Here is a 70,623-nt window from a genome sequence, read left to right as displayed (position 1 = left end):
TGAACTTTGAATGAACTTTACTACAGAAACTTAAGGAATTCTAGGCCCTGCATGGCTGAATTCCAGGCTTCATAACTCATCATACAACCTGATACATTTCATAACATGACATAACAGTCATAACAGGCCTCTGCTTCACCGCTATAAAGATAAGAGGGACCGGTTAAAGAAAAAGCCATGTGTCTGAAAAAGATTCTTTGATATCTGTAAAATGTGATTATATACACTGTGAGAGTAATGTAAAATATTATGTATATAAGTGAAAATATATACAATATATAAGATGTGACTTATGTAAAATGTTATTTTTATAAAGTGTGATTCATAGTTAAATATGATTGCATATGCTGTGATTGTAATTAATGTATTATTTATTATTTATTTATTGTTTTATATGCATAAATTATTAAAAATGGATTTATTAAAATTTTTATGAAATAAATTTGTTACACTGTGCTCTTTTTTTGTGCTGTAATTTATGTAAAATATAAATGACAAAACTGTGAATTATGTGAAATAATTTATATCTGTAAAATGTGATAGTATTCGATGTGGGATTAGATATGTATTTATACAAAATGTGATTTATGTAAAATGTGAGTTTAAAAATGTATTTATATAAAATAAGAAATGTGACGTATAACAACATAAAAATATATACACATAATTTTTGTTAAATGTAATTTTCATAAAACTCATATAATTTACATACATGATTTATGTTGAATGTGATTTTTATAAAGTGTGATTTATGCATAGCATGATAATATAGGTTGTGATTTATGTCAAATTTGATTTATATATCATTTGACATCTATGTTTATATGTAATTTGTATCAACTGTGATTCTACATAGAACATGCAGACTTGGGTTAGTCCACTGCAGGCTGTACTGTATCATGATTCCTGATCCATGATTCAGTTCATCACAGGCATTACCTCACTGTACAGTAGTTACTGAAATCAGACAGTCAGTCCCAGTCTAGAACTGATCTATCAGCTACTGTGAGATGCCTGGTAGCGCTTTACAGTAAGCATATTTACAGTAAGCTTATTTACATTGGGCGTGCGGGATGGTGAGGTTCTATAGGGGCGTAAACTGAGATGTTTTGGGACTGGACAGACGCGGTGTCTCAGAGGGGCTGAAACGACCCCCGCCGTCGGCCTGCCAGGCGCTTAGTAAAAGCTACGGACAGGTTGCTGCTACATTGTGAGCTACGCTCTCACCTCACTGAACCCTGGCTTTTTCCAGAGCCTTCATTTTAAGAGCTATTATTCAGTAACTGCTATAAAACTAATGTGTAACTCATTTCACTCAAGGGTGAGGAACCATGTAAGCTCTCCTTGGGGAAGACCAGTACTCCCAGTTCCCCTCCAGCCCCCAGTTTATCTAATTAGCCCTTCATTAAAGTAAATGAGGTGAGCTGCTGGTGGAGCTGAACACATCTATACAAGGTCTGGAGTTCACAGAGAAGATCAGCACCCAGACCTGTGATCTTCTAACCAACATCTCCAAACCTGCCTGACCAACAGCACATTCTGACCACTGACTTTATGTTGATTTGGGTTTATTCTAATGTTATATAGAGTTAATTACAGGTAGACACTCTTGCTGACCACTGACTATTTGATTATTTGGGTTTATTCTAATGTTATATAGAGTTAATTACAGGTAGACACTCTCACTGACCACTGACTTTATGTTTATTTGGGTTTATTCTAATGTTATATAGAGCTAATTACAGGTAGACACTCACTGACTGCTAACTTTATGTTTATTTGGGTTTATTCTAATGTTATATTGAGTTAATTACAGGTAGACACTCTCACTGACTGCTGACTTTATGTTTATTTGGGTTTATTCTAATGTTATATTGAGTTAATTACAGGTAGACACTCTCACTGACTCCTGACTTTATGTTTATTTGGGTTTATTCTAATGTTATATAGAGTTAATTACAGGTAGACACTTTCACTGACCACTGACTTTATGTTTATTAGGGTTTATTCTAATGTTATATAGAGTTTATTACAGGTAGACACTCTCACTGACTGCTAACTTTATGTTTATTTGGGTTTATTCTAACGTTATATAGAGTTAATTACAGGTAGACACTCTCACTGACTGCTAACTTTATGTTTATTTGGGTTTATTCTAATGTTATATAGAGTTAATTACAGGTAGACACTCACTGACTACTGACTTTGTTTATTTGGGTTTATTCTAATGTTATATAGAGTTAATTAAAGGCAGACACTCTCACTGACCACTGACTTTATGTTTATTTGGGTTTATTCTAATGTTATATAGAGTTAATTACAGGTAGACACTCTCACTGACCACTGACTTTATGTTATCTAGGCATCAAAATGGTTCTTTGAGTTCTTATCAATAAAGTCTCTATCTATCTATATCTCTGGTTGAATATATACAACTACTGCCTTTAATGAAGAATAATGCAGAACCCTTTCTAACAGTATAATCATTGGATTATTGTTTATTTTATTGTTTATTTTAAAATATTACATACATACATAATACATTGCAGATCTTGTGCTAATTACAGTTGCATTGCCATCAGAGAAAAAAAACTAAATCTAAATCAGCAGCTTTACAGGAGGCAAAAAAGACCTTCTGAACTTTCAATGGAAGTAAATGTAGAACAATTTTAATTCCAGGTCATTTTAGAGCATTTCTATTGGTCCGTTTATCATCATTTCAGTTCTGATACAGCATAAAGAACAACTGCTAGAATCACATTGTGGAGAAAAGTGTAAAACCAATCAAAATGACAAAAAAACGACATGGTTCTTCAGCGAGAACATCGATATGTAGCCATCCAGCCCAATCCACACTGTCTAATTGGTGCACTGAGTCAGTTCAAACCACTAAACCCAGTAAGCATTTTGTTAAACCACCCTTTCTGAGAGTCCTAGCCGAATATCCCGGACTGCCCCCCCTTATAATGGTCAGATATTCTCGACTGATGATGATGTAAAGAAGAAGATCGGCACTAATCAAACAGAGGATGAAATGAGCATCACCTACCTGAGCAGTAATCCCAAACATCTGACCGCTCCAATAAAGAGTTTGCACATTACCTCTGGCCTCCTTGGGACGATACTGTGCCTATAGGCTGTTGACACTAACACGCCCCTACCGCACAGTATCACATGTCGCCGGTCGTAATGAGAACAAAACTGGCTCAGGGTGAGCGGACGGAGTGCATTTGCTGATGCTTGGTGCTGCTTATGTCACATGGACCCGCCCTTCCTGTCTTTTCCTGGAGCGTGTAGGTGAGTGCACAAGAAATGCAGTAAAAGCAAAGTCAAGTCTGAAGAAGAAGTCAAGTCTGATTCCGGCCTTCCCAGAATCTCCCGTTACATTTAATTCCCACGTTTCGCGGCAGTAACTCAACCCCAGGCTACAGTGTTTAATTCCAGCAGCGTTGATACAGATACGACACATCGGCTAAACTCAACACTACAACACTCAACACCAAACAACAGGCTGTTGAACTGAGCTGAACTGTGTAGTTATATGTAAATATGCAGCGGCATGCAAATGTTTAGACACCTCTGTTACTGCGAATAGATAAGTGAATAGAAGATGAACTGATCTGACAGGCCTGAAGTTGAAGATGAAACATTCTGATGCAACATTTGAAGCAAGATTAGTGAAAAAAAAGTCTCAAAGCTTAATTAGCTTGTTCAGGGGATGGTATTTGTAAATATTTTAACAATCGGCTTTAAAGAGGCAAGGTGATGCAAATTTAAAAGCTTTATAAAAACTCTGATTCCTTGAATCTCGTCCCAACAATGAGCAGCCATTGGTTCCTCTAAGCAGCAACAATCACCAGCTTGAGCTCCTCTATGCAGCAACAATCAGCAGCCATGGGCTCCTCTATGCAGCAACAATCAGCAGCCATGAGCTCCTCTAAGCAGCAACAATCAGCAGCCATGAGCTCCTCTAAGCAGCTACAATCAGCAGCCTGAGCTCCTCTATGCAGCAACAATCAGCAGCCTGAGCTCCTCTATGCAGCAACAATCAGCAGCCATGGGCTCCACTAAACAGCATCAATCAGCAGCCATTGGCATCTCTAAGCAGCAACAATCAGCAGCCTGAGCTCCTCTATGCAGCAACAATCAGCAGCCATGGGCTCCACTAAACAGCATCAATCAGCAGCCATTGGCATCTCTAAGCAGCAACAATTAGCTGCTCTTGGGATAAACTTACTAGGACGTTGTTCAAGTGGAATGGCTGATTTCTAATTATTCTGAGATCGTTTGAAACCTTTTCTCAGACTCTGAATCGGCATTTACATCGCAGAAATTGTTTCCAAAACAGCAACATGATTAGACAACAGATAAGATTAGAAAAGACTTTATTTATCCTCACAGGAAAATTGTAATTCACATTGAATTGTAAGACTAACATGAAATACAGAGGAAGAGGAAGGTAAAATAAAATAAATAGTTAATAGAGTCAGAGTATATGTATATACACACAAACTATAGCTGTTCCTAAGGTGCTGAATGTACAACATGGGTGTTAATACAATCTGAAAGCCGTCGAATACAATATTTACAAAGTTATTTACAAAGAAAATCATAAAAAATAACAAGTTAAAAGGATTGTAATATACAAAATTATGAGTAATAAACTGTACATCTATGCTTACAGACGTAGCAATTAATACCATATAGAGATGGATACAGAGCAAATGTATCAAGTGGACTTAAGAAATCTGAAGTACATAAACGACAATGTAAAAATTCCATCAATTGAAGGTCGCTTTGAAACCAAAGCACAGAAGCGTGGTTTTATGTCTATTTAAATTGAGCTATAATTAATTATATGCTATGTCTAGACCAACAACAAAAACAATGTGAATTGTATCTGTTGTCTTTTATCTAGATCTAAACTGTGAAGTACAAGTTGAAACGTCAGACAAGTTAGCGTAGAAAAATAGCTCATAAAAGTCCATGTGCAGATCTGTGCGTAAAACAGCGCCACCTAGGCATTAGGGAGAGCAGAGTGACTGCTAGTGAGACACTTGTGCGTTCACCAGAGCGTAGTACGGCCCTTGTTTGGCCATTAGCTCGCTGTGCGTGCCCTGCTCGGCCACCTGGCCGTTCTGAATGACCGCGATGATGTCAGCGTTCTGGATGGTGGTCAAGCGGTGGGCGATGACGATGCAGGTTCGCCCCTGTCGAGCATCGTCCAGAGCTTTCTGCACAATCTGGACCAGAGCAAAGAGAGAGAGGAGACGCTGATTGGCACTCTTCTCAGCAAAACAGTACCTGCTCTTTTTAGGCTCCGCCCACAAATGTACACTAATTTAATTTTACAGCTGCTGTTGTTAGATTTAGAATGCGTCCATTGAGATTCGCTCAATCTGTGTCAGCAATGGATGCAACTTAAAGTAGCCGAATGCATTCTTTAGAAGGGGTTTCCACAAATATTTGGACACATAGTGTATGTTAGAGCCTTTTAATGGCATCTAATATAAGCAATGTAGCAATTGTTGATGTGTGCATCCTTAATGAGACTCAATAAGCTATAAAAGACTACAGGTCCCTCACTGACCTTCTCACTCTCCGTGTCCAGGGCTGACGTGGCTTCATCCAGCAGCAGCACTTTGGGTTTGCGGACCAGGGCTCGTGCGATGGCTATCCTTTGTTTCTGCCCTCCGGACAACTGAGTGCCTTTATCCCCCACACGTGTGTTGTATTTCTGAAAGAACATGCAGACGCCACCATGGATGTCAGCCGTAGATAATATTTAAGTCATGTTTCATGAAAAAAAATAAACATTATATCATGAGAAACATCTCATCATTTTACCTCTGGCAGGTTAAGAATAAATTCATGGATGTTGGCATTTTTAGCAGCCTCCACCACCTCTTCCTGGCTGACCACACGGCTGTTGTCTCCGTACTGGATGTTCTCAGCGATGGTGCAGTCAAACAGGATGGGCTCCTGAGAGACCAGGCCCAGCTGAGAGCGCAGCCAAGCTAGGTTCAGTTTCTGAGTGTCCTTCCTGTCAGCTAACTGTGAAAGAACAGCCGTGAGCAACAAAGCTAGCACAATAACACCAGCCAATACCTCTCTCTACAGAATGCATAGTAGTTCAGAGAAGGGAAGGTTGGCCTTCGGGGCCCCTAACTCACCACTTGCCCACCAGCAGGGTTGTAGAAGCGTTCCAGCAGCTGGATGGAGGTGCTCTTCCCACAGCCACTGCCTCCAACCAGGGCCAGTGTCTGACCTTGTGCCACTGACACATTTAGGCCCTGCAGAATCTTAATGTTCGGTCGTGTCGGATATGAGAAGTGCACATCATGGAATTCTATATCTCCCTTGAAGTTCATCTGAAAGAGAATACATGCATTGCTCTGGTACATCGACGATTTCTTGATGCTCCCAAAACTAAGGCCAAGCTAAAAAGGGCTGCCACTCACAGGTTTATCTCCTGCTTCACTGTAGATGTCAATCTCAGGCGTTTTTTCCAGCAAGGCTATGATCCTTCCAGCTGCCACTTTGGCTTTGGCAAAGTCTGGGGCGAAAGAAGAGGACTGGCCGATGCTCATGGCAGCGAAGATGATCACGGAAAACACTCTGATGGGTACATTAGGCATCAGTGTCCCGTTCAAAAGCCCACACAACTCAACACAACTTCCTAGAGACTACAGGTTGTACTTACAGGAAAACATTCTCGTAATTAGTGTGGCAGTGTGCAATCAGCCAGGCTCCGAAGCGGAAGACTGCGGAGTTCACAAAGTAGGGGATTGCCTGAGCAAGGGCGAAGGTGATCCCATAGATAGGTGCTTTACACAAGGCCGACCTGGAAATGCATGACTGAATTACTTAGGATTCATGCTCATAAACATCAACACGTATTTTACATGCATTGTAAGAATGGGTCCTAAGGCTTAGAGTTACCGGTACGGTAATTCCAGGCTGTCGTTGAACTTGCGGAAGAAGACGTCTTCCCTTGTCAGTGCGACCACAGTCTTGAAGTTCTCCACAGTTTCCGTGGATATCTGCAGAAAATATGCCAGTCAGTGGTGTTCAGAGTCAGGATATGCCTCAGGATTCACTTCATCAGGAGCCGCTCATGAACCTGCCTACCTTGCCTGAAGTTTCCAGGGCACTCTGGTCTTTGGAGGCATGGCCTTGCATAGCTCTCATTTGGATGAAGTTGGCTCCAGTGAGGAAGGGCACACAGGCAAGGATGAGAAGCGTGAGCTGCCAGCTAAAGCAGAAGGCTACGATCACAGAGATGCCCAGGGCACAAACAGAGCTGGTGGCCAAACCTATCCTAGACCCGGCTGCCTGTGAGGGAAGACAGTGACACAATGGATGTGTTTACTCAACTTCCGAATTTGAGAAGTGGATAAAGTGAGAGCGGGACCGCCAAGCAATGGGAGCTCACCCCTTTAACGAGTGATGCATCTGTGGCTAACTTAGTGGTCAGGACTCCTACTGCATTGTTGTGATCGTCAAACCAGCTGATGTCCTACAGAGACACAGAAGTCCATGTTTACACTGACTGGCTGGACAGGACGGTGTTTTACAACCATTGGTCATTAGCACTGGATGGGAGGTTGGGTGTTGTCGTACCTGTCTCAGAATGGCCTTGAAGGCCTGGCTCCTCAGCCTCATGGTCAGTATCTCCCCAGACTTCCCAAACATAAAGCCCTGGTGGAAAAGGGTGGACATGGACATGTATTACCACCAGAACCAATGAATTACAGAATGCATCTAAAAGTCTGAGGTCTGAAGTCTTAGATAGGACGTCACATAAGAGACATCTGGTGTACCTGAAAGAAATAGGTGATAAACGCCACAGCTCCAATGAGGAGGAACAGAAGCGAGAACATCATCGTTTTCTGACGCTTCACTTCAGGGTCGACTTCCGAAAACACCTGAACATAAGGCACAAGGTCTGTTAGCAAAGCCACCTGAGATCCGGTCTGGCATCAAGCACAAGCAGTGAGGGATTTGTACGTCGACTGGTGGACACGAAGGAGGACAGCTACTCACACCGATGATTTTGGCAAAGAGGATGCCCACACAGGGGTAGACAGCTCCTCCCACAAGGCTGGACAGCGTGCCCACCAGCACATAAGGCCACTCAGGCTTGTTCAGAGCCAGGATCCTGCTGAAAGGGAGCTCTGGAACTTTCTCCTTTTTCTAAAAAACAGGTGGTCAGGAACACAAGCTTAGACTGACGATGCCTGAAGAACCATCAAAACACTCTGAACCCGTTTACACCTGGACGCTTAATGTGACTAGTATCCGGATTGAATCCTGAAAGGACTGCATTTACACCTGGTGGTCAATTGTGGTAGTCGGACTGAAATCCGATCGCTAAGTGGGATGGAAGATGCAAATTCCCTTGTTGCACGGCAGTTATTACTGGTGTTCCAGTTGCACTAGGAGGGGATTTGGTTGTACTGGGAGGAGTTTCTGCTGTACTGGGAGGACTGTCTGCTGTACTGGGAGGGGGTTCCATTGCGCTAGGAGGAGGTTTGGTTGTACTGGGAGGAGTGTCTGCTGTACTGGGAGGAGTTTCTGCTGTACTGGGAGGGGGTTCGGTTGTATTGGGAAGAGTGTCTGCTGTACTGGGAGGAGTTTCTGCTGTAGTGGGAGGGGATTCCATTGCACTAGGAGGAGGTTTGGTTGTACTGGGAGGAGTTTCTGAGCTTCTGCTGTACTGGGAGGGGGTTTCATTGCACTGGGGGGGGGGTGGCTTTACTGGGAGGAGTTTCTGCTGTACTGGGAGGAGTTCTATCTTTCTTAAATGTGTCTTGGGTACGTTTCCACTTGCATACAATCCAGATACTCAGGACACATGAAGTGACCAGGTGTGAACAGGCTCTATGATTGGTTGCTTTTAAAACCTCTGCATACCTCCTTGTCTTTCTTAGATTTGGACTTCTTTGACTTCTTCTTCCCTGACTTCCTTTTAGACGATCTCCTTTGAAGAGTCACGCTGCGTCTTATTGAGTTTCTCTCGAAACCCCCATTTTCTATCTTCACTTCCACCAAATCATCGGGATTGTCACTGTCAAAAGAGTCCTGACTGGTTTCTCCTTCTGACACATTCTCATCATCGTCCTCGTCGTTGTCATTCCCAGATCTGCCACTAGTCTGTGTAGGACAGGTTAATGATGCATTACACTGTAGATACAACATGGTAAGCTCGTGTGTTAAGCTCTTGACTCCCTCGTCTAATCAGATCACTGCAGGACAGATGCTAGAGTACCTGCTGCATGACGAGAGAGTAGTAGACCCCTTTCTTGCTCATGAGTTCCCTGTGAGTTCCCTGCTCCACCACTTGGCCATCCTTGAAGCCAGCAATCACGTCAGCAGTGCGGATGGTGGATAGCCGGTGAGCAATCACGATGGTGGTGCGACCGGCTCTTGCCTGGAGAATGACACTCTGGATTAGTCATGGTCACGGTTCAGAGTTTGCCCAATCAAATGGTCAGAGCTACACTTCCACCAGAGAAAAACTGAAGAGGCGTGGCTAATATCTGGAGAGTTCTCTTGAGTCTAGGTTAAAGAGGGTTCTCTAGAGTGTAGGGTTCTGGTACCTTATCTAAGGCAGCCTGCACAATGGATTCACTTTGTGTGTCCAGAGCTGACGTGGCTTCATCCAGCAAGAGAATTTTGGGGTTCTTGACCAGAGCACGAGCGATGGCGATCCTCTGCTTCTGCCCACCGCTCAGCTGAGCCCCCCGTTCTCCCACCATGGTGTTCAGCCTCTGCCGCAGAGAAACAAGTCAAACATTCATTTGATATCCCTGCAGAACTTCCAGAACATTGGGTCTTATTCACCAACCGTTCTTTCTGACTTTTACTGATGTTATTTTTGGGGGGATTTGCTCAGTTGATGAGGACAATGGGGCTGTTTCCCAATATTTAGCTTGATATTAGAGTATAGAGCAGTGGTCTCCAACCCTGCTCCTGGAGAACTACCTTTCTGCAGGTTTCAACTCCAACCCAAATCTAACACACCCCATTCAACCTTCTTTTGAAAGCAGTAATCAGTTGAACCAGTGGGGTGGATTAGAGTTGGATCCAAAGCCTATGAGGTGGTCCCTCCCAGGAAACAGTTGGAGTTGGAGACCACTGGTACTGTTTAGAGCCTCTTCTTACATCGGGTAGCTTGGAGATGAACTCGTAGGCGTTGGCCTCTCTCACGGCCCTTTCTATGTCCTCATCAGTGGCGTCCTCACGACCATACCGGATGTTCTCAGCAATTGTGGTACCGAAGAGCACAGGCTCCTGGCTCACAATGCCCATGTTCTCCCTCAGCCATCGCACATTCAGAGTGCGGATGTCTCGACCATCCAGGGTCACCTGCAAGCACAGCGGTCCTCATCAGGAAAAGCACTGCATACAGGTCCAGCAATGATGTGTGCTCCTGACATCCTCATAGTTACCTCTCCTGCATCTGGGTCATAAAACCTTTGCAGCAGCTGAATGGTGGTGCTCTTCCCACAGCCGCTGGCCCCTACCAGAGCGATCGTCTTCCCACGGGGCACTTTCAGGCTCATCCCCTGAAGGATCTACAACAGAACCGTGTATTATAATCACTGCTGGCTTTTGGGAATCAACAAACCCAGCTATTTTTTGGTAGACAGATCACCTAAGAGTGATGAGGGGAGAGAGCATGGCTAATTGTGCTCTCTCAGACTCCAGCCGCTGATGGCAAAGTGGCATGGCTCGGGATTTGGACCCAGCTAGTTACATAGATTACCTTCACGTCCTTTCTGGAAGGGTAGCTGAAATGGATGTTCTTGAATTCGATGTCGCCTCTCACACTGTCTGGTTTGAAGCCCTTCTTTGAACTGCTGTCAATGGGACGAGGCTGGGAGACAACAAACACAGCTGTTCAACCATCATGCTACTGACATGCCTTCACGAAGTATAGCTATCAAGCTGTGTATTACCATGTCAATGGTGTTATAGATGGAATATGCAGCACCACGGGCCTTGGCGATACTTTCCAGATTGGGAGCTCCCTGACCCAACGAGAAGGCTCCGATCATCACTGAGAAGAAGACCTGCAGATGGAAACAACGTTTGGAGCAAAGATCTCACAGATATGTGTGAGACGAATGGTTTAGTGCAGAAATGGCACGCTCCAGACTTACAGTGATGACTTTACCGATGCTGTAGTTTTCCGGTTCGTCCACAGACAGTTTTGTGCCGTACCAAAACGCCAGGGCGTAGGTAGCAAATATGAAGAACTGCGTTATGCCCATAGACACATTTGTTGTGATGGCCTTCTTCACCCCAAAGTTCTTTGCTTCCACCAAATTGCTTTCATACCTGAAATACAGACAGTTATCTTTTCCTAAAATCTCAACCCTCAGAACACAACGAACCAGTCTGGGCAGTGTTATGTAAACGTCTTACGTAAAGAGCAGCAAGAGTATTGAGACACCTGCTCATTCATTGCTTCTTCTGAAATCAAGTGTTTTAAAAAGTTGTTTTTGTTGGACTAACTGTCTCTACTTTCCAGGGAAGAACACTTTCTACTAGATTGCTGTGAAGATTGGCATTCATTGCATTCAGCCACAAGAGAGACAATAAGGTCTGGATGTTGGATGATGATCCCCACCCCACCTCATCACCCCCAACTCCCCAACCCATCCCAAAATTCACACCTGGCTCAATACTGAGAGAGCTTTATACATTAGGCAGCATGGTGCCAATAGGTTCATCAGGTTTATCTGCTCCAGAGAGTCCTATTCAACTGGCAGTACTTGAACGTGTGTCTTTGCACATCTGTGTCAGCAATGCATGCAACTTAGCAACAAAGAAGCTGAATGCATTCATTAGAAAGGGTGTCCACAAACATTTGGATATGTAGTGTATACTGTATTTAGACCAGGCAAGGATTTCTAGCACATGCTCACTTTTCAAGAGCTTTCTTCTGGCCATTGAAGGCCACAACGGTCCTGATGGCCACAAGTACCTCCTCAGCCACTGCTCCAGCTTTGGCATAGGCTGACAGCTCCTTACTGGTGAGAGTGGCAAGAATCTGTGGGATGATAATTAAAGCCATTAGGAGCCATGTTTCTCATGCAAGTCATGCAAGACTCATGTTCAGACTGGCAAACTGTACGTACCTTAGACCACACAGCAGCTGAACCCGCCAGCAGTGGACTGACTGACATGATGACCAGCGTTAGCTTCCAGCCGTAGATAAATCCGATGATTATACCAGCAAGAAACCTGCAGAAGAACTGGACGAATATACAGATCTTGTCTCCCAGACCATCGTTGATTGTGTTTATGTCACTGTCGGGTTGAAAAAGAGAAACATCAACTTCAGATCCTGTTTGTAAGTCCACACATATCATAATTCACATCATTGTCATAGGCCCCAAGATAGAACCTTGAGGGACTCCACAAGATATGCTAAACCAAGGAATGAATACACTCAGTCGAAAGGGAACAAAGGCTGCATCTGAGAGGCAGATCTGATCAACGTACTCTGTGAGCCGGGTGTTGAGTTCTCCGATGGGGTGTGTATCGAACCACGCCATCTGTTGGTGGAGGACGGCATGGAAGTACTTCTCTCTGATCCGTTTGGTCTGCCTGGTGGCTGTCAGTAGGAACAGCATGACCTGGAACATTCCGAGGACCAGAACCCCAGCTCCTATCCCAACGAAGTAATAAGCGTTCCTTTGGGGTTTAAGAGGAAGAAAAGACCGTTTTAGGATATTTTTCTTTGGGATATTGTCACTAAATAAATGTTCAAAATAATGTCTTAAAGCGTCTTTATGTTAAATTTCATGATAAACAGATCAATTAAATTTGTAAAATCTTTTTACATTGACTTCAGTTAAAAGTTAAGAGAGTTTTTGGCTTCTCCAGTGAAGTTACTCAGTTATGGAGATGCGAGGTTTTGTTCCGACTGCAACGGTCAATTCCGTAGAAGGCGACAGAGGGCAACTCACAATGTCATAGATGCTTCGATGTCAACTCCAGGAAAGGTCACGCAGTCCGAAGAGTACTGTGTGAAGTTACTGGTGTAGTTTCCTGTAAGAAGGTGAAGAGGTACAAACACCTGCATGAAGAACGGCTTCAATTCAATTAGCCGGTTTCAGATGGTCTAACCTGGTCTTTGCTGTTGACCAGCATAGTGGATGTTGCATTCATGCTTGGTCATGCTGGCTGTCTAGCCTGGCCAGGTTGGTCATTCTTGTAGAGCAGCTTAACCATCAAACTCAAACAGAAACGTACCCTACACTGGTCATCTTAGCCATCTCAACCAGCCTGAGCTGATACTGTTTTTTTTTCCTGCAAACATCTGCTGGCTGATTGGACCTTCTAACGATGCCCTTGTCAAAATTAAAGAAGGACGTGTGAAGCGAGTAAGTCGCTGTAGTTTTTTTGCATGGACCTCTTCAGAATGGGACTGTGTGGTCAAGCTTATGAAGGTATGAACGTATACCTGTGAAGTTGAACTGCTGTCCACTTTGCACAAAGCTGTCAGTCATCGACCCGAAGACGATGCACATGATGGGCAGGGCGGCTCCGTGAATAGCAGAACACAGGAGACCGATCAGCATCATGAACACCTCTGGACAGGTGGCGTAGCGAAACTGCAACGATAAGAGAAGCCAGACTTCAACAATCACTGTGATCTCGGCCTTCTGAAACAGATAACTTAACTAGATAGTTAGCTACACTAAATGGACAAAAGTATTGGGACACCTGCTGGTTCATTGCTTTTTTCTGAAATCAAGGGTATTATAAGATTTGATCCTGTGTTTGTTGGAGTAACTGTAAATCTCTTCTGTCCAGAGAAGAAGACTTTCTACTAGATTCTGGAGGAGGAGCATTGCTGTGAGGATTTGATTGCACCCAGCGATTTAAGAGTATTAGTGAGGTCAGGATGTTGGATGGAGCTCCACCACCATCATTCCAGAGAACATAGTTCCTTTGAACACCTCTAGCCCACGCCTGGCATTAGGCAGCATGGTGCCAATAGCTTCATCAGGAGCCCTATTCTATTGGCAGTACTTCAGATTACACAACTTAGTAGTGTGATGATGATACTGCGTCATGTGTTACGTGTTTTTCCATGTAAAGCCAGCCTTACAAACCAGTTGTGAACCCAAAATATACCGAGGCAAAACATTGCCTTACCAGCTGGAAAAGCCCGACTGCCTTCACCGGCTCCTTGTCCTTGTTGGACTTCTTTTTCTTGTTCCTAAAATGACACCAGCGAAGCAGCAGTCATGAAACCGAACAGTGATAATGTGCAGTGGTAGCTTTAGCATTTCTCAATTCATGGTCTAAGTCAGTGCTCAACGAGTGGCTGGAATGCTACCAAAACCTGCAGAGCACGGGGTGCTCCCAGACCAGGGTCGGGAACCAATGACCAGTCATGCAACAAGCTGAACAGAAAGCAGAACATCTGCATGTATTTACTTCTTGCCCTTTGATTTGGAGTCCTTCGACTGCTTCTCTGGTTTGTCGTCCTCTGGTGTCTTCTCCTGAGGTTTCTCGTCCTGGGTGAAGGCCAGGTTGAGGTGGCCCACAGGATTCACCTCTGGGGACAAAAGAGGTGTGAGCCTTAAACCTGCCGGTGCACTTAGTGGAAGCTAGAGGAACTTAGTGCACTTAGTGGAACCGTGGTTAAAAAACCAGACCAACTCGTGGAGCGCCAGCTGGGAAGAGGCATGATTCATATGCAGATTGCATTAAAACTGGAGGCAGAGCAAGCTTACCCTGGGGGTCAGGTGGGTGTTCGTTGCTTGCTGGCTCTTCCCTCATTGTGACTCAGTTTGAAGTTTCCTCAACACTGATCCAAGTAAGTATTCCTAGATTGTAGAAGTTGAGACACATTTGCAGAACGGTTGGGTTCTTCAATGGCAAAAAATCTAACTAGAACCAAGACAAGTCATCACTTTCATTGCTTTGACTTTCACTGAAGTGTAAAAACTGCCATTTTTGAGATTTTTGCAGAACAGCGTTTTAAAAATATTGGTGCTGTATAGAACCCAAAAGGGTTCCTTTTAGGTAATTTAGGAACTCTAGATGCTAAAACTGTCAAAAAAGTATTGGATAAACATGTTAAACATGTAAGAATACATGACTACAGACACTAGGGCCCAGTTTCCCAGACCAGTTTAAGGTTAAGTTTAGACTAAAATGAGTTTCCAGTGGTGAGTCACCAATCGCAGTGCGGTTTAACACAAGACTAGGCTTAATCCATGTTTGAATGGTGTTATATAGCATCCAAAAGGGCTCCACTGTTAATATGACTTAAGGAACTCTCAACATTTTTGCTAAATATGTTCAAACATTATCAAATAAAAACTTTAAACATGTTGTAAGAATTCAGAACTACAAGCACTACAAGTCCCAGTTTCCCAAACCGGATAAGCATTGATCTATCTGGACTACAACAGGGTAGCACATGAGCACTGACTGCACAGCAATAGTAATCCAGTAGTTGTTTTTTATGGTCAGTGCATCAAAAAAATTTACTTTTCATTTCGAATAATTCATTTAAATCTGTTTCAAGTTGCTTTTTAAATTTAAGATTTTAAATTTAATGTTAAATTATTATTATTTTTAAATAATATAAATAAAGACATGTGCAACAGAATATAAAAAGGTCATTTTTAAGTGTTTAAATTTTTTTTTTTTTTTTAAATATGAACCATGAAACCAAATGAAACAAAACTTACCTCATGCAGTTTTCTCAAAAAGCTGGCAAAGGCCCAAATTCACTTTCAGCAAAGTTCTCAAATATTTCTACGCTTCCTGATGGGATGCTTTATAGCCTATGTTACGTAGGCTTCCGAGGGACACACCTCCAGCAGTGTGTCAAGAGTCACAGGTTAAAAAAAATGGTGTGAGAATGAATTATAAAAGAAAGGCTGATGACTTTTGTCCCTGTAATGCAGATAAACATCAGTATTAATCTGCATGCCTGATCTTCCTGTCTGGTGGCATTACCTCGCATGCACATTAGAGGCCTGCTAATTAAAGTCTGCACCTAAAACGTCCCGACCAAAACATAACGCTGCAGGATTACGGGCCATCTCCAACTCTGGGTCCCAGAGAGAGTGTGTTCTTCACTAAAGCAGGGCAAAGATGTAAGGTCAGGTGAGTTTCTGAGAGAAGAAAGGTGGACCAACATGTGAGGAACGTTTTGAGGTTTTGACAGATGTGCAGCAGTTTGATGTATGTGCAGAAATGCCACCAAGTATGAAAATGCATAGCTCGCATTGTGTTTGGCCGAGTTTGTGAAAGATATACGTGCAGTCAAACACAGGTCGATCCATCTCCCCAGCTTCTGGAAACTGTAAAGCAGAATTAGGCTACACAGAGGAAACTGTACACCCCACATTTCCTGTGTTGTTGAAGTTCTTAAACTCTAAGGGCCTGTATAGGGGGTCCAAACTAAACTTTAATATCCTGAGAACTATAGAACTTTTAACAGAACCAGTAGTTTCATACTACATACATGAGTAATTAACTAATACTTTTAGTATTAGCTAAAAAAACCCAAATTCTTCATAGTAGTTAATAAATAATATGTACAAAATACTTTCAAGTAGGTACTAAATCATTTCCCAATGTTTAAAGTATTTACTAAATAATTTACAATAAACTGCTTAATATTTTTTGAATGTTCAAAGTTTTATGTTTCAAAGAAATCAGACAAACTGAGGAGCTTGAGCATCACAACTTAAGGAATGCAACACTTTGAGAACAATCCCAGCTGTCATGTATGAGTGATGAGTTGGGTTGTGTTCTGAGGAACAGCAACTGGTCAGAAATTCAGTCACAGGCCCCTCAGACCGCATTCTCCACCACTAAGCTAACACACTACACAAAACTGGTGTTTCTTCTTTTTCAGCGGTATCAACTCAACACACTACAACAGAGTGAGAGAGTTTTCCCCAAACCTGTGATGAGCTTAAAAGGCCAGGTTTGATCCTCATGTGACTCTAACATCACTAATGTGGTTTATTGGTAGCTACAACACTTCAGCATCCAGCTATCTGGACCAGCCAGCCCCTCCGTACTTGATGACGATGGTCAAAAGCCGATCTGCACCAAGAGTCCTTCCAGCTTCAAGTACGGCTTGGCTCAACCCGCGATCCTTTAAGATCCACGGAAGACGAGCGTCCAGACTTTTTACTGTCCTGCACCGAAGTGGTGGAACGAACTTCCCCTGGGTGTCTGAACAGCAGAGTCCAACGCTCGCTGTCCTCAAACCCAGACTGAAGACCCTCCTCTTCTGAAAGTACTCAGGCGAAGAGAAGAGTACTATGGTCTCCATATTGACTTGTGTTTAGTAGAGTCTAAACTAGCTGAGGTTATTCTTGAGTATATACATATATATAAATATAAATATACATCCATGTCTTTCCCTCTATAGGCAAATGATATAATATGGGGATTCCAGTCCTCTAGTGATGCTAATAGTCAAGTAGGCCACCAACTGTGCCAAAGGCAGCTAGCATAAACTGTGTAACCTGTTTCTAAACCCAGGAGAACTTTGTTCATACACTCTGAAAGATGAGCAGCATACTTGCCTTTACCCTACACACAAGACTGTTATGGCCGTGATCAACACGTGAGATATCAATCTGACCTTTATTATTGCTTCTTTTTTCAGAGAAGAGGAAATCCACAAACAAAGTCAACATCTCGATTGTTTGGAATTGTTTATTAGATGGAGATGAATATTTTAGGATGCACGCTCATCCTGTGCAGCTCCATGCTTTTCCAGTAATTAGCAGTTAATAATAAGTAGGAGCTGAGAATGGGGCACCAAGCTGTAGAGCACTGTAGAGAACATCAACACCTTTGGTTGCTAATTTTACAAATCTATGTTCAAGCCCCTCATGAGCAAGGAATAACTTGCAAGATGAAGAACCACGTTCTGAGAGGAACCAAAGCACCAAAGAGCATAAAGAAGAACTACTGAGAAGACTACCTCCTAAGAGCCTGGGTAAGAACCATGAAGAGGAACCAACATTTAAAAGGAAAATCATTGAGAGGAACCAAGAACCAAAAGAAGAAACCGTCAAAGAACACAAGGAAGAACCACTGAGAGGAACCAACATTCAAAAGGAGAACCTCCAGAAAGACCATGGGGAAGAACCACTGAGAGGAACCAGTGTTCAAAAAGAAAACCTCCAGAAAGACCACGAAGAAGAACCACTGAGAGGAACCAACATTTAAAAGGATAACCTCCGAAAGTAGCATGAGTAAGAACAATTGAGAGGAACCAACTTTCAAGAAAGAGCTTGAGGAAGATACATTGAGAGTAACCAAGACCCAAAAGATGAAACCTTTAAAGAACACAAGGAAGAACCAATGAGAGGAACCAACATTTAAAAGGAGAACCTCCTGAAAGAGCATGAGGAAGAACCACTGAGAGGAACCAACATTTAAAAGGATAACCTCCAGAAAGAGCATGAGGAAGAACAATTGAGAGGAACCAACATTCAAAAGGAGAACCTCCTGAAAGAGCATGAGGAAGAACCACTGAGAGGAACCAAGACTTAAAATGGAGAAACTGGGCCTGAGAAAACCAACACCAGCTCAACAGTCCACAGAATGGGCGATGATGATGATGATGATGATGATGATGATTATGGTCCACTGAAGTCTTAATGATATCCAGGAAGGGGTCTGCAGGGGAAGCTTTCAGAAGGAGAGGGTCTGGAGGCCCTGCAAAGAGGCGGCTCAGAGGTGCCCAAACTGGTCTGGACAGCAGGTGAATAGGTATCCAGGAAGGGTTGAAACTGGCAACAGCTTTAAGGAGGGGTAGGTGGGGATAGTGCAATTCTGGAATCTGGACACCGGCTCTGGAAAGGTTCTGCAAGAGCCAGATAATGAGAGCTAGGGTGTAGGTAATGGCGGTGTCGCGTGGAACGCTATGGCCCCTGGTGACATCAGCAGACCAGCCCAATATACTGTTAATCAGTTGTTGCCAAAACATTAGGAAACATGAGGACTGGTGTTTGTAAAACTCAGCTCCACACCAGGTCCTTTCACAACACGAGCGAGTCCAAACTCATGGCCGTGAGTGTACACGTGACATAACCTGCTCAGGGGCAGGTTTCAGGTGAGCTGAGTTCAGGTGAACTTAGGCAGAGAGAATGAAAGTATATTTAGCTGCCGAAAGTTTGCAATGCGAGGAATGCATCCTGGCCGCCGTTGTTCTTTAACTACGCTAGTTAGGTAGGTATGTATGTTTGCCAGAGCTGAGGAGAGCTCGGAGCCTCAACATCTCATAATCAGGCATTCCTGAATGTCAGCTTTGATCAAGATAAAATACGCCAGCTCGGCCTTCGCCGGGGACCTCTCTACGCCGACCCCGGCCTCCATCTTTTGAGCACCGGAGAGTTAACAGGAGCTTGAATTGGCTGCAGGTGACTCGCAGTGTCGGACCAGAGCGCTCACCGGTGAAAACACGTGCATAGAGGCCTCCAGGAAGCAGGTGCTGAGTGGCCTTCGGCCTAGTCGGGTATCTTCTCCATCTGCACCCTCTGCACCCTCATGCTTCGCTGCCATGCTAACATACTGTACTGACAGGTCACAGAATGCACAAGACACTTTGTAGTGCTAAATATGCGCCTCTGCAGCGGCGCGCCATCCGGGCTTTGAATGCTCCTCAGAGTGACCTCTGTACGTCCACTGCTCTCACATGCTGGTGGCGTGACCTTTGCCAGCACCTGGAGAAGATTCGCTGCCGCTCAGAAGCTTGGGATCATGGTTGTCAACAGTTCAGGAGCTCCTTCAGCTAAACTGTCCGTAATGCATGAATATTTATTATGCAGAGATTTATATTTGAAGTTATATTAGCTAGGTTTGCTATTTACGAGAGAGATCTGACCTTTAGGGACAAGGAGAATACGATCTGTGTGGTCAGTGATCATTTTAGGACAACACTCTTGAAAGTAATGTTTTTTTTTTTCTTTTTTTTGGTAAAAAGTTATTGCATTTATTACATAATTAGTCTTTATTAGACTCTTTTACAGGCTGTGGAAGCAAACGTAGATCTACTGTGCAGATGTTTTAATGGACAAAAGGGGGGACGCTTCAGAGCTCTGCAAAAAATATATATAAATGAATAAATTAATAAATAAATAAAAATAAATATTTATCTTGACAAGTGAAATCATCTTAAATTGAGGCTAAATCTGTAATATTATTTTTGGGTTGCTATGAGAATTAATGAAGCATTAATGAGGTTTTATTCTAATGGCAAATCACAATTCCCTTCTGTCAAAAAAGTCATAATTTAGCTTTTTTTTTTTTTAGATTAATCTTTTTTTTATTTGGTTGATTTGTTTTATTAACTCATTCATAACTCCGGCCGGCACAGTCGGAGGAATGTGGCAGGTCCCCAGCTCCACCACAGCAGCTACCGGACGCTAACTGTGCCGGCCAACATCGCTTAAGAGTTATTAAGGGAGAGAGCTTCGTCTAGCCGTTGTGCTCTCTCAGACTCCGGCTGCTGATGGCAAAGCGGCATGGCTCAGGAATCACAACTCACGACCCCCCGGCCATAGTGGCACAGAGCCCTCAGAGCCCTGAGTTGCACCCATTCCTGACACAGATGTGCAAATGCACACACACAGCTGAAGCTATGAAGCTATCGGCTCCATGCTGCCTAATAATGTCAGGCGTGGGGTAGAGGGGTATAAAGCCCCCCAGCACTGAGGAGCTGTGGAGCAGTGGAGGAACTGTGTTCTCTGGAATGATGGTGGAGGAGCTCCATCCAGCACTTTTGAATGGGATGAGTTGGGTATGATGAGGTGGGGTGATGATTATCAATCATGCTGTTGGTGCTGAATGCAATGCTCCTCCAAAATCTTGATTTTAGAAGACACAATGAATAAGCAGGTGTCCCAATACTTTTGTCTACATAGTGTATATAGAAATACGTCCAGGTAAGTCAAAATCCTTTAGAACAATATCAAAAATGAAAACTAAAAAAAATATATTTTTTATTTGATCTCACTCACCAAGATGACAAAAGTATTGGGATACCTGCTCATTCATCTCATTATTCTGCTAAAATCAAGGGTATTAAAAGAGTTAATCCTGCCTTTGTTGGAGTAACTGTCTCTACTGTCCAGAGAAGAAGACTTTCTACTAGATTTTGGAGGAGGAGCATTGCTGTGAGGATTTGACTGCATTCAGCAATACGAGTGCAAGTGAGGCCATGATGCTGGATAAGCACCACCCCACCTCATCCCAACTCCTCCTTCAAAACAGCTGATCAGCCGGGTGACCTCTTACATAGCCGGAACAGGAAAATTCCTGGCATATGAGGTTCTCAATGACGTCTATAGAACCACTTTCAGAGCTTCTGAAATCTGATGGCGGAATTAATTCGGAAGAATCTGACAGGCTGAGGCAGGGAGAACAAAATGAGAACAATGAGGATGACTCTTCAGAATCTGGTTATCCGTCCATCGGTTTTGGGTTGGTTTGGTTTTGTGTGCTGAAATTCCCAGAATCTGAGCACTGGGACAAGTACAAAGGGGATAAGGGGGCAATATGGAACCAATGAGGGCTCCCTAGAAGTTCCACTGTTGGTCCCTCAAAGAGTCTTTCAAGGAATGGCTCTTTAAAGATTCATTTAAGGGTTTATGAATCTCCACTGAGTGTGAATCATATCCAAGTCCAATGTTATCTAGGATCGATTGATTTTAGGAGTGTGGTTCTCCAAACTCACAGAACCAAACAAACCCAGATCTGACTCATGAGTGATTCATATGAATATGACTCTGATCAAAGTTCTGTCTGATTCTTTGAACTTTCCTGAAAGTAGGGTTTCTCAGTTAGCCAGATAACTTAAGCCAGGTTTAGAGGGTTCCACCGTCCAATAGACACGTTCCTCGGTTCTCCCCCTAATGGACAGGCTGGACTCTCTTGTGAAACACCCCTCCTGTCTCTTATCTGGTCTTGTTTACGTTTCTTGATTATGTTCCTAAAATGCTTTGGAAAGAGTTATAGCTGCAGTTGGCCACCAGAGGTCAGTCCTTGCCAGGTTATTGTAGATAAGGAGGTTCTTCAAGGGTTCTTATATGAATGCATTGGCCCTATATCCGGAGTTCTTCAAGGGTTTTTATTTCTTGAATGCCCTACATCCACTACACCCCACATCCACTACACCCCACATCCACTACACCCTACATTCCCTACACCCCACATCCACTACACCCTACATTCCCTACACTCCACATCCACTACACCCCACATCCACTACACCCTACATCCACTACACCCCACATCCACTACACCCTACATTCCCTACACCCCACATCCACTACACCCTACATCCACTACACCCTACATCCACTACACCCCACATCCACTACACCCCACATCCACTACACCCTACATCCACTACACCCTACATCCACTACACCCTAAATCCACTACACCTTACATTCCCTACACCCTACATTCACTTTATCCTACATCCACTACACCTTACATTCCCTACACCCTACATCCACTACACCCTACATCCGCTTTATCCTACATCCACTACACCTTACATTCCCTACACCCTACATCCACTACACCCTACATCCGCTTTATCCTACATCCACTACACCCCACATCCACTACACCTTACATTCCCTACACCCTACATCCACTACACCCTACATCCGCTTTATCCTACATCCACTACACCCTTCATCCGCTTTATCCTACATCCACTACACCCTACATCCACTACACCTTACATTTCCTACACCCTACATCCGCTTTATCCTACGTCCACTACACCTTACATTCCCTACACCCTACATCGGCTTTATCCTACATCCACTACACCCTACACCCACTACACCCAACACCCACTACATCCTCAGTCAATCTGCAGTCTTCAGTCCTCAGACTCTTACTCTCACTCTACACTATACATGTAATTTTATCAGGGGTGCCAAGACTTTTTGCATAAGGTCTGCTTAGAAGGGGGGGGTTAATCAGCTTAAATAATGCCCAGTACTTACACAACAGAACAAGGGCACGTGCCCTGCATCGTTTATCTAGAACACACAGCGCAGATACGCGTTTTTATTGGTGGTTCCAGACTCTAAACCATAAACACGCAGTAAAACGTGCTCATGTTCCCACGGATACCGAAACCACCTTCAGTTTCAGGTGTTGCAACGCTTCACTCTCACGAACGCGAAGAGGATTATGGGCAGTGTAGTCTGGACAGACGCGTAGCCAGAGCAGCGTCAGCAGCGCGGTTTTGTTTTAGAACTACAAATCCCACAATGCCTTTGTTTACAGGGCAAACAGAGACAGGGACGCAAATGTGCAAGGTGTGTGTGTATGTGAGTGTGTGTGTGTGTGTGTGTGTGTGTGTGTGTGTGTGTGTGTGTTAGTTAGTTAGTTAGTTGGAGAAAGACACTCCCTGTTGATGGAAAGAAGTTGGAGAGCACGGGGAACGTTTACAGACACGCTTCAGGTGAGTCCTTTGATCAATCAAACTTTTATCTGATGTTTGTAGAAACGACGCGAACGTGCGAAGCGAACGCGCGTGCCTGTCTGCCCGGGCAGTGGTTTCGAAGCAGTGGACAGGTGGACAGGTGGAACAGGTGAGTGGAGCTGATCCCCTGGGGTTCAGTCCAGTGTCAGAGGTGGCTTATGAATGTAGCTGTGTATCATTTCATTTATGTTATATATATATATATATGTTAGATATTGAGGCTTTAATTCTGCTTCAGTGGCTGTAAGTGAAGTGGACGTGTCCAGGTAGGTGATACTGAGGGCTTTCCCTGCTTCCTTCTCATGGTTTCCGACACATACAGGTGATCCAGGTGATACAGGTGTGTATGCAGACAGGTCATTTGAATAGAGCACCTTACCCACATACAATAGCCCTGAGACGACACTGTGTGTGTGTGTGTGTGTGTGTGTGTGTGTGTGTGTGTGTGAGTTTGCCCGCCTTTCGGACCAGACCGACCTGTTTTGGTGCGTCACCTCATTAATGATGGGTTCTTTATGAGTGACAGACAGACAGACAGACAGCACAGTTCATGATAGGGCTGAACACAGTGAGGAGACCTCCATCAGCCTGGGTTCAGGTCCTCCACACAAACACCTGCTGCGGTTCAGTGGAGAACTTCATTAGAACTTCATACTGGATATTAATGTTATTAGAGCTTCATACTGGATATTAATGATATTAGAGCTTCATACTGGATATTAATGTTATTAGAACTTCATACTGGATATTAATGATATTAGAGCTTCATACTGGATATTAATGTTATTAGAACTTCATACTGGATATTAATGTTATTAGAACTTCATACTGAATATTAATGATATTAGAGCTTCATACTGGATATTAATGCTATTAGAGCTTCATACTGGATATTAATGCTATTAGAACTTCATACTGGATATTAATGTTATTAGAACTTCATACTGGATATTAATGTTATTAGAGCTTCATACTGAATATTAATGATATTAGAGCTTCATACTGGATATTAATGTTATTAGAGCTTCATACTGGATATTAATGATATTAGAGCTTCATACTGGATATTAATGTTATTAGAGCTTCATACTGGATATTAATGCTATTAGAACTTCATACTGGATATTAATGCTATTAGAACTTCATACTGTATATTAATGTCATTAGAGCTTCATACTGGATATTAATGTCATTAGAGCTTCATACTGGATATTAATGTCATTAGAGCTTCATACTGGATATTAATGATATTAGAGATTCATACTGGATATTTATGATATTAGAGCTTCATACTGGATATTAATGTTATTAGAACTTCATACTGGATATTAACGTTCCTCAAATTGAGTTACTGGAACTCAGTTTGAGGAACCCATTGGTTTGAACTGGGAAGGGAACGTTCCTGGTTAACTTTCAGCAGTTGTTCCATATCTTGTGTTTGAGTGACCGACAGTCAGGGTACACAATTAGTTTCCTGTAAAGCTGTCGCAGCACCGCACATGACTCATTCTTTACGCTGAGTAATTTTCATTCATACAGGTGTGGGGTAGGAGACAAATGACGCCACGCGGACGTTCAGTCAGACAGTATTAAGTTCTTAATCATCCTTGTTTTTAAATTCTTTGGTTTTATTTCTTAGATAGTAAACGTCCCATTTCCAACACTCTTAATAAGACGGGTTCTTAAAGAGTTCTCAAACTACTAAAAACGTTCTAGCAGTGTGAAGAACCTTCCAGCCAGGCAAAGAACCGTTTAAGCATTTGGGTTGTCATGGTTTTATACAGAGCCAATTGCCTGTACTAAAGAACCCTTCAAGAATTTAGAGTGTAGTGTTTGCCCGTCTTCAGACATCTAAATTCAGAAGATTTGTCCAGTGCTACAAACTGGTGTCCTCAAACTGAGGTCGAGACCTTGTTCCAGAAGTTCTCACCTTTTGCATCAGTAGATCCATGTCTGTGCTGACCAGCATCACACTAGAAGTGATGTGGGGAGGAAGTGCCATCAACCCACTGTTACCCCCCAGAGAGCAAGGCCAGTTGTGCTCTCTCTGACTCCGGCTGCCGATGACTAACTGCATGACGAGTCAGAGTCAGGTTGTTGCATGGTCGTTGATCGCGTCCGATGCTTGGTTCTGTGCTCCGAGACTGTAATCAGAATGTAATGAGGTGTAATTTGAGGTACTTTTTAGTATCTCTAATCCAGTGTATTGGTTCACTCGCAGATGTGAAGGATGGCTGCTGTCAGGACAAAGTCAATCCGCCGCACTGGGAGTCTGCTCCGAAGCCGATCAGAAGGAACTCTGATTGATCTGGATGACAATGTTACCATCAACAACAACAGCTTACACGGTAATTATGGATTGATTATGGATGAGAATGGAAATCATGCAGGGAGAATATTTCTAATATCTGTATTGACCTTTTAAACTTTCAATAGAATAGTCTGTGTAAAAGATTTTTGGAACTGCCAAAGAAAGGTGAAAAACTTTACGCTATATGTCCAAATGTTTGTGGACACCACTTCTAATAAGTTGCACTCAATCCCTGTAGAGAAGAAGTACTGCCAATAGAATAGGACTCTCTGGAGCAGATCAACATCATGACCCTATTGGCTGCATGCTGCCTAATACTGCCAGGCGTGGACTAGAGGGGTATAAAGCCCCCCAGCATTGAGGAGCTGTGAGGCAGTGGAAGAACTGTTCTCTCTGGAATGATGATGAAGATGGTGGAGGAGCTCCATCCAGTACTTTTGGATGGGATGAGTTGGGGAGTTGGTGAATGCAATCAATCAAATCCTCACAGCAGTGCTCCTCCAAAAGCTAGTAGAAAGTCTTCCTCCCTGGAAGTAGAGTAGAGACAGTTACTCCAACAAAAGCAGGATCAACATTTTGAAAGATTTTGGGGGAAAAAAAGAAAGCAGCAGGTGTCTCAATACTTTTGGCCATATAGTTACAAGAGCTGCGAAACAGTGACGATAAATAAGTGATATCACCCTTTCATTTAAGGTATTTTCTGGGGATTTGGGTAGATTTTACTTGTTTAAATCCACTGACCACAGCTTAGATGGTCATAAGTATTGGGACTGTTATTATTTGTTCTTTGAACCCTTTTAAGTGCTGTTAGACCATCTACAAAGAGGGTTTCCACCAAAGCGAAGAACCGCTTAACTAAGCAAAGAACCATCCAAAGGAAGCATCCAAATTGTTCTATGAGTTGGCTTGGTTCTATATAGAGCTACTTCTAATTAGAACCATTACTAAAGAACCCCTTTTAAGAGAGAACAATCCAGTGGTGACAATGGTTGTTTCTTGGTTTGCTGGTGAAATTGATGCTAATCGGATCGACATCGGATTGGTTGCCTGGCCAGTCACAGTAGCCTTGCCTTTGTCTTGCTCGGTGTTGAGGAGCCATACACAAATATGTTCCTCGACTCATCTGAACTCGCTGTGGGCCGGTCATCTTTTGTCACATCTCCAGTAGCGACAACTGAGCCAGTTTTGGAGGGTGCCGTGCACGCCTGAGCTTTGCCTCTGCTTGATTTATGATTCAGTACTGGGTAGAGCTTTAGGGTGTGTTCATACTTCATAGGTGGGTTCCTTGGTCTGGACCAAGCAAGATTATTAATGGCATTTTTGTGTGGACGGGAGGCCAAAACGTAGACTAATGCCTGGATATCCGGATACCTGTGGTCAGGGCCTAGGCCTGTGGGGAGGTAGTTCTCCAGGAACTGGTTTGGAGACCAGTGTTCAATGGCATCTCTTAAGAAACCCTTTGTAGAGTTTGCAGTAGATGTTGCACTCTGGAGGTTGAGCTTACTTGTAGAATATCCCTAACCTCAGGGCCGTGCTGCTAAGCTATTCAAATGGTTTGCTATGTCCACGTTGTGCTGTAGTTTGCATACTCGCTCCAGAAGCAGACAGGAGCTTGGTGATGTCAGTGGGCTATTGTGTCGATATTGACTTGCTACCTTTTTTGGACGTTCTAGGACCAGTTCCTGACACTGATCTGCTAGGACTGGTTTCTGATTTACATGTGGAAAAAGGTCACATTCAAAAAAAGAGATGGCTTTACCCACAATGCCCAAATGTAAAAATGCACACATACACAGGCACCATGCTGCCTAATGCTAGGCGTGGGCTAGAGGGGTATAAAGCCCCCAGCATTGAGGAGCTGTGGAGCAGTGGAAGAACTGTGTTCTCTGGAATGATGGTGGAGGAGCTCCATCCAGGATTTTCTCAATAGGAGGAGTTGAGTTGTGGACGAATGAGGTGGGGTGGTGATCATCATCCAATCTTCCTGACCGTCCTGATCTCTTGTCGCTGAATGCAATCAGATCCTCACAGCAATGCTCTTTCAGAATCTAGAAAGCTCTTTCGTGGAAATGAATATGATGAATAATAGTAATAGTAAATTAATGTTTAACAGGTGTCCCAAAACTTTTGTCTTACCCAGCAAACCTTATGGACTGTCCAGAATCGCATCATGTATCTTCTGATAGATTAACTTCACAGTCAATTCCGTTAAAACCTTGTACCTCTTCTTATTGCTCTTTTTGTCAGGGAGTTACGTATCTCAGCAGATGGGCAAACATTCAGAATGGCCTGTCCTACAGCCAGAAGTCCAACACTCGGGACATACAACCAATCCCTTCTGGAACCAGCTCTCAAGGTCAAATCCATTCCTAGATGACATTGTCTGCAGAACCACAGCAGACTCCGGCGTGTCCATTCTGAAGGAAGATCCACTGTCTTTGTTCGAGAACAGTAACGAAGACTCCCAAAGCACATCCTCAGAAGAAAACAACTTTGCCCATCTTCTGGAGCCCAAGAGGAACAACTTGAATCGATCTGGGCGGTGGAGGAGCGCCTCGGACATTCTTGACAGCCTCGAGAAAAAGGAATCCGCCAAGGAGAAGAGTCTTAACGCTCAAGGACCCTTCTTGAAACCTGATTTTGAGTGGCTGAAAAATGACAGGGAGGCCTACAAAATGGCCTGGCTGAGCCACAGGCAGCTGACCAGGTCTTGTTTGAACCTCGGCCTGATGAAGCAAAGTCCCGGTTGGGCCCAGACTCAAGCTACGGACATGCAAGTGGTCTGCAAGATCGATCACAACGGAGGTTCTGTGCAGTTGCCCGACTGCGACGTCAGTGCCCACTTCCCTGAAGGTCATATTCCCTCTGGAGAGGTCCAGGAAGTTGCACTCAAGGCCAGCCTTGATCCACCACGTGGACTCAACAACAACTACACAACGACCGTCAGCCCTCTCCTGGAAATCATGCTCAGCAACCTCAACACTGCGGAAGGCATCGCTCTCGATGTCAAATTGGCAGCTGAAGTAAAGAACGATCCCTTGAGCCAGGTGATGACGACATTCGTAGGTCTGGTCGCTCATAAGAAAGAGGGACCGTATGAGAAGGTCAAGGACTGTTACGTTTATAAGGATATGTTACAGATGAAGCTCCAGGAGCTAAAGCCTCACATGTACATCATTGCCGCTGCGGAAGCCACAGTTATCCAGCCACCAGCCACCTCAGTATGGGACTACTTGAACCGACATGTCACCGTCGCCGTCTACGGTCCCAAGCACATTCATCCGTCCTTCAAAGTTGTGCAGGTCATCTCTTGGCACAAAAACGTTCCGCCCAGGCTTCCTTTCTCCGACATCAACAAGGGAAATCGGAACTTGCCTCCCGTCGTCCTGGAGCTGTGGGGAAAGCATCAGTTCAATCCACATGGCTTAAAGGATTTGCACATTACCACAAGCGTAACGGACTCGAAGTTTGAAGTGAAATGCGGAGACCAGAAGAAAGAGGTCCGAAAAGAGCAGCTCAAAATGGCCCGGGTGATCCACCTGCCTTTGGAACTCTCCAAGACAGTCAGTGGAGAGATGGGACCTTTCAAACTGGCAATCCAGGTGAGGGACTCGAGTTCCCTCCCGCTGACGGACTTTCAAGTGCCTTCCCCCGAGGCTGCTCCTCTGAGGGCCGACAAGCAAGGCCACCGACACCCGGATCGCTTCCGGGAAGTGACCCGTTCCATGCCCATTCTCGAAGAATCTGCCCCGGAGTTCCCAAAGTTTCAAGACGTGGCAGTGAACGTTCAGTGGTATGGAGTGACCCTGAAATCGGTTCTCAGACAGCCGAGGGTGGACTATCTTCTGGAGTACTTTAAAGGAGACACAATTGCCTTGCTGTCCAGGGAATCGGTCAAGTCCGTTGGCCAGTTGAAGGTGAAGGAGTGGTACATCGGGTTTCTTAGGGGCAGCATCGGCCTGGTGCACTGCAAGAACGTCAAGATCATCCCAAAAGATCAAGTCATTGACTTTTCTACGGTCAAAGTCACGACGCAGTCCCTGTTGGACAATATGACGTTGCCGTTCAAGAAGCTCACCTACATGTACTCTGCGATTCAGACCTTAGTCACGGAGCACGTAACCTGTTGGAAGCCTTTTGCTGAGGCTCTGGGATACTCAAACCTCTCCATAGACGCGTTCTCCAGGAGACATGCTGAGACGGAGGCGGAGAAGGTAGCCCGGGTGCTTGAGAAACTTAAGGAAGACTGTCACACAGACAAAACCCGAAGAAAATTCCAACATGAACTCATTGCTGTGAGTATCCAGTCGTGGAATTACCTCTTGATTTGTATTTCGATGTTTCTTTAAGCACCTTTGATGATCTTAATAAGCCGGACCTACTATTTACCTGTGTTTTTTTTTAGGGTCTGTTTAAAATGGATGCCCAGGGCCTCATCGCCCATTTAATCCAGAACACCATCATCCTGTCCACAGCTGTTGAGCTTGGAGTGCGATGGAGGGAATTGGCTGAGAAGATTGGGAAACTTTCCAACGCTCAGATTTCTAGTTATGAGGCTCCACACAGGGGTAAGAGTGGAGAAGTCAGTGCCCAGGTGAGCACCTGTCCATCTTACCTGTCCATCTTACTCCACAGCTGATACTATTAGAAGGTTTACATTTTTCAGAATGTAGGTGTTAAACACACTCTTTCTTGGGAAAGTAAAAAATGGACAGATCCTAAACGTTCACACCGTTCTGGAATGATCTTCCCATTCAGACTGCCCACTGTGTTCTAATTTCTTCTCTACATTCGCATTGTTCTAGAATTGATATAGAATTGGATTTGGTAGAACATTCTAGAATGTTGTGAATGGGGAGAACATTCCATATTCACAATGTTCTAAAATGTGAGGGGTTTGAATTGGTAGAGAATTCTAGAACATTGTGAAAAGGGAGAACACTCAAACACTGGGCGAAGGTCTCCACATTTACAATGTTCTAGAATGTTCTACCAATTCAGATGGTTCACAATGTTCTAGAATGTGAACATTGTGAATTGGAAGAACATTCCAAATCACTGGGAGAAGTTCTCCATATTCACAATCTTCTAGAATGTTTTAACAATGCTTACTGTTTACAATGTTCTAGAATGTGAGGGGTTTCAATTGGTAGAACATTCTAGGATATTGTGAATGGGGAGAACATTCCAAATCACTGGGAGAAGTTCTTATTCTGGGGCCGTTTACCAGCGGTTGAATGTAGATGTTTGATGGGTCAGTGTGTCACGGTCAGGTAAGGGGCAGGTCTACAGTAATGGTCTGTTCCTCTTTTCCAGTCCATGTGGAAGCCTGCGTATGACTTCCTGTACTCCTGGAGTGTGCAGTACGGTGATGGCTACCGGGACATGATCCAGGATCTCCATCTGGCCCTGGACAAAATGAAGAGTCCGGTGACCAGGCAGTGGCGGCAGCTCACTGGAGCACTCATCACGGTGAACTGCATGGAAGTCCTGCGGGCGTCTGCCTTCCCCAAACTGTGAGGAACGCGTGAGGAACCGCTGAAGTCTCAGCACTGAATGGCATCTGCTGGCATCAGATGGTGCTGGGTTCAGTTATGTTCCGCTGCACAGTACAGTACAGCCTCAGAACCGGCGAGTCCGCTGCAGTTGGGGAAAGCTTTGCCAGCAGCTCTGGGTGCCTCGCAGGTTTCTGGATTTGTGCTGGAAGAACAGGGAACCCTTATTACTCCGTTATGTAACAGGAATGCTCTTAAGCCTCATTAGGTGATTTGTGAAGGGTGTAGACCAGCGAGTCCAGCATTGCCCTCTCTGTCTGAGTAGATGGAGCTCAGCTGGAAAAAAAAAAAAAAAAGAGTACTGTTAAACGTAAACGAACATGTAGGATATTGAATATTGGTGCCAGAAGACTTGGACTGTGTTGTGATTGATTGGTTCGTGTTGTAAAGGTAGCAGTTCCCCAGCCAGCCTGTAAAAGAGAAGAATGTTACTGAATCATTTTCACTGGTTTTTATGTATTTTTGTTACATTTGTGTTTTTCAAAATGTTCAACTGTGTGTTTTCTGCCAGAAGAGTCTAGTGCTAGACAAATGCTGTTCAGTAGTTCAGTGCTGTTCAGTAGTTCAGTGCTGTTCAGTAGTTCAGTGCTGTTCAGTAGTTCTGTTCAGTGCTGTTCGTTGCTGTTTAGTGCTGTTCAGTAGTTTAGTTCTGTTCAGTGCTGATCAGTAGTTTAGTTCTGTTCAGTGCTGATCAGTAGTTCAGTGCTATGCAGTGCTGTTCAGTAGTTCAGTGCTTTTCAGTAGTTTAGTTCTGTTCGTTGCTGTTCAGTAGTTCAGTGCTGTTCAGTAGTTCTGTTTAGTGCTGTTTGTTGCTGTTCAGTAGTTTAGTTCTGTTCAGTGCTGATCAGTAGTTCAGTGCTGTTCAGTAGTTCTGTTCAGTGCTGTTTGTTGCTGTTTAGTGCTGTTCAGTAGTTCAGTGCTGTTCAGTAGTTCTGTTCAGTGCTGTTTGTTGCTGTTCAGTAGTTTAGTTCTGTTCAGTGCTGATCAGTAGTTCAGTGCTATGCAGTGCTGTTCAGTAGTTCAGTGCTTTTCAGTAGTTTAGTTCTGTTCGTTGCTGTTCAGTAGTTCAGTGCTGTTCAGTAGTTCTGGAAACTGCAGGACTAATTGTCTTTCTGAGACTGCTTTAGGTGGAGTGACCTTCTCACTGTGCCTTCAGCTCAATAAGCAGTTTAATGCGTTCATTAAGTCTGTCTGTCTGTCCCTCCCTCTGTCTGTCTGTCTGTCTGTCTCTTTCCTGGTTTCAGTGTCAGTGGCACACTCACTTCAGAGTTATTTTACCTGTGCACTTAAAACATCTGTATAAATATTACCATATCTATTTTATCTAATGATGTTTTGGACTAGAATAATAAACTCATTTTACCTGTTTAAAGAGAGACGGAGTCACATTTAATAATTAATTATATTTCAATATACGGAACTTCATACTGGATATTAATGTTATTAGAGCTTCATACTGGATATTAATGTTATTAGAGCTTCATACTGGATATTAATGTTATTAGAGCTTCATACTGGATATTAATGTTATTAGAACTTTATTCTGGATGTGTTAACTTACTTTAATTATAAATGGACAATGCATGGGCAGCACTATTTCTGCTTTTTCATTCTGGGTATCGTAGTGCTGTACTCTCCAGGCTCAAGCCTGTCACTTCCTCTCAGCAGTGTTTCAGTTGCGGTTGTTTGGACAGCGCTGGGCTCCGGACTGACCTCAATATCACAATGCCTCATTTGCCGTGCGAGTGGAAGCTCATAATGCTGATTACGCTTCGATTACGTCGGCTCCCTCCGATGTTTTGAACACTTCTTGCCGTAGCGCTGTCAGATTCGTACGCTCGGCACATCGGCCCACTAAAGCGGCCTTCGCTCTTCCACACCGAGTGTGGACATTGTGCACTCTGGTGTGTTTGCTTAGCGAGTGTGTTTACCCAAGCCTCTCCGATGCTGCTGCAGAGTTCTGCTCTGATTAAGCTGCTTAACTCTGGTTCCATGTTCTTACACCACAGCACGATTATCCGACCAGCCGCCGAGTAAAAGTCCAGGGCTGTTTATACACAAACGCAGCTTTTAAAGATGTGGAATTTGATTTGGCCGGGCTTTGCGCCTGGACAGTGCCCTCTCATCTGACAGTGCAGCCCTCAGTCCCATTCACAGAGTTGACCCTTTACATAATCCGGATTGCCAGAAAGGGATCTGGGCCCCTTTGACAAGAACCACACTGTGGTGATGGAGACGACTGGGTCAGAGCATCTCCATCTCCAAGAGGCTTTCCAATTTCCATTTAATATAACTGTATATAACACTGATCAGCCATAACATTAAAACCGTGAACGACGTGAACGACGCTGACGATCTGGTTCCAGTGGCTCCTGGATAAAAAAATGGGCGAAAGTAAGAATCTAAACACTTGGACGAGAACCAAACTGGGATGTTCTAGATGATGACTGGGTCTAGAACATCTCCAAAACATCAGGCTTCAGGGGGGTGTTCCTGGTATGCAGTGGTCAGTACCTACCAAAAGTGCTCCAAGGATGGACCGCTGGGGTCATGGGAGCGCTCACAGCTCTCACTGATGGTCATGGAGGTCCCGCCCACCTCACAACTTACAGGACCTGCTGCTGACCTTAGTCTTGGTGCCAGATACCACAGCAGGACATCTTCAGAGGTCTTGAGGAGGGAAGGTGGGTGTCATTTTTCAGCCATCGCCCCGGTCACTCTCAGTAGTGTGCAGTAACAGAAGCAGTCCAACCTGCCAACACTGAGTTCAGCATGGGCAAGACACCCCAAGGCTGCCTAATATTTTTTTTATATGGGTCCACCATAATCGTAAGCTCTGACCCGTCAGGGCATGGAGTCCACCATGGTCCTGTGGTATCGGGCACCACGGTATTGCTAATGCTGTTATGCGGTAAATTGGGCCTTTTTTTAAGCCTTGAACCCATGACCCTGTCGCTGGTTCACTGGTTGTCCTTGGTTGGACCAGGGAGCGAAAGACTCCCAGTCAGCGGGGAGAACGGCAATGCCACAGCCTCTCTCAGCACTCGGTGGGTCCTCTTTTTTCGAGAGCGCTGAGGCAGATCGCATTGAGGCTAATGGGAGATGACCGCCTTTGTTGCAGCACTCTTTCACTGGTTCACGAGCTCAGGATGGCAGGCCGCTGTCAGGCTCGCTGAGGATCGCTGGGCACGTATAGGAGGCCTCTTTATGTAATACAGTGGGCCTGGGCTAAAAATAGAGCTCCTCCTGCCATTTCAGCGTCAGACTGGCCCTTGTTCGAAGTGATCTCATCAGCACAGTCAGATAGTACCCCACTGTGTGGCAGGCATGCGTATAGGCATTCGCGGAGAGAGCGCCTTCTCAGGAGGATGCCCGGATCGCTTCGGTCTTGGGAAACGCCGGTGATTTGTGGTCCGTTTGAGAATACTTTGAGATTATACGACCCTTAGGAATTCTGCACCTTGTAGAGTAGAAGTGTTCAGCTTAGGTCAGGGCAAGTCGGGCAACCTGGGTGAACCTCCAGCAGTTCCTCCATGACTAACTATGGAGACCAGAGAGCATCACTGCAGCTTCTGACGGAGCGTCATTCAGCTTGGGTACTGCAACTGGGGTCTTCCTGGATGATGTTGAGATTCCTGAACTCACTGGAATGTCAGAAAGACTCCCTGTCGGTGATCTGACATGACCTAGGAGCGGCGAGTAACCCAATGAGTGTCCCAATCTTCGGAGGAATGGTGTCCACAGGAGGATGTGCAGCAGTCGGAAGATTGTCTGGAGCCTGGTGATGCTCTCGCTGTTCGAGGCGGGCGTCGGAGTGGCCAGCATCACCCTGGGCGTGTTGGAGCTCCAAGGTGTGGTGCGGCAGACCCACCTGTCCACCGCCACCCCCATATGGAGCGGCGTGTTCGTACGTCACCCCATCCATTCACTAAGTACTTAAGTTAATACATCTCACTGCATTGCAGCTTCTTCAGGGAGCTGAGGTTGCATATGCTCTGCTCTGAGCGTTGTCCCGTCCTTGCTGTATTGGGTAAGTGTTGAGTGTAGGTCACTGATGAGGTCTGTGTGTTATTCTTTAGTTCCTGCTGTGTGGACTCTGTGGACTGCTGTGTGCCAGGAAGAGGACTGGTCTGACCGTAAGTTAAAGGAGGTGGGATGGAGTGGGACATAAGATAATACACAAGGTGGGATGGAGGGAGATGGTACATGAGATGGGACAGACAGCGAGGCGAAGTGCGACAAAGGTGGGACAGATAGTGGAACAGATTGAGACAGGTGGGACAGAGGTAGGACAGATAGTGGAACACAGAGTGGGACGTAGTGAGACAAGTGGGACAAAAGGTGGAGCAAAGTGAGACAGAGGTTGGACAGATAGTGGAACACAGAGTGGGATGTAGTGGGACAGAGGTGGGGCAGAAGGTGGAGCAACGTGAGACAGAGGAAGGACAGATAGTGGAATATAGTGGAATACAGAGGTGGGGCAGAAGGTGGAGCAAAGTGAGACAGAGGTAGGACAGCGGTAGGACACATAGTAGAACACAGAGTGGGACGTAGTGAGACAGGTGGGGCAGAAGGTGGAGCAAAGAGAGACAGGTGGGAAAGAAGGTGGAGCAAGGTGAGACAAAGACGGATTCAGAAAACTGACACACCTCTTTTTTCCAGATGATCCTGTTCTCCGCCTGCTGTATCTGTGGGCTTATCGGAGGCATCCTGAACATCCAGTTTGTGCGAGCACTGGGCAGACAGATGGACGCACTGCCTCCCCTATACCTGGCCTCGCTCTCTCTGGCCTGCATCGGTATCGGGGGCTGCACACTGTCCACCTGGCTGACCTGCCGGCTAGCCAGCAGCGAGCAGCAGAGAATGTTCATAGAGAGGGAACTTTCTCTGCACCACTCAGTGGAGATGGCAGAGAAGGTGAAGAACGTGCACGGGTAAAGCCACCGGACGACCAAGAAAGGAGACGGGACTATAAATATACCGCATTTTTGAACAGGAGGTCATGGACCACAGGACATATTTTAACAGGTGAGACCAAAAACCTATGAGAGCTTGGCCCTGTTGTGACCGAACAGTGACCAAAAATACCAATAACAATGTGCAAAAGATTTAGGTACCCAAAATCAAATGACATACAAAAGCATGCAAAGGTTTAGGCATCCACAGGTGAGGTCTGGAGGATCAAGGAAACTTTCCTGAAAAGGTGGGACACTGTTCTGCTGTGCAGCACCACCTGGATAGTATGATCCAGCAGGATAAGGATCATCAATGTACCTCAACATCCACAATGGACTACCTCAAGAAAAGCAGAGTTGAAGGTTTGAGACAGGTGGGACAGAAAGTGGAACAAAGTGTGCAAAGGTGGGACACATTGAAGTAACAATGAAGTAAGACAGATGGGACAGAAGGTGGAACAAAGTAAGTGGAGGGACAGAATGTGGGACACAGTGAGACAGGTGGGACAGTAGGTGAAAGTAAGTTAAATAGGAGGGACAGAAGGTGGAACAAGGTGAGATGGGTGGGACAGGTTGTGGGACTAAGTGACACAGAGGTGGGAAAAATAGTGAACTGAAGTAAGACAAGTGGGACAGAAAGTTGAACAAAGTAAGAGAAGGGACAGAAGGTGGGACACAGCGAGACAGGTGGGACAGTAGGTGGAACAAGGTAAGATGGGTAGTCGGACTAAGTGACATAGAGGTGGGATAAATAGTGCACCGAAGTAAGACAGGTGGGACAGAAAGCTGAACAAAATAAGAGGAGGGACATAAGGTGGGACACAGTGAGACAGAGGTGGGACAGAAGGTGAAACAAGGTGAGATGGGTGGGACAGGTTGTGGGACTATGTGACACAGAGGTGGGATAAATAGTTCACCGAAGTAAAACAAGTGGGACAGAAAGTTGAAAAAAGTAAGAGAAGGGACAGAAGGTGGGACACAGCGAGACAGAGATGGGCCAGTAGGTGAAAGAAAGTTAAATAGGTGGGACAGAAGGTGAAACAAGGTGAGATGGGTGGGACTAAGTGGGACAGAGGTAGGATAAATAGTGCAATGAAGTAAGACAGGTGGGACAGAAAGTTGGAACAAAGAGAGATGAGGGACAGAAGGTGGAACAAAGTTAGACAGAGGTGTGATAGTGGGACGAAGGGAGATAGAGCTGAGGTAGTGGGATGAAGAGACAGAGGAGGGACAGAAGGTGGAACAAATTGAGGCAGGTGGGACAGATTGTAGACGTAGTAAGACAGAGGTGGGATGTTGAAGGAAATAGGTGGAACCTGGGACGAAGTGAGACATCTCAGTAGGAGGCGGCTGAAGTTTTTGCATTTTGTCTGGGATGAGGGAGGAGCGGTGGGACAGGACAGGTGGGACAGGACAGGTGGGACATGTATTAGGCACGTTACACAGTCCGGTATTGTAAGTATTCTGCATGCACTAAAGGCAGACTGCGACTCTGTTAATAATATATATCTCTCTAGTTCAGCCTCAAGGGAGGTGCATGATGGACTCTACCCTCAGTGTGTATGAATATGAATATGGTAATAACAGCGCTCGCTGTTGATGATTATGACCGTGAGCGTACATCTGAAGATATGTGTGTTTTTGTCATTAAACAACTCTTTATGCATGTGTGTGAGGGTGTGTGTGTGGAGGGGCTCATTATTTACACAGCACATACAGTAACAGTGCTGTTCAAGTGCGCCCTCTTGTGTCATCATGACGCTAGTACACTGTTTTGATACCATAGCAACCACATAGCAATCTCCAGGGATGGCACAGAAACTAGTTAGAAGGGTCCTGCCCTACTACCAACCACTAGAGACCCCATAGCAACTGGTTAGCAACACATTGCAACCACCTGGTATACCATAGCTCCTATCTAGCAACCACAGCGATAGCACAGCAACTAGTAAGGAGGGTGCTACACCCTACCAACCATCTACCAAGCACTAGAAATCCCATAATAGCTGCAACACCCTGCTTAGCACCTTTGTAAATAACCACCAAAGAAAGCTCTAGCAACTACTTGATATACCATACCAACCACCTAGCGACCAAGGTTTTTGTGATATGCAGAAGTAGATAGAGCTTCATACTGGATATTAATGTTATTAAGACTTTATACTGGATATTAATGTTATTAGAACTTCATACTGGATATTAATGTCATTAGAGCTTCATACTGGATATTAATGTTATTAAGACTTTATACTGGATATTAATGTTATTAGAGCTTCATACTGGATATTAATGTTATTAGAGATTCATACTGGATATTAATGTCATTAGAGCTTCATACTGGATATTAATGTTATTAGAACTTCAGACTGGATATTAATGTTATTAGAGCTTCATACTGGATATTAATGTTATTAGAGCTTTTTCTAGATATTCCTCACTTCCTCAAGCTGATGACATGAAAAGACCACATGATGGCGCTACTGCATCTAGGTGGAGAGAAAGAGCCGGCCACGTTATCAACTGCACTAGGGAAAGTCTCCTTACAGCAGTTTATACATGAAAGAAAGACTAAGGCAAAGGTTGTCCAGCAGCAGGACCAGCTTGAAGACCTGCTAGTCTATGAAACCCAAACAGAAAACATGCACTATGCCGGTCAACCAGCTCGTTTACCAGTATAGTTGCTGTTTACTTCCAGATGACCAGCTTTCTTAACTACCCTGACCTTTAAACACCAGCTTAGACCATGTATCCAACACTGGTCCTGAAGGTCCTGCATGGCTTTTCGTTTATCCTGCTTCCACACACCCCCTTCGGTGGACCTTCAGGACCAGGATTGTAGACCACTGCCTTTTAGAACTCGCCTCTTCATCTCTTTCTCAGTGCTCAGTTCTGTGTTTTCAACAGAACCATCTACTACGATCTTGAGGAACCCACACACCAGGAAACCAGGCTGGACTGCCCCTTGTTTTCCACCCCAGCACCTCACAGGTCGTGTACCTGTGCCGCAGCGTTCTCCTCCTTATTAAATACGCCGAATACAAGCCCCTCTCCCTCGGACACGGCCTGCCCGAGAGCCGTCCACACAAATCACACTTATGAACAGAAGCATTCCTCCGTCCTCACGGGAATCCAGGCTTTCGTTCTGCTCCCTCCCGTGATGTATGCCTGGGGGCCAAGAAGTCATTTAGCTTGCAAATTTATTAGCCCTGGTGATTTAAAAGGCTCTAAAAGATCTTCCTCAGAGTCTACCTCGCTCTGCTCTTCAGCAGGAGCACCGTAATCGTCCGGTGACTGATGATGTGAACAGGGAGAAAGTACAACAATTACACCAATCAAAGCAAACACAGGCCTCACCGTTTCCTGCGCTAGGTTTCATCCGTCAGCGGCGTCTCAGGGTTGAGGTAATAAGCACATTCTTCTTTTTTTGACCACGGCTCATTTCGGAGAATCGCACGCTTTTACCGGAAACCTAATTTCGCCCAGCTAATGAGGTGTGGGCTTGGAAAATTTCACTTTGTCATTGGGAAAACGGGAAATTTCCCAAATAAGAAGATTGAAAATGGACGTCAGAGTGAACTGCGACATGCAGCGGTTTGTTGTATGGCTCATGGCATCAGTATTTTCAGTGCTTCTCTATCCAAACTGGTTCTTTGAGAGTGGAACCCGTTCTATGTAGAGCGGTGGTCTCCAACCTTCTCTTCTCCCGGAGAGCTACCTTCCTGCAGGTTTCAACTCTGGCCCATTTAACCCACCCCTTTCAGCTGACCCAGGACTTCTGGAGACAGCAGTTAGTTGGATGGGATCAGGGATCAGGGTTGGATCCAAAGAGTGAATCAAAATGTGACTCTTCCTTGCGGTGAGGTGATGAAGAAGCTGGTCCAGGAGGAGCTGGAGGTCATTTCTAGGCAAATGTTTCTATGTAGCTAAAAGCAGTGGTCTTCAACCCTTCTCCTGGAGAGCTACCTTCCTGCAGGTTTCAGCTCTGGCCCATTTAACCCACCCCTCTCAGCTGGCCCAAGACTTCTGGAGGCATCAGTTAGTTGGATCAGGGTTGGTAAAAAAAAGTTTCTTTTTAAGGAACCCTTTGTAAGAGTGCATCAGTAACAATAAAGCAGATTGTGCCTCAAGCGATGAAGAAGCTGGTTCAGGTGGAGCTGAAGGTCATTTGCGGGCGGGCCTAGTGGCAGGAGAACCTTCATTTCTGTGGCATCAGAGGAACACTGCCTCCTCCAGCTTGCTCTGTTCGTCCTTATTCTCTTCATGTATTTCCTCTGCTCGGGACGAGCAGAATCCCCGTTCCACTGAGTCATTTGAGTGAAGCCTTTGTGAGTCACTCTTGGCAGAGGGTGAGGGATGATTTGTGGAAATCATCCCGCCTTCTCCCCCTCCCAAATTCATCAAGCGCTCTGGGAAACCTGCATGAGTGGGAAATGTCCTCTCCTGAACTGTGTTGGGCTCTCTGAGTCTGCTCTGGGAGGAAGTGGAAGAGATCTTTTGAGGAATTGCATGAAAAAGTGGAAGCCATGTGTAGATAAGGTATAGATCTTCTGAGCCCAGAGTATTCTACAAGCTCAAGGAAGTGCGTGAGAGTTTTTGAGGAACACTCATGGACTTTATTGGGAAGGCCTTAGTCTATCAGAGGTCTTCAAATCTGGACCTTAAATCCTGGATTTTGTTCTTGCTGGAAGTGAAAGGCACGGTTAATGTCACTGATTGGCCACAAAGGGTCACACCTACCAAGGATTACAAAGTCCAGGACTGGAAACTGGATTCAAAGTCCAGATTTGAACGTCCTCAGATGAGCTGAAGAGGTTTCTCCACAGTTTCAAATTGAAGAACCTCCCAAATGTAAGGATTTTACACTTAGTGCGCCACCACCACCATCCTCTGGTCCTTAGTTCTGTCCCACCAGAAGTGGGTCCGGCCATCTAGCTTCAGGACTGAAGCCACTGTTGTACCTTACAGCTTAGCTTTACACTCTTTGGAGCAATACCAAAGAAGAACCACTCAGAACCCTTGACAGAACCTTCAGACTTTAGAGCAGTGGTCCCCAGACAAGACCAGTCCAGATTTGAAGATTCTGCTCTAGATGTTGGAACATTGCTGTGAGGAGCACCAGTGAGGTCAGGCACTGATGCTGGATGATTACTCCGACTCATCCTAAAGCTCCATCACTCCAGAGAACCCCACAGCACCGAATTTAGCTCATGTCTGGAACTGGGCATGGTGACCTTCGGGTCATGTGCTGATGGCTGCTCCTGAGTGTCCTGTTTAATGTTCCTCTATGATTATATGTTAATATGAAGGTGAAGTGCTGCCCTTGTAAAGAAGCTCAGTCAGTTGCTGCTTGACTGTGCTGAAGAATCCACATTTAACTGACCGCAGTGTCGGGCGGCTCAAAGCTGCAGGCCGGCCAGGTGACGGTGAGTGATTTTGGGGGGGGTGGGGGGTGTGAGATGGAAACTGGCTGTAGAGAGAGAGGTCTTACCGACAGGCCGTGCTGACACTGCAGCCCCCGCCCCGCCAGCTCCTCCACTAATGCACAAAACACATGGGCAGAGCGGTAAGAAACACACACTGAGCCATGTGTGGTTAGCAGGGCAGAGCCGGGCCAGCTTTATTAACGACTCAACAAATGGCTGGGAAGGTACCAGGATTGAACTGTAACACAATCCCATTGGTTACTAGCTTCTGATCCAGCATTTTCTGCTCCAACACTGCATGGACAAAAGTATTGGGACACCTGTTCATTTGTTGCAATCAAGAGTATCAAAAAGAGTTGATCTATGTCAGCAACAGCAAAAACTATGTAAGATTGGCATTCATTAGAAGGGATGTCCACAAACATTTGGACACCTAGTGTGTTATCTGTCTAACATTAGGCATAACAGTATTCTAGGCACGTTCACGTCCAGGATCAAAACTAAGCACGGCTTTCATCTTAAGGATGTCGGTAACCTCTTCAACAAGGTTATTCAACGGATGGTCTCCTAATGTCCAGCAGATGGCTGGTGATAGCCATGGGCTGCAGGTGCATACATCACACAGCAGTGCATCCCACACTGTAAAACTGTATAAGATCCTTGATGAACATCTCAAGATGCTTTCAGGAACCTTCAAGGAACCTTTTTCTTCTAAAAACCTTTTCTCAAAGGTTCCTTGAAGGGCCTTAAGATTGAAGAACCTCAAGGAGGTTAAGGAAGTTCCTCGAGGATCTTGTACTTGTAACAAAAAGGGATCTGGCCATCTAGCTTAAAGCCCTCAGAACTGAAAATGTAACATTCTGGTGCCAGCACTGTCCCTTGCAAGTTTGCGTTGGAGCAATACCACAGAAGAACACTTGAACGAGCCTAAAGAACCTCTCACCGAATGACATTCCCACCCCTGGTCCTGGGGAACCTCTTTCCCTGCATATTTTGGTGGTTTTCCTGCTTTGGCACACTACCTTCAACTCAGGAAGGGCTTGTTAATTAGCCGATGAGCTGGATCAGCCATACTGCGTTCTCTCTTCACTGGCTTCCTGTAGCTGCTGCCCTCATCAGATTCAGAACCCTTACTCTGGCCTACAAAGCCAAGACTGGACCAGCCAGCCCCTCCGTACTTGATGGCGATGGTCAAAAGCTGATCTTCAAGTACGGCTCAGTTCGAGCCGCCGTTCTTTAGGATCCATGGAAGACGAGCGTCCAGACATTTTACTGTCCTGAACCGAAGTGGGGGAACGAACTTCCCCTGGGTGTCCGAACAGCAGAGTCCAACGCTCACTGTCCTCAAACCCAGACTGAAGACCCTCCTCTTCTGAGAGTACTCAGGCGAAGAGAAGAGTACTATGGTCACCTTAAAGACTGGTGTTTAGTAGAGTCTAAGATTAGACTAGCTGAGGTTCTTCTTCAGTAAACAGTGAAGCTCTTCTGATAGTTCCACCGCAAGTTCCATGGACAGTTCCACTATCAGTTCCGCTATCAGTTCCACTAACAGTTCCACTATCAGCTCCACTATCAGCTCCACTATCAGTTCCACTAACAGTTCCACTATCAGTTCCACTAACAGTTCCACTAACAGTTCCACTAACAGTTCCACTATCAGCTCCACTATCAGCTCCACTATCAGCTCCACTATCAGTTCCACTAACAGTTCCACTAACAGTTCCACTAACAGTTCCACTATCAGCTCCACTATCAGCTCCACTATCAGCTCCACTAACAGTTCCACTAACAGTTCCACTATCAGCTCCACTATCAGCTCCACTATCAGCTCCACTATCAGTTCCACTAACAGTTCCACTATCAGCTCCACTATCAGCTCCACTATCAGTTCCACTATCAGCTCCGCTATCAGCTCCACTAACAGTTCCGCTATCAGCTCCACTATCAGCTCCACTATCAGCTCCACTAACAGTTCCACTAACAGTTCCACTAACAGTTCCACTATCAGTTCCACTATCAGTTCCACTATCAGCTCCACTAACAGTTCCACTAACAGTTCCACCATCAGCTCCACCATCAGCTCCACCATCAGCTCCACCATCAGTTCCACCAACAGCTCCACTATCAGCTCCACTATCAGTTCCACTATTAGCTCCACTAACAGTTCCACTAACAGTTCCACTATCAGCTCCACTATCAGTTCCACTATCAGCTCCACCATCAGCTCCACCATCAGCTCCACCATCAGTTCCACCATCAGTTCCACTATCAGCTCCACTATCAGTTCCACTATGCACTCAGACTGACAAACAGTTTCTATCCATAAGCCATCAGGCTTCTGAACACCCCCCCACACCAAAACTGTTTGCTTTTGTACTTACACTTTAATGCATACTTTAGTGTCTATATATGTTTTATTATTATAATTATATATTCTGTTTCTCTCTGTTTTATAGTGATATTTAATGCTCTACACGAAATAACGGCGCTACAAAGGGTTCTTGGAGTGACGCCATAGAAGAACCACATTTGGTTGTGTGCAGATCTCTTGTCCAAACATGGTTCCACAAAGTGGTACGGCATCTCCTGTGGCACCACTCAAAGAACCCTTCATAGCCCCCTTATTTTTAAGAAGGTAGGTGTAGGGATGGGTGTCGGACCCTTGCAAAACCTTAAAAATCTGCTCACACATCACAAAAACATTTGTTTTTACGGTTCTCTAGGAGACCAACTGTGGTTCTTCTCTCGCACCTTCCGATTTCGGGAGTGTACAGTAGCAGCCTATAAAATCCTCTCTCCTTCTCCTCGCTCTCAGAGGGCTTCTAAACCTCCTCTTCCAGCGTGAGAGAGCCGCTGTGGAGCTGCGAGAAGTTCAAAGTCCCGTTTCCAGGAACCGTGGAAAAGGGTTGGCTTCAGGAGGCTCTGGAGGGGTTTAGCTTTCAGTGGCCTGCTGGGAAGGGTGGTGAAGTTCTCATTGCTTTCTCTGCACCTCTTTACTCAGCACATAGCACACTGTCAGCTTCTCCTGACCTGGCTCACACCGCATCTGTCTCAGTCTCTGAGCCAGTGTCGGCTCGCCGCTACTCACTTTGTTAACACTTGACAAACAAGCAACGAGGGATGGGAGCGTTAAGCTCCCTCGGTGGTACGCTGTGGTAAGGGGTGTGCAAGCGTAGAGGTATGCGACCGACGATACGTGCAGCATTTCCATGGTGGTCTCACTGATGCTCTTGTTGCTGAATGCAATCAAATCCTCACAGCAATGTTCCTCCTAAATCTAGTAGAAAGTATTTTTGTCTTCTTCTCTGGACAGTAGAGATAATCACTCCAACAAAAGCAGGATCAGCTCTTTTTAATAGCATTGATTTCAGAAGAAACAATGAATGAGCAGGTGTCCCAATACTTTTGTCAAAACAGACCATGTTCTTGTTGCAGTTTTGGATCTGCTGTAGATGAATGGTTTGAACCTGGACTTCAGCTATGACCATTCAGCACCCACGCTTCCAGAAAATTCAACATCTGTTTTGTTCTACTGTGGCGGTTGATTGCAAACGTTGGGAAACACTGGGCGCTGCTGGCAGTGGCAGCATTTTCCAGTGCTGGTCCAACGAATTGCATGGAACATTCGATCCTGCTCTAACATACACCGATCAGCCATAACATTAAAACCACTAAAGCCAGGTGAAGTGAAGGACACTGATGATCTGGTTCCAATGGCTCTTATCACAGGGTGGATCTACATATTAGGCAGCGAGTGATCAGTCAGGTCTTGAAGGTGATGAAGATGATGAAGGTGCTGAGGCAGGAAAAATAGACAAGCATAAGAATCTGAGACACTTTGCCAAGAACCAAACTGTGATGTTCTAGAGGGTGCCTGAGTCAGAACATCTTCAAAACATCAGGCTTCAGGTCTTGCGGGATGTTCTCTCCAGGTATGCAGTGGTCAGCACCTACCAAAAGTGCTCCAAGGAAGGACGACCGGTGAACCGGCGGGCGACAGGGTCATGGGTTCAAGGCTTAAAAAAAGGCCCAACTTACAACATAACAGCATTAGCAATACCGTGGTGCCAGATACTACAGGACACCTTCAGAGGTCTACATGGTGGACTCCATGCCTTGACGGGTCAGAGCTTATGGTTATGGTGGACCCACAAAATATTAGACATATTGGGTTTTAATGTTATGGCTGACAGTGATGATTATTACTGCTAATGTTGATAAAAAGTGTCCAACAAATTGATTGATTAATTAATTCATTATTGATCACTATACACAGTTCTTTCAACAGCCAGTAGCACAGTTGGCAACGGTTGCCAAGCAACAATTCCAGCACATTAGTGGACGATTACAGTCGTGTTTGTGTGTATTGAGTGTTTTACAGTGGATTTGATCAGATTTACAGTTATTACACCCACTGATTATTATTGATTAAGCATTTAATCGTTTTAATAATTTGATGGCTTTTGATTGTTTGGTATTCCTGTTGAAATACAGGTTCAGTAAAAAGTCCAGAACTCGGACTGCTCCTTCAGCAGACGCGAGTCTTCGCTGGGCTGTTCCGTCAGTGTATAAATAATAAATGTGGCTGCCTGAGCCTTGTTCCAAAAGCAACACGGCGGTGGAGCCGGTGATTGTGCACTGACAGACAGGAGTTACCCCTGGGGCACATGGACTCTGAAGGTGAATTGAACAGTAAGTATGGTGGAAAAATTGCACAGCTGTGGACAAGGGGAGATCTATCGTTGTCACTCCCACACATTTCTGGAGATCATCTGCTCGCGAGAAGAACCTCCTCAGAAGAATGTATTATGCCTCGTACAGTGTTACTAGACTCGAAGCAATCGCTCTGCCAAAAAGTAATCTGCTGATTTTCACCCCTCGGCCCAAACAGAGCGGATTGACCGAGACTTCTGTTCGGAGTTCGGGGTCTGTTCTACCTTTAGATCCTTTAGACACAAAGGTAAGGTCGCTAGCAAGCAGTGGAGATCCTCCAGGGCCTCGCTTTTAGCTCTGCTTGAGGCTTGAATGGCTCATGGTTCAGGGTTCAGGGTGGGACTTGATCCCAGATAACATGCCCATGTGTGGCCCGTATGGGTTTTGTCCCATGTTGTGTATATGTTCCATATATGGATGCCCACCAGGGTCAGTGATGGGGTTCAACCAGGATGGGCTGTGATGACAGAGTCCATACTGGAACCCACCTAGCCCACTTTCCAGTCATATGGGTGCGGGTCATAACAGTAAAGTGGTTTTGCAATCAAATTAAAATCAAATCCTCACAGCAATGCTCCTCCAACATCTAGTAGAAGGTCTTCTTCCTTGGGCAGTAGACACAGTTACGCCAACAGAAGCAGGACTGAAACAAGAAACACTTAATGAGCAGGTGTCCCAATACTTTTGTCCATATGGTGTAGATGCATTGCATTTTTATAGACAGCAGTATGCAACAGTGGTCACCAGCCCTACTCCGGGAACACACTTCACTTAGGTAGTCAAGGACGTCTGAAGGCATTGCTTAGAGGGGTCAGGTTGGCTTGAGGGTCTGCTGGTCCTTTTTCCCCTGACCACACTATCCTCCTTCTCAATTCTCATGTTTTTCTTCTCATTTGACAGATGACATCCTGCAGCTACTGACATTCAGTGATCCCTAAACCTGCCTGCTGGACCCCATCCCATCTACAGTGCATCAAACTATCTCCCTGGACTTGCTTCCCTCCGTCCCATCCATCACTAATTGCTCCTCAACATCAGGCCGTACCATTTGCCTTCAAGACCACCAGGGCGGTACCCGACCTTGGACATCAGCAGCAACCGACCAATATCTCTCCTTTTTTTTTACCTCTGAAAAATTCTTGAATTTGTTGTTTGCAGTCTGTTGACTCACTTTCCCACCCAGAACCGGCTCCTGGATCCCTACCAGTCTGGCTTCAGACTCCCTTGTGAGCATTACTGCGAAGCTCAGTGCTGCGAGATTAGCCAAGCTGTCACCACTCCAGAAGATCCTCAAATCCATCCAAGCCAAACTCCAAAGCACTGGCTCTGTGGTGGTGTCCTGCCAGGAGGGGTCCTCTGATCATGTAGCGCTGGTGTCCCACAAGGCTCAGTAGTTGGTTCCCATCACTTGTCTTTCTATACCCGCTCTGATTTGACTTTGTGACTCCTCTTTCTTTCCTTCTGACATTCACGTTTCTTGTTCTTCTCCGGCAGACAAACTATGAAAAGACAAAAGTATTGGGACGCCTGCTTATTCATTGTTTCTTCTGAAATCAAGGCTATTAAAAAGAGTGGATCCTGCTTCTGTTGGAGTAACTGTCCCAACTGTCCAGAGACAAAGACTTTCTACTAGATTTTGGAGGAGGAGCATTGCTGTGAGGATTTGATTGCATTCCACAACAAGAGTGATGTTTGTGAGGTCAGGATGTTGGATGATTGTACTGGATGGAGCTCCTCCACCATCATTCTAGAGAACACAGTTCTTCCACTGCTCCACAGCTCCTCAATGCTGGGGGGCTTTATACCCCTCTAGCCCACGCCTGGCATCATTAGGCAGCATGGAGCCAATAGGGTCATGATGTTGATCTGCTCCAGAGAGTCCTATTCTATTGGCAGTACTTCTTCTCCACAGGGACTAGACAAGCTGTCTATGTGTACATCTGTGTCAGCAATGGGTGCAACTTTAAAAACTAGCAGCATGCATTCATTAGATGGGGTGTCCACAAATATTTGGACATATCATGTATCTAGAATTGACTGGATTTCCTAAGTAACTGAGCGTCGTAAACCACATTAGCAAGCCTGTTGGAGATCCCTAAGCAGCGTGGCCTGGTTTGAGACAAGTGTGGATGGATAGGACTTCTGGTACGTGCTGAGCGCCCTTATCCTTGTAGCTCCAGGGAGCACTGGATGAGCATGGCCAGGTCGTTTTTGGGTAAGGGCAGTGACTTGCGGCCCAACCGTTGAGTCCGAATATTTAGATGACCATTGTTCTGTCTGTACAAACCCACAAGGAGAACTCTCTCTCTCTCTCCCAGCTGCAGGCCCAGTGCTAGGAGTATCTGTGGGTGGACGCTGTGGCTGAAGTTCAGCAGGAGAATCCGTCCTGCGCTTGTTGTTTTTGGCCTGGGCCGAGGAACCCCTCCCCTGCCTGTCACACCCCCTTCCCCAGTCCCGCATTCATCTGCACGCACAGCTGCAGCACTTTTTGTGACCCCGACTGACAGCACACACACACACACACACATACTTACACACACACACATATTAACACACATGCTGGGAGTCTAGTGCTATGTGGTATATAATTCAAGTTCAAATAGATCACTTTCCAAATATACGTCTGAAATATTGCATATTTAAATTATATATGTGTATTAACCCTGAGTTCCTCCTCTTGGAGATCAAAGTCCCTGCAGACTGCGGGTCTTTTCCTAGTCTATCTCACCTGATGCCGCGACATTAAAGAGGTTAGCTGCTAGGTTAGTCCGATTACAAATAATACTGAGACCAAATCAAGTCTGATTACAAATAATATTGAGAACAAGGCACGTCTGATTACAAATAATATTGAGAACAAGGCACGTCTGATTACAAATAATATTGAGACCAAATCAAGTCTGATTACAAATAATACTGAGACCAAATCAAGTCTGATTACAAATAATATTGAAACCAAGACAAGTCTGATTACAAATAATATTGAGAACAAGGCACGTCTGATTACAAATAGTACTGAAACCAAGACAAGTCTGATTACAAATACTATTGAAACCAAGACAAGTCTGATTATAAATAGTACTGAGAACAAAACAAGTCTGATTATAAATAGTACTGAAACCAAATGAAGTCTGATTACAAATACTACTGAGACCAAGACAAGTCTGATTACAAATAATATTGAGAACAAGGCATGTCTGATTACAAATAGTACTGAAACCAAGACAAGTCTGATTACAAATACTATGGAGACCAAGACAAGTCTGATTATAAATAGTACTGAGAACAAGACAAGTCTGATTATAAATACTACAGAGACCAAGAAAAGTCTGAGTACAAATAATACTGAGACCAAGACAAGTCTGATTACAAATACTACTGAGAACAAGGCAAGTCTGATTAGAAATAATACTGCAAACCAGGACAAGTCTGATTATAAATACTACAGAGACCAAGAAAGGTCTGAGTACAAATAATACTGAGACCAGGACAAGTCTGAGTACAAATACTATAGAGACTAAGACAAGTCTGATTATAAATACTACAGAGACCAGGACAAGTCTAAGTACAAATACTATGGAGACCAAGACAAGTCTGAGTACAAATACTATAGAGACTAAGACAAGTCTGATTACAAATAATACTGGGACCAAGACAAGTCTGAGTACAAATAATACTGTGACCAAGACAAGTCTGAGTACAAATACTATGGAGACCAGGACAAGTCTGAGTACAAATACTATAGAGACTAAGACAAGTCTGATTACAAATACTACTGCGACCAAGAAGTCTGATTACAAATAATACTGGGACCAAGACAAGTCTGATTACAAATAATACTGGGACCAAGAAGTCTGATTACAAATAATACTGGGACCAAAACAAGTCTGATTACAAATGCTACTGAGAACAAGGCAAGTCTGATTACAAATAATACTGCGACCAAGACAAGTCTGATTACAAATAATACTGGGACCAAGAAGTCTGATTACAAATAATACTGGGACCAAGACAAGTCTGATTACAAATGCTACTGAGAACAAGGCAAGTCTGATTACAAATAATACTGCGACCAAGACAAGTCTGATTACAAATGCTACTGAGAACAAGGCAAGTCTGATTACAAATAATACTGCGACCAAGACAAGTCTGATTACAAATACTATTGAAATAGATTTGTCTGATTATAAATAGCACTGAGAACAAAGCACGTCTACTTACAAATAGTACTGAAACCAAGACAAGTCTGATTATAAATACTATTGAGACTAAGATGAGCCTGAGTATAAATACCAGTAAACCCAAGACAAGTCCTGGACAACAGTCCAGGGACACACGTGGGCGCTATTGAGCTTGACCTTCTCGGTCTCCAGCCTGTTAACAGCTGATTAGTCTTTCTCTCCAGGAGTTGGTGTGAGGAGAGGGTGAGGGGTTCGGGGGTTCGGCGAGGGAACGCTACGATCATCGATGGAGTGAAGTGGACAATCAGAGAAATCTGCTGAACCTGCCGGTTCTTCTTCTTCCTCTTCTTCCTCTGTGTGAACTGGTCAGCAGAGAAGCGATTCTTTCCACAGCTCAGCTGATACATAATAAAGCAAATCCTGGAGCCCTCACTGATAGGCCCTGGCTCCAGGCTTGCAGTAGATCTGGCGGTGCAGCGGTGCTGAGGGAGCGGCTGTGAAATATTTGGCTCCTGAACTTCTTCTGACTCTTGAGTCACTACATGAATCATCATCGCAACTTCGGCTGCAGTGGAAAAGCTCTTGTTCGCTCGCTGGTCACAGGCATGGGAAATCAATCCGCCCGTGATGTGTAGAGTTTAGCCTGTAGAGTTTGTCCGCCGCGCGCTGCGGCTTCTAAGCGGTACCGGCGGGATCCTAACCAATGAAGTGAGCAGAGCTTGATGGAGAACCTTCATCGATCTCTCCGGTGCCTGTGTGGAACGGAGGAACGCTGTTCCTGACGGTGCACAGATGTAGAAATCCAGTGGAATTGGTATTGATCCCTATTGCAGTGGTTGCAAATCTGGACTGTCTGGGGTCTCTGAGGACTGGTTTTATAGGTTGACTGGTCAATTTTTTGATTGATTGGTTGGTTAATTGGTTAAATAGTTGTTCTATTGATTGATCAGTTGATTTACTGAATGGTTAATTGGTTAAATTATTGAATTAATTGATTGATTGATTAAACAATTGGTTTATTGGTTGATTGATATATTGACTGATTAAATTATGGTTTATTGATAGGTTGACTGATCAATTTGTTGATTGGTTGGTTCATTGGTTAAATTATTGTTCTATTGATTCATTGATTGATTGACTGGTTGGTTCACTGGTTAAATTACTGATTGATTGGTCAATTGATAAAACCTTTGGTTTGTTGACTGGTTAATAGGTTCCGTGGTTAGTTTATTGATTGGTTGATTGATTGATTGATTAAACGATTGGTTTATTGATTGATTGATATATTGACTGATTAAAAGCTTGGTTTATTGATAGGTTGACTGATCAATTTGTTGATTGATTGGTTGGTTGGTTCATTTGTTTAATTATTGTTCTATTCACCAGTCGATTGATTTACTGATTGGTTAATTGGTCAAATTACTGATTGATTGATACAACGGTTGGTTTGTTGACTGGTTAATAGGTTCAATGGTTAGTTTATTGATTAATTGATTGATTAGACGATTGGTTTATTGGTTGATTGATATATTGACTGATTAAAAGATTAGTTTATTGATAGGTTGACTGATCAATTTGTTGATTGATTGGTTGGTTGGTTAATTTGTTAAATGATTGTTCTATTGATTGATCAGTTGATTTACTTATTGGTTAATTGGTTAAATCACTGATTGATTGGTCAATTGATAAAATGGTTGGTTTATTGATTGATTTATTAAACAACTGGTTTAATAATAGATTGGTTGATAGGGTAAATTATTGGTTTGTTGATTAATTGATTGACTGATTGATTGATAGATTGGTTAATTGGTTAAAATACTGATTGGTCAATTGATAAAACGGTTGGTTTGTTGACTGGTTAATAGGTTCAGTGGTTAGTTTATATGATTAATTGATTGATTAAACGATTGGTTTATTGGTTGATTGATATATTGACTGATTAAAAGATTAAAATATTTGTTGAATTTAAATTTGTTGATTGATTGATTGGTTGGTTGGTTAATTGGTTAAATGTATTGTTCTATTGACTGATCGATTGATTGGCTGGTTGGTCAATTGATAAAACGGTTGGTTTATTGACTGGTTAACTGGTACGATGGTTAGTTTATTGATCAAATGATTGACTGATTGATCAACTCATCTTAGGAAATGCATAAATAATGGCACCCTCGCGTGCTGAGCCTGTCCGCCCTGAGCAGAAGTGTGGGTGTCCTCAGCAGAGAGCTGTCAGAGTTCAGGGAGGAGTTCTGGGGGAACACTTTAAGACTCCCTCACTCTTCCTCCTCCTCCTCCTCCTCCTCCCCCTCCTCCTCCTCACTGTCTCAGCCAATCGGCTCCCTGACTCTCCTCAGCCCCTCCAGAGGGCTATAAGAGCTCCCCAACTTTGTGGAAGTGTGCAAAACTTTGTGGAGCTTTTTCATGTGCTGTGAGGAACCCTGGACCGGAGAGCTCGTGCCGTCGTCGTCGTCGTTGTTGTTGTTGTTGTTGTTCTGGAAAGGCGCGCGAGCTGAGGACATAGCCATACATCTTCTGTGTGCACTTTTATCTGCTTGTTTGCTTGTTTGTTTGTTTGTTTGTTTGTTGTGGAAAGACGCGTGTGAGAGATGCCTGAGGAGGGCTCGTGCTCGCCAGGGTCTCCACCGGACAGCCTGAGCTTCAGCGATGGGGAGCAGCAGCACCAGCAGCAGCACGAGCGTCCGGCCAAGAGGAAGAGGACTGTGAGGAAGAGGCGCTGGAGCCGCACGAGCGGAGAGGAGTCGGTGGAGAGCCCGGGCGCGCGGGGCAAAAAGGCGAGCCTGGGGGAAGAGCGCGAGGGAGGAGACGGAGAAGGGAGCCCCCCGTCCCTCGAGGAGCTGCACACCCAGCGCGTGATGGCCAACGTGCGCGAGCGCCAGCGCACGCAGTCCCTGAACGAGGCGTTCGCGGCGCTGCGGAAGATCATCCCCACCCTGCCCTCCGACAAGCTCAGCAAGATCCAGACCCTCAAGCTCGCCGCGCGCTACATCGACTTCCTGTGCCAGGTGCTGCAGAGCGACGAGCTGGACTCCAAAGCCGCGAGCTGCAGCTACGTGGCGCACGAGCGCCTCAGCTACGCCTTCTCCGTGTGGAGGATGGAGGGCGCGTGGTCCATGTCCGCCACGCACTGACCAGAGGAGGGGAGAGAGAGTGACAGACAGACAGAGAGCGAGAGAGAGAGAGAGAGAGAGACAGAGGTAGAGTCCAGTCCGCTCTCACTGTTACACACACTGTCGGGGTTCTAGACTGAGAACTGCAGGGGAAGGGTTCTGTTTAGTACCCAAAAAAAGGTTCCACTGTGCACGGGAACATACACAGAACCGGTGCTGTCACCAAAACAAGAGCTCCACAAGTTATTCATATATTAATATATTCATCTAAAAGTTAGAGAACCTCTTTTCAGCATTATCTAGAACCCTTTTCGTAGAGCGCAGCCTGTCAAGTTTTTAAAAACTGACTTTAAATCTACTTCCACTAAGAAATAAACTCACAGATATGTTCATTTTTAGTGAAAACATTCGAATCTAGCACGGTTCTAGATTAAGAAACCATGTACTGAGTGAGCCAGAATGAGTGGAACAATCTAGAGCCGGGCGCCTAAACTTTGAGAGGTCCTTAGTAAAGGCGGTGGTTCGATATACAACTATAACAACCTCTTGTATATGTTTTAGTTTTAATAGAACCTCTTAAAATGGTTCTAAATAGCACCCAAAAAGGTTCCACTATACACAAAAACCAATAGGAGCTGGAACTTAAAAAAACAAATAAAAAGCAAAAATACTCTTGTATTGCTTTATTACTAAATGTATGTTTAAAAGCTAGAGAACATATTTATGGCATTATCTAGAACCCTTTTTTTAGTAGAGTGTAGTCTGCAGTTCAAGATCTGGATCCACTACGTTTTGTCCACCAGTACAGTTTCAGATTCAGTGTAAAAACAGAAAAACAGCAGAGTTCTAGATTTAGAAATGAACCTAAAAGGAGCCAAAAAGGAAAACCTCTTGTGGATGGTTCTGTATTATTAGAACCCTTGAAATGTTTTATGTAGAACCGAAAAATATTCCAACACTCAGTAAAAAAAAAAGTAACTTTGAAAAGTTTGTTGAATTAAAAAGATCTAAAGTTCTAAATGTAGTTAACTCGATTTGTATTAGCGAGTTTAAATGTTAGAGAACCCGTTTTTAGGACTGTAGAACCTTTTTTTCGTAGAGTGTAGTTGGTCAAGTTTTCAGAATAACTATAACTCTGCATCCAATTTAGTCAATTCAACCACTAGTAAATTCAGTTTTAGTGTAAAACTGCAAATCTAGAACTGTTCTAGATTAAGAAGTGAGGAACCGAATGAGCCAGCAGAACATTCTCGAGCCAGGGCGCCTTTGAGTGTTTTTAGTGGTTCTATGTACTATAACAACTCAAAGAACACTGGGGCAAAAACCTCTTGTTTATGTTTTTGTGGTTCTATATATATTAATATAATTATATATTGTATTATATATTAATGTAATTATGTATATAGTGTATATATTATATTTATGTTATTAATGAATTAAATTAATTATAGTAATTAAAATGATCCACTATAATAACACTGTCTCATTACATATCATAGCCAGGGTTACAGGCCTTGTACAACGGCCCAGGCACGGCAGCTTACGAGACCCGGGTATTGAACCCACAACCCTGTGATCAGTAACCCCATGCTCTGACCACTGAACCACCGTGATCTATAACTCAGTGTATATTGTCCCTGTCCAATGAATGTCCAACATGTCCAACGTCTTCAAAATAATGAGGACAGAAGCAGCGACGGGGTTCAAACTATGGAGATACATGGTTTTCGTTGGACAGCAGTGATATATTCATTCAGTATATATTTATTTATTTATTTATTTATTTATTTATTATTTTGGCTGCTATGATCATAATATTTGGTCTATTTCCGTGATATTTTGGTCACCCTTAATTTAGAAGCTGATTTGGGCCGAGGCTCCAAGCCATCCGCACACAGGGTCAGTGGAGAACTTTGGGTCAGTGTGCTCTGGACACTGTAATATATATATATATATAATATAATCTATAATATAATAATATAAACTCGACAAGGAGAACAATCTAGACCACTGTTAGCACATCATCATCATCATCATCCTCACCCTCACCCTCATTTCTCCTCCCGCTCCACAGGGGACGCCGTCTCTGCATGGCGAGGACAATCTGGATCAAGCGTCTGGACAAAGACACCAAATCGAATGCTGGATCCTGTGGGGTGGGGTGGGCTTCGGGAGGGGTGGGGTGGACTTGACCCGGAAGCTTCGTCATCTGGAGACCGAAGGAGAAGGCCACAGACCATGTGTTCTCAGCCTGCTCTGCCCAGACTGCTCACAGGCGGCCTGTGAGAATGTGGACCACTGGGAGAACTGGTGGGCAGCCGTTGGGCTTACGCTGCATCCTCCATGTACCTGCACCTACCTGTGAGCCCCTCGCGATGACCACCAATATCCAACCAGGAGAGCGTTACAGTCGGTTTACAGTGGCTAGCATACGCTATCGTCTAGCAACATCTGCTAATATAGAGTGACCGGCTAATTTGGGCCTTTTTGGACACTGTCGCTAACTTTTTAGGGTCCCTACCTACCATACTCTGGGTCGTTACGTAGCTAACGTTATATAAGTGAGTAATTATGCAGTCAGATAAGTTCAATTTAGGTCTAATTAATAATGTTAGCTACACAATCTGCTCACCCTTCGGCTACGTAGCCAGGCTGCTAGGTTAATAATCAATACACAATGCTATCAGCTTGACGAGGGACATCTAAGGGATCAGCAAGATAGCTCTGTTAGCCAGAGGGCTAGCTAGCGTTAGCTGTGGTGAACTACCTGACCTGTAAAGCCGCCTGCTAGCGAGCTATGTGGTCACTTGTGTTTGTCCCAGTGTGACCAATGAGGTGACCAATGAGTGTACACTGGAAGGATGTCGGTTGGAGTCTGGGGCCAATTTGTGATCCCAGTTCATCCCTTGGTGTGTGTGTGTGTGTGTGTGTGTGTGTGTGTGTGTGTGTGTGTGGGACTTAGCTGTGGCTCTTTTCCATGGAGGAAAACCCAGCAGTGCCTCCAGGATCTGGATGAAGGATGAAGATTTGAATGGTCCTGAAGTTCAACCTGCGCGAGTTAATTTATTTATTAATGACAGGTGAAGAGTTCCTGTCCTGTGCTGAAATACATCCCTATTTTTATTACGCTGTTTTGTAAATAAATGTGTAATTCTGTAATAAAGTTGACTTTTTTAGGAAATTCCTCTGTTTGGATGAATTCGGAATGATTGCACTTGATGTTGCACTTGGTTCAGAAGCTGTAAATCAGTTATTTGGGAATGTCCGATTCCTCAAAGCGTCCCTGAACATTATTATTTTTAGCTAATTTTTCGTACACATAAAATAAAAAAAAACATTTTTATAATACAGTGAAATATGTCACTTTATTTGTGAAATATGTCACAAATTTTTGGATATTTTTTAAAGTAGTAAACAGACAGACACACAACCTAAGAACAAACTAGGGTGCTGAAAATAATAAATAATAATTACATAATAATAATAAAATAAAAAGAAATGTTGAAATATGTCATTTTTCCTGTAGTTTTCTACATATGGACACTTTTTTGTTGAGTCTGATTGTTGAATCTAATTGTTGAGTCTGATTGATGAGTCTGATTGTTGAGTCTGATTGTTGAATCTGATTGTTGAGTCTGATTGATAAGTCTGATTGATAAGTCTGATTGTTGAGTCTGATTGATAAGTCTGATTGATAAGTCTGATTGTAGAGTCTGATTGATAAGTCTGATTGTAGAGTCTCATTGTAGAGTCTGATTGTAGAGTCTGATTGTTGAGTCTAATTGATGAGTCTGATTGTTGAGTCTGATTGATGAGTCTGATTGTAGAGTCTGATTGTTGAGTCTGATTGATGAGTCTGATTGTAGAGTCTGATTGTTGAGTCTGATTGTTGAATCTGATTGTTGAGTCTGATTGTTGAGTTCTGATTTTGTGAGTCAGGCTTCTATACAGCTTTTTGATTGGACAGTGTTTCTCCCCCCATAAGAACGATTGGGGTTTTAAAACTTTAGTTTCAGAAGCCACCTTTCCAATGTCTCGATGATACAAATATACAAGCAACACCCAGCCAACTAACTGAGACACCATAGCAACCAACTGAGACACCATAGCAACCACCTAGCAAGAAACTATAGCAACCACCATGGCTGAAATGCTGAAAAAGCTGTCCCCCTGCAACACTAAAGCATTATTACAAGCATGTGCAAATCTTGCAAAAAAAACTCAATTTTGGAGCAGCATTGCTGTGAGAATTTGATTGCATTGCCCATCCAAAAGTACTGGACAGAGCTCCTCCACCATCACTCCAGAGAACACAGTTCTTCCACTGCTCCACAGCTCCTCAATGCTGGGGGGCTTTATACCCCTCTAGTCCACGCCTGGTATTATTAGGCAGCATGGAGCCAATAGGGTCATGATGTTGATCTGCTCCAGAGAGTCCTATTCTATTGGCAGTACTTCTTCTCTACAGGGACTAGACCAGCTGTGTGTGCATTTGCACACAGGTGCAACTTAAAGTAGCTGAATGCATGAATTAGAAGGGGTGTCCACAAACATTTGGACACAGTGTATCTAGAAGCCAAGCTCTGTAACAGCGTTTACGGCATGCCAGAAACTCCAACTGTGTGTGTTTTACAGAGGTCAGACTGTGACACACACACACACACACACACACACACACGCCTTGGCTGTTATTGATGAGCTGATCAGCAGTGCTGGGAACAGGATTGTAACAGGGCGGCTGAGAGAAGGCCACACTGAGGGTCTCCTCACAGTTACAGGTTCTGGCAGATGTGTGTTTGAGGGGCACGATCTGAGACCTTTCTGGAACCAGATGTTAATGTTTTGGAGTCACGTGAGCCAAACAGATGTGCAGACGCAAAGGAGAGAGAGAGAGAAAGAGAGAGAGAGCGAGAGAGAGAGAGGGGGGTAGAGATATATAAAATATATCAATTTATATAAATAAATATTATATACTGAGTAATTCACAGTGGTTACAGAGTAATTCATGATGGATACCAAAGAATTTATAGATATATACATAAATTATTCAGAATGGATAATTCATAGTAGATACATGTTGGGTGCTGTGGATACAGAAGCAATTTGTAGTGGATACTGAATAATTCATAGTAGATAAAGAATAACTCATAGTGGATACTGAATAATCCATAGTAGATACTGAATAATTTGTAGTGGATACTGAATAATTCATAGTAGATACTGAATAATTCATAGTAGATACTGGATAATTCATACAAAACACTGAATAATTCATAGTAGATACTGAATAATTCATAGTAGATACTGGATAATTCATACAAAACACTGAATAATTCATAGTAGATACTGAATAATTCATAGTAGATACTGAATAATTCATAGTGGATACTGGATAATTCATAGTAGATACTGAATAATTCATAGTAGAGACTGAATAGTTCATAGTAGATACTGAATAATTCAAAGTAGATACTGAATAATTCATAGTGGATATTGAATAATTCATAGTAGATACTGAATAATTCATAGTAGAGACTGAATAATTCATAGTAGATACTGAATAATTCATACAAAACACTGAATAATTCATAGTAGATACTGAATAATTCATAGTGGATACTGGATAATTCATAGTAGATACTGAATAGTTCATAGTAGATACTGAATAATTCACAGTAGATACTGAATAATTCATAGTGGATACTGAATAATTCATAGTAGATACTGAATAATTCATAGTAGATACTGAATAATTCATAGTGGATACTGAATAATTCATAGTAGATACTGAATAATTCATAGTAGAGACTGAATAATTCATAGTAGATACTGAATAATTCATACAAAACACTGAATAATTCATAGTAGATACTGAATAATTTGTAGTGGATACTGAATAATTCATAGTAGATACTGAATAATTCATACAAAACAATGAATAATTCATAGTAGATACTGAATAATTCATAGTGGATACTGAATAAAGGCAGAAGTTCTTTCAGGCTCTTTCAAGCCCTTCTAACAGTTTAACAAGTGTGAGACATCATGAACGTTGTGTTTGCTGAGTGCTCTGCGTTCACCACCCAGGCAGCACACACACACACACACACACACACACACACACACACACACACCACATCAGCCTTCAGGGGATACACAATGATGTCACACACAGGAAATGGATGGAGAGACTTGGCACCTCTCGGGTTTGGCCGAAGGTCCGCAGGCTCAGCAGCGCCGCTGTGAAAATAAACAGCCAATCAGAACGCAGCGGTGGAAGTACACAAAGCCATTGTAGAGTTTCACCGATAATAAAAGAAGTGTTTCACGTCCAGGGCTGATGTTTATTTGTCCAGTCCGGCTGTCCAGAAATAGCCTTGTCTTTCTCAGGGTGCATAAACACACAGCTGAGTCTGGGCTGAGCAATGACTTCAAACCTTCTGCTGAAGTTTATTCATGTTTACTGGATCTGTAACAGAGAGAGGAAGAGGAGGTGGAGGAGGAGGTGGAGGAGGAGGGGGTGATCAGTACAGCAGGAGCTGGAGTGCAGCCTGCTGTGGCTTAAACCTCACTCCAGCACGGACGCCGGCCTGCGCTTAGACTTTAAACCGGTGTGCAGTAAACGCTAAACCTCACTTTCAGTTTTAGTAGATCCTGAAAAATTCATACTGGATACTGAATAATATATAGTGGATATTTTTATTGAATTTAAAATTTTAATTCATGTTGGATACTGAATAATTTGTAGTGGATACTGAATAAATAGTAGTAGATCATTCATAGTGGATATATAATTAATAGGCAAAAATTCATAGTGGATATATAATTAATAGCTGATAATTTGTAGTTGATATATAGATAGATACTTAGAATAGAATAATTCATTGTGGATACTGAATAATTCATAGTGGTTATATAATTAATAGTAGAGAGTAAATAATTCATAGTGGATACTGAATAATTCATAGTAGATAAAGAATAATTCATAGTAAAAACTGAATAATTAGTAGTAGATAGTAAATAATTCATAGTGGATGTATAATTAATTGCTGATCATAAGATAGTCCTTTATTAGTCCCGCAGTGGGGAAATTCACATTCAAAGTGGATATATAGATAGATACTGAATAATTCATAGTGGACACTGAGTGGATATATAATTAATAGTAGATAGTAAATAATTCATAGTGGATATATAATCAATAGTAGATAGTAAATAATTCATAGTGGATATATAATCAATAGTAGATAGTAAATAATTCATAGTGGATATATAATCAATAGTAGATAGTAAATAATTCAGAGTGGATATATAATTAATAGTAGATAGTAAATAATTCATAGTGGATATATAATCAATAGTAGATAGTAAATAATTCAGAGTGGATATATAATCAATAGTAGATAGTAAATAATTCATAGTGGATACTGAATAATTCATAGTAGATAAAGAATAATTCATAGTAAAAACTGAATAATTAGTAGTAGATAGTAAATAATTCATAGCGGATGTATAATTAATAGCTGCTCATTCATAGTGGATATATAGATAGATACTGAATAATTCATAGTGGACACTGAGTGGATATATAATTAATAGTAGATAGTAAATAATTCATAGTGGATATATAATCAATAGTAGATAGTAAATAATTCAGAGTGGATACTGAATAATTCATATGAAATGCTGTATTATTCATAGTGAAAATAATGAATAGTTAATAGACACATTAGAATCATTCACAATTGACTATTAGATTATTTCTAAACCTGAACTACAGTACAGGTAAAACACTGTGCTCAGCTCTGCTCCATGCTGTATTCCAGGTTCTAGATAACAGTGAGTCACAGTGTGACAGTGAGCACATCAGTAAGTCTGGGAGAGAGGACTGAACACATGGTTTGAGGAGAGCGGGAGATGATCCTGTTTCCATCCACTAATCAGGTTAAATGAATTCAGACCTGCTCTAAGACTGAAGCTCAGGTTGGGTTTGGGGGAGCAGACAATGTGCCACTAGTGTCCCGACCATTCTTATGACCTGTGCGACCCCCCTAACCCCCCCGCCAGGGTCCTGAGGGTAATTAGCCTAATGACACGCTCAGCCTCCTAGCGGTGGGGTCGGCCCCACACCGGCCGCTAATCTCTTCGCAGTCATTAACCTGGAGCCCACCGGAGCCCACCGGAGCCACCAGCACACAGGGCCCCTCAGTGCTCTGGCAGGAAGATAAGTGAGGTGTTGTTCTTGGCCATTACAATGATTCTCCTTTAACCTTCTGCTGCACGTCCTGGAGCTGCTGCTGGGCCGAGCTGGAGCTGAGCATTACACCCCTCTCACCACACAGGAGGGAGCACTTATCCCTTACCAGATCCAGCATCTTGCTCACATGGGACATCTGATGTATCACCAAGCATGTTCACTGTTCATGAAGGCTTCTGTATAGGGTTCTGCATAATTCTGAAAAAGGGTTCTTAGAACATCACTGAGGAAACCCTTTTTTTGAAGACCTCTGAGTGTAGTTGTAAGTTACCAGTAGAAGGTTTGTTCATTTATACAGCACCGGGTCATTTGGACAGGGGTCACAAAACTTCACCCAGGATACAAATACCCCCCCCCCCCACACCAACTCTATTTCTGCAGTCATTTAAAAACAAACAATAAAGTTTCATAACATACAAATTAACTGAAAAACTCAATTACATTAGAATCAGGATATAAAACATGTTTCATATTATAAATAAAATAAATAAACAATAAATTGTGCATTAATGACCAATAAAAAACATATTTTTTGCATTAGAAATAGTGTTGTTAAACCTAAACATTTTTTTCATATCTGCATGTTTTATTATAGTGGAGCCACTTCAGACAGTAAAATAAAATGTTAAACGTTTTTATTGTATTTTTTACTTATTAAAAAGTAAAACTGATCTGATTGAAATGGTTCGTTTTAGTTTTGGAGGAAGTGTTGCAGGAGTGCTGGATTGGCGGGTTGGTTCAGATAGGTCACAGGGGAAGGCCGATCTCTTCGTGTCAAATTGGGTCACTAATTACATTAAAAGGATATAAAAGGGGTGTTAAAGGGGAGTGTTCGACCCCCAGGCCCCCGGCAGTGCTGTCAGTCCTGAATTGAAACTTCCTAATTGCACTGATCATTTTTACACCATTTCCATCAAAACCAATGAATAGAAAACCTAACGTTGTAAAATTATATTATTAGAGCTTCATACTGGATATTAATGTTATTAAAGCTTCATACTGGATATTAATGTTATTAAAGCTTCATACTAGATATTAATGTTATTAAAGCTTCATACTGGATATTAATGTTATTAAAGCTTCATACTAGATATTAATGTTATTAGAACTTCATACTGGATATTAATGTTATTAGAACTTCATACTGGATATTAATGCTATTAGAACTTCATACTGGATATTAATGTTATTAGAGCTTCATACTGGATATTAATGCTATTAGAACTTCATACTGGATATTAATGTCATTAGAGCTTCATACTGGATATTAATGTTATTAGAACTTCATACTGGATATTAATGTTATTAGAGCTTCATACTGGATATTAATGATATTAAAGCTTCATACTGGATATTAATGTTATTAAAGCTTCATACTAGATATTAATGTTATTAAAGCTTCATACTAGATATTAATGTTATTAAAGCTTCATACTGGATATTAATGTTATTAAAGCTTCATACTAGATATTAATGTTATTAGAACTTCATACTGGATATTAATGTTATTAGAACTTCATACTGGATATTAATGCTATTAGAACTTCATACTGGATATTAATGTTATTAGAGCTTCATACTGGATATTAATGCTATTAGAACTTCATACTGGATATTAATGTCATTAGAGCTTCATACTGGATATTAATGTTATTAGAACTTCATACTGGATATTAATGTTATTAGAGCTTCATACTGGATATTAATGATATTAGAGCTTCATACTGGATATTAATGTTATTAGAACTTCATACTGGATATTAATGATATTAGAGCTTCATACTGGATATTAATGCTATTAGAACTTCATACTGGATATTAATGTCATTAGAGCTTCATACTGGATATTAATGTCATTAGAGCTTCATACTGGATATTAATGTTATTAGAGCTTTATACTGGATATTAATGTTATTAGAACTTCATACTGGATATTAATTGTGTTCTATACTGGTGTGATGTTGTGGGTCTGGTTATAACTGGTTAATTCCTGTTTGAATGAGTAACTGGCTGATTCTGGATGTGTAATCTTTTCTCGTAATTGATACCAGGCCTGGGTCGACTGGTGTGGAGTCAATATTGGCAGTTAGGCCAGTTCTTATGAGGAGGAATTTATTTAAAGGGTATTTCATGAAAAAGCTCATGCAGTAGACTGAGGAAAAAGTAAGTCAGCTCAGTGTGTCACCCAGTGACTCAGACTTTACTGTTTTCAGGCTTTCTGTAAGAACATAATATTATAGATCTAATGATATAATACACATAAACCCTCCATCAATAAACACACATGTAAACAGACTCATTCAGAGGGGGGGTTTGGTGGGTTTGGTGTGAAATGCTTGATTCTAGATAAGCTCCCCCAGTCAGAGCTGTGGTTCTACAGTGGAGGTTCTAGATAAGCTCCCCCAGTCAGAGCTGTGGTTCTACAGTGGAGGTGAAGGGAAGCAGACGTCTGATGTTCTAATAATAAAAGCTCCTCACAGAAAGTTCTTCACCTAATGGTGATGAAGACGCTGCCTGATGCCTGAGACACGGTTCTACCAGAGTTCTGAGAAGAGTTCGGCTCTAGAACCTGCTTTTAAAATCAGATCATTAAAATGGTGGAGGGATACATGCTGCAGGGTGTAGTGCAGCTACAGAAAGTAGTCCCTAAAGAGAACTGCATTAGTTCAGATTCTCTATTCACTATTTTACCTTCATCATCATCATCATCATCATCTTCATCATCATCATCATTCCATATAAAACTCAGGAGACTCGTGTAGCTGCACTGGTGGGTTTGGATAGGAGCTAAATTATGGGCTGTATCTGTGTTGTAGTCATGGCGACCGACGCCTGGTTCCATTCACCTCCACTGTACAGAGATCAGAGTGGGTCAGTTTCTCTACAGTGAAGCTCAGATTGAAAAGTGTAATTACTTCAACACTGTTAACTCTTTGTGTATCAGTTAGCAACGTGTGTGTGGGTGTCGACTTTGCTGCCCCTTTAAAACTGTTTCCATTAACCCCTTACACTCTGTGACTCTTATTACACCCTAAGGATTACTAATCGCTAACTACTTGCACAGCAATGCAAATTGGCTGAATTGTTCGCAGGTTATAACAGTGGGGAAAGAGCCAAGGACCCACCGGTGCTTCCGAGGAGTTTAACAGGGTAAGCAGAAAGAAACTGCAGCAGCAGTCTCTGTGAGTTAGCTCTGAGCTATGTCCCGGGGTGGCCGTGGCGCTGTTTCAGCAATTCCTGATTGAGGCTTTAATAAAGGTAATAAAGCAGGCCCTGATAGCAGACATAATGATGCAGTGTTCTGTGTCCTAGCCTCCAGTGATCTCTGCGGGACGTCCCGTTAGACAGCCCCGTGTCTGGTGTTTGTGGAAATGTAGAGGATGGCATCCAGTCCCGACTTTCCTCAGTGCTCAAACGCCCGTCCCCAGGGTGCTGGCTCCGGCCGCGGGGAGCTGAACTGGGCTGCCGCTGACCCGGGTACTAAATCAAGTTCAAAGCACAGCTCGGCACGCTCGCAGGTATTGGGTTACGCGTGTGCTGTTGAGAAAGGGCCGGCCTGCCTGGGTTTTGTCCACCTCTGCACTTCCCTTTTGACTCCTCCTCCCAGCATGAGCTCGGTCTGCAGGACACAACCTCAAAAGTGTACATCACAATTCTGCTCTAAACCCAGTAACACTTATCCCCTAAACCCAGAAACACTAATCCCCTAAACCCAGTAACACTAATCCCCTAAACCCAGAAACACTAATCCCCTAAACCCAGTGACACTAATCCCCTAAACCCAGAAACACTAATCCCCTAAACCCAGTAACACTTATCCCCTAAACCCAGAAACACTAATCCCCTAAACTCAGTAACACTGATCCCCTAAACCCAGAAACACTAATCCCCTAAACCCAGTAACACTGATCCCCTAAACCCAATAACACTAATCCCCTAAACCCAATAACACTGATCCCCTAAACCCAGTAACACTGATCCCCTAAACCCAGCAACACTTATCCCCTAAACCCAGTAACACTAATCCCCTAAACCCAATAACACTGATCCCCTAAACCCAGCAACACATCCCCTAAACCCAGCAATACTTACCCCCTAAACCCAGAAACACTAATCCCCTAAACCCAATAACACTAATCCCCTAAACCCAGTAACACTGATCCCCTAAACCCAGCAACACTTATCCCCTAAACCCAATAACACTAATCCCCTAAACCCAGTAACACTGATCCCCTAAACCCAGCAACACTTATCCCCTAAACCCAGTAACACTTATCCCTTAAACCCAGTAACACTGATCCCCTAAACCCAGCAACACTTATCCCCTAAACCCAGTAACACTAATCCCCTAAACCCAATAACACTGATCCCCTAAACCCAGCAAAACATCCCCTAAACCCAGTAACACTGATCCCCTAAACCCAGCAACACATATCCTCTAAACCCAGCAACACATATCCCCTAAACCCAATAACACTGATCCCCTAAACCCAGCAACACATCCCCTAAACCCAGTAACACTGATCCCCTAAACCCAGCAACACATATCCTCTAAACCCAGCAACACATATCCTCTAAACCCAGCAACACATATCCCCTAAACCCAGAAACACTAATCCCCTAAACCCAGAAACACTAATCCCCTAAACCCAGCAACACTTATCCCCTAAACCCAGAAACACTAATCCCCTAAACCCAGTAACACTGATCCCCCAAACCCAGAAACACTAATCCCCTAAACCCAGCAACACTAATCCCCTAAACCCAGTAATACTAATCATCTAAACCCAGTAATACTAATCATCTAAACCCAGTAACACTAATCCCCTAAACCAGTAACACTTATCCCTTAAACCCAGTAAGATTTCCAGTGAATTGATCAGTGTGTGACTGAGTGATTCATGCTGTGAATGATTCAGTATCCAGTATGAATTATTTAAGGATTATTATTGCTATATATTATCAGAGTTTAGTTTCACCAACCTGGAATCATTTTCTGAGTGTCTGAGTGGGAGCGTATTTATTTGGACAGGTCTGGAGTGAAAGTGGTGCAGCACGAGCTGCTCTGGACCGGCGTCTGAAACTGTGCTGCCTTTATTTTCCAGTTACTCACACCACCCGTCTGATAAGGCCGAGGTCTGCAGCGGTGGAGAACGGAGAACCGAGGCATGGCGGAACGTAACGCTGTTTTAGAGTTCAGTCGTCTGGCACGGCCGATCCCGGCGATAAGGCGGGCTGGAAAATGGGGACACTCACGCGAAGTGTGGTCCAGACCAGAGCATGAAGGCCTCTACCAGAGCAGCTACAGCTCAGTAATTACTGCCTCCAGCTCGGCCTACACCCCATTAACAGGCTATGGGCCACAGCTCAGTGCTAACAACTACCAGCCTTGAAGGAAAACATCACGCCATCTCACACAGGACATGTGGAGGAAGGAGGAAGAGGGCTAGTGAATGAAGGCTAAGTGAGGGTGGAGCTATATGTGCCATGTTGGTGTAGCTCATGTAATTAGTAATGCAACTAATGTACTGAACTAATGTAATTACTTCTATATTTAGGCAAAAGATAATTAATGAAAATAAAAATACAATTTATTTTAATAAAAAAACAAAACAACACATTTTTTTATTTAATGTATTTAATTTAATTCAAAGAAGTTCTGAATAAAAAAATATTATATAAAAAGTATATTATTGTCTATATATATATATATATATATATAGTAAATGTTAAAATATGTAGATTATGTAGATATGTATTTTATGTATTTTATGTAAAATAAATTCATTAATTTTGAATGATTTTGAAATTTCAAAGTTTAAAAGTCCAAATTAGAGTAAAAAATAACAATATAAATATTGAAAAAATGAAAAAACAATGATTGTGAGAATTTTTTGGCGTCGTCACACTTAAACGTCCAAACTAAACAAATCTAAAATAAAAAGGTGTCCCTCACTTTGTTGAATATTTTGCCGGTGGGGTTTGCTCGGATGGTCCACGCAGGCCAACTGTCGGCAGTCTGGCCAGTTGTGCTTTTGTGTGACCTTTGACCCCGAGCCAGAAAATGTGCGACTGCCCTCAGAACACATAAACCTCCGGCGTCCGTCTGCAGTAAAGTCCGCTGTAAAGCGTGCTAATTAGAGTTCCCATGGCAACCGTGTCAAACAGCGCTGCGCGCGTGGAGAACGTAGCGGCCACTTCAAACGGGGGCGGCTGGAGCTCTGCTGGTTTGAATTAAAGCCACTTCCACAAACGCTGACTGGGAGGGAGGGGGGGGTGGGTTGGGGGTCTGGGGTTAGGGGGACAGAACCTTCTCCTGGGCAGAACCTTTGCTGGACCCTCGCTCTGGATTTCATTACACTCAATTATCTTATCTGTTTCCTTTCAGAGGCTGGACCCGAGGGGGGCGGGACAACTTTCTGGCATGTTGAGACTGTGCTCATAGAGCGGCCCCGCCAAGTGGGTCATTACAGCTCTCGGACCCCCCGCCCCGCCTGAGGTTCTCAAATATTTGTGTGCTTTTGTAAATAATTTTCTCTTTATAACCCCCCCCCCACCACCACCACCACCACCACTCTACCGCCCACTTTGAAGGTGAACATCAAAGTCAGCCAACTTTTCAGAGCTCTTTAAAGATCCAGAGAAAGTGGAAACTACAGAACCTCTGTGAGATCTGGTAGAACAGTCAGTTGTGGGTCTGAAAGCATGTGGAGCTGATCAAGAAGATCTTCAGCAAACGGCTGAAGCTGCTCTCAGAACCCTGGACTGACCACCCCAGTGAGTCCAGACCTCAACACTATTGAATGCACTGTGGAATGCATGTATGGGGAAGGCCCAGAATTCACTCCAGGTTTAACAGTTGGAGAGCCTGAAGTTCAGTTGGTCACTTCATGGTAGCTGGCCAGAAGCTCCGGCAGCTTCCAAAGAAACCCCAACCCAGAAGTTACCCCAGTGCTCAGGCTCTCCAGCCAAAATCATCAAACACAACGTTAAGCAAGGGGGCCTTCTCACTGACCCTTGTGGGGCTCCCCCTACACCCAGGGCTTGTGGGGTCCCACAGGCCAATTTGAGTAATCGTACAATTTAGCGGCTCCGTGACAGAACTTAGAAGAAGCGGGGCTAATCAGGCAGCTAGCCGGGGGGGTGTGATGGGGGGTAGCTTCGCCGAAGGACCGCAGGCCCGTGACACCACTGAGCATGCATCTACAAGCAGTTGAGAGAACTTCGGCCAAAAGCAATGACATCATCAGTGATGGATGGAAGCTAGCAGGATGAGAAAGCTAGCAGTTAGCATGGCTGCTTCGGCTGCTTGCTTTCATGTCCGGCGTGTTTGAGTTCTCTGCTGGCCAGATGTTTTCTTCAACGTATGCCTTCATCATCACAATGACTGGCACGGGACACCAACCCAAAAATGACCCTCTGCGCTCGTGCTGTCTGGAGAAGATCACCTCCTCCGGGAACCTGATGGATTCTCATACTGCTCCAGATGGACTGTCATCCAATTTAGCAGCTCAGAACAGAATGATCAGCCAATAGAATAGGACTCTCTGGAGCAGATCGTAAACATGACCCTATTGGCTCCATGCTGCCTAATGCCATGTGTGGGCTAGAGGGGTATAAAGCCCCCCAGCATTGAGGAGCTGTGGAGCAGCGGAGGAGCTGTGTTCTCTGGAATGATGGTGGTGGAGCTCCATCCAGTACTTTTGGATTAGATGAGTTGGGGAGTTGGGGATAAATACAGTAGGGTGGTGATCATCATCCAACATCCTGACCTCACTAACGCTCTCATCTCTGTATGCAATCAAATCCTCACAGCAATGCTCTGCTCCAAAATCTAGTTGAAAGTCTTCTTCTCTGGACAGTAGAGACAGTTACTCCAACAGAAGCAGGAGAAACTAGTTTTAATCCCCTCGATTTTAGAAGAAACACTGAATGAGCAGGTGTCTCAATACTTTTGTCCCTTTGTATCTCCTGAAATCTCCTGCAAAACACAACCTGAAAGCATGAACATGAGGCAAGGGGCCTCCTCACGGACCTTGACAGGTTCCCACTGGCCAGCAGCTTTTAGCAATCAAGCAATTTAGCCGCTCTGTCAGAGAACTCAGAAGAACCTAGAAGAGGCCGGGCTAATCAAGCTAGCGCTAGCCGGTGGGGGGCAGGGGTCGGGCGGTTGGAGGACTCTGGGCTGAAATGGAGAAGTTGCCTCGTCCGGGGGCTCCTCTACCTCGTCCGCGGTTGGCCTTCATCACTGGTGCACCAGAAAATGCGCAGGACGGCGAGGTCACCACCGACTGGCCTGTTGCCATGGCAAACATCCCAAGGGCCAATGAAAACAGATGACAAAAGCAACAATATGAGGTGTAATCACCGCGGTAACTCCCCCACCTCACCTGCCCTGGAGAACCCATAGAACCCACACACTTCCCCAAGAATGACTGGGATGACCATGGTGTCCCATATGCAAATGTGATACACAATGTGGACAAAAGTATTGGGACACCTGTTCACTCGGTGTATCTCCTGAAATCAGTCCTGCTTTCCTTTTACTAGATTCTGGAGGAGCATTGCTGTGAGGA

The 70,623-nt window shown here is 43.8% G+C and overlaps 4 protein-coding genes across 5 annotated transcripts; 3 read left to right on the top strand and 1 right to left on the bottom strand.

The window, feature by feature from the left end:
• Window positions 1-4,925: 4,925 nt before the first annotated feature.
• Window positions 4,926-14,808, bottom strand: LOC140555782 (ATP-dependent translocase ABCB1-like). 2 transcript variants are annotated; one of them, XM_072679094.1, is made up of 28 exons: window positions 14,763-14,808; window positions 14,464-14,584; window positions 14,179-14,242; window positions 13,481-13,631; window positions 12,984-13,065; window positions 12,517-12,708; window positions 12,150-12,321; window positions 11,937-12,061; window positions 11,169-11,346; window positions 10,965-11,078; window positions 10,772-10,882; window positions 10,455-10,580; window positions 10,168-10,371; window positions 9,603-9,773; window positions 9,272-9,433; window positions 8,917-9,156; window positions 8,047-8,196; window positions 7,824-7,928; window positions 7,624-7,701; window positions 7,436-7,519; window positions 7,132-7,335; window positions 6,943-7,043; window positions 6,704-6,844; window positions 6,462-6,618; window positions 6,174-6,371; window positions 5,848-6,054; window positions 5,591-5,737; window positions 4,926-5,243 (listed from the first exon to the last, which is right to left on the bottom strand). In XM_072679094.1, exons 1-28 carry the CDS (start codon window positions 14,806-14,808, stop codon window positions 5,046-5,048), a joined length of 4,029 nt encoding a protein of 1,342 aa, XP_072535195.1. In that variant the 3' UTR covers window positions 4,926-5,045. The 2 variants fall into 2 exon arrangements, with proteins under 2 accessions (XP_072535195.1, XP_072535196.1); XM_072679095.1 differs by having other exon boundaries at window positions 8,047-8,190.
• Window positions 14,809-23,430: 8,622 nt separating this feature from the next.
• macc1 (MET transcriptional regulator MACC1) lies at window positions 23,431-31,857 on the top strand. Its single transcript, XM_072679093.1, has 5 exons — window positions 23,431-23,506; window positions 25,749-25,875; window positions 28,086-30,133; window positions 30,244-30,432; window positions 31,155-31,857. The coding sequence occupies exons 2-5, from the start codon at window positions 25,758-25,760 to the stop codon at window positions 31,356-31,358; spliced, it is 2,559 nt and encodes an 852-aa protein (XP_072535194.1). The 5' UTR covers window positions 23,431-23,506; window positions 25,749-25,757; the 3' UTR covers window positions 31,359-31,857.
• A 3,284-nt stretch (window positions 31,858-35,141) lies between these two features.
• Window positions 35,142-36,384, top strand: tmem196b (transmembrane protein 196b). The gene is made up of 3 exons (XM_072679092.1): window positions 35,142-35,300; window positions 35,473-35,529; window positions 36,056-36,384. Exons 1-3 carry the CDS (start codon window positions 35,142-35,144, stop codon window positions 36,329-36,331), a joined length of 492 nt encoding a protein of 163 aa, XP_072535193.1. The 3' UTR covers window positions 36,332-36,384.
• Window positions 36,385-53,080: 16,696 nt separating this feature from the next.
• On the top strand, window positions 53,081-55,937 carry twist1b (twist family bHLH transcription factor 1b). Its single transcript, XM_072679091.1, has 2 exons — window positions 53,081-53,877; window positions 55,865-55,937. The coding sequence occupies exon 1, from the start codon at window positions 53,269-53,271 to the stop codon at window positions 53,809-53,811; it is 543 nt and encodes a 180-aa protein (XP_072535192.1). The 5' UTR covers window positions 53,081-53,268; the 3' UTR covers window positions 53,812-53,877; window positions 55,865-55,937.
• Window positions 55,938-70,623: the final 14,686 nt, after the last annotated feature.

The sequence above is a fragment of the Salminus brasiliensis genome, chromosome 5 (assembly GCF_030463535.1).
Source record: "Salminus brasiliensis chromosome 5, fSalBra1.hap2, whole genome shotgun sequence".
Taxonomy (NCBI): Eukaryota; Metazoa; Chordata; class Actinopteri; order Characiformes; family Bryconidae; genus Salminus; species Salminus brasiliensis.
Note: the sequence above shows the minus strand (reverse complement) of the source record. Positions and strands in the feature narration are given on the sequence as shown.

Bases quoted from the DNA above. Each gene is read 5' to 3' on its own strand.
- LOC140555782 (XM_072679094.1), bottom strand. From the start codon at position 14,808: ATGAGGGAAGAGCCAGCAAGCAACGAACACCCACCTGACCCCCAGG. The intron at 11,347-11,936 runs GTGAGCATGTGC...TCTGTATTTCAG, and splicing joins CAGAAGAAAGCTCTTGAAAA to GTATGAAAGCAATTTGGTGG. The intron at 10,372-10,454 runs GTAACTATGAGG...CTGTGCTTGCAG, and splicing joins ATGACCCAGATGCAGGAGAG to GTGACCCTGGATGGTCGAGA.
- macc1 (XM_072679093.1), top strand. From the start codon at position 25,758: ATGGCTGCTGTCAGGACAAAGTCAATCCGCCGCACTGGGAGTCTGCTC. The intron at 30,134-30,243 runs GTGAGTATCCAG...GTTTTTTTTTAG, and splicing joins TCCAACATGAACTCATTGCT to GGTCTGTTTAAAATGGATGC. The intron at 30,433-31,154 runs GTGAGCACCTGT...CCTCTTTTCCAG, and splicing joins GTGGAGAAGTCAGTGCCCAG to TCCATGTGGAAGCCTGCGTA.
- tmem196b (XM_072679092.1), top strand. From the start codon at position 35,142: ATGTGCAGCAGTCGGAAGATTGTCTGGAGCCTGGTGATGCTCTCGCTG. The intron at 35,301-35,472 runs GTACGTCACCCC...GTTATTCTTTAG, and splicing joins CCATATGGAGCGGCGTGTTC to TTCCTGCTGTGTGGACTCTG. The intron at 35,530-36,055 runs GTAAGTTAAAGG...TCTTTTTTCCAG, and splicing joins GGAAGAGGACTGGTCTGACC to ATGATCCTGTTCTCCGCCTG.
- twist1b (XM_072679091.1), top strand. From the start codon at position 53,269: ATGCCTGAGGAGGGCTCGTGCTCGCCAGGGTCTCCACCGGACAGCCTG.